Raw genomic sequence first — 72,089 nt, 5'->3', positions numbered from 1 at the left:
CTTGACACGCAAAGAATTTAAAACTCTCTTGTATGACAGCTGACCTCAGGAATCGCCCCTCCAGCACACCTGAACAAGCCAGCTAGCTGAGTCTTGGTGTCTGAAAAGTGCCCTCACGATGTGGAGCTCCGCAAGACCCATGGTGTACAAAAGCAACCCCAAACGTGGGGAGTCGCGGAAAACCTCGGGGGATGTGTATAGTGTACGACGGCACTCGCAATTATGGGAATCACGCGAGTCTGTAGGTGTAAAAAAGGTTATTAAGAAGCACACAATTTAGGGTGGATCAAGTGATTCCCTGAGAGTTCTAAGCGGTACTAAATAATGCCTGAATTTACGGGTGTCACATGAGTACCTGGGTGTAACAAAAGGCGTCAAAAAGCACCCTATTCAGGAGGTATTCGTTGACTCCCTGAGAGCTGAAAGTGGTTTCAAATAATTCATCTAATTAGGGGTGTAACATAAGTACCTGAATGTAACAGAGGGCGCCAAACAGCACCCGAAGTAAGGGGTGTCGGTTGAGGCCCGTGGACTTTGAGGGGGGTGCTAAGCGATCCCGTGTATCTGGGAAGTACTTAAAATGCACAACTTGAGAGGATACCACAAACACCCCAGGGGAGTCACTTATGGGACACGGTCTAACTCCCCTAAGGGGAGTACCCGTATACACCCTTTTTTCTTAGAGTGTACGCCAATTATTCCAGAAGACCACGCATGTACATAAAGCTCCGCGTGGCGAGCCGTAGTCAGTTTCGCCCCAGCGTTCGACTGTGCTGCTACGCCGACTTCGACGCCCGCGACGCTCTGTTATTTTCTTTGTACCCTTTTAGTTTTGGCAGAAGTTCGCCACATTAAACGTTTATTTCTTTCTGTTTAGTTATTGTACTTTTGGTCACCACCCGTGACATTTTGGGGGAGGTGCGGGGTACCGCATGCCCGTGCAGCGTTCCCCTCCCAGGGTCCGCAGTGCAAGCCCGATTCCAAGCCCGGTGAGAAGACCACTCAACGCGGAACCTGAAACTCGGACCAGTCGCCGTACCCAAGGTCTACACCCGGAATACGGACTTCTGCCACCCCGGACCAGGCAGCCAACGAGGCCGGCGATGGACAACCAGTCGTCGCAGAACCCGTCCACCGCCGCCGTCGTATACCTTCCCGTCGCAACCCGGACTCCGACGCCATTCCACGGGGAGGTCCACGAGGACGTCGAAGATTGGCTGCAACATTAGGAACGAGTTTCTCGCCATAACACATGGACTCCGGAGCAGTGCCTTCAGAACGTCTACTTCGCTCTGGAAGGCACGGCACGCACCTGGTTCGAGAACCACGAAGCGTCGATTTCGTCGTGGGAAGAATTCCAGGCCGAGCTGCGACGCACCTTTGCCAACCAGCACCGACGACAGCGTGCCGAAGAACTCCTGCGAGCGAGAACCCAAGGGCCGACCGAAAGCGTCACGAGCTTCGTCGAAGACGTTCTCCACATAATGAATCGGGCCGACCCAAACGCTCCCGAAGAGAAAAAGCTCCGGGTCTTGATGTGCGGCGTCAAGGAAAACATTTTCGGAGGCCTTGTTCGGAGCCCGCCTACCACCGTCGAAGGTTTCATCACAGAAGCCACCAACATCGAACGTGCCCTTCAAGCACGCGCCGCCCACTATCACCGAGTCCCCGGCGTCGCTGATTTTTCATCTTACGGCTACAACCCCACGGACATCCGCGAGATAATCCGGGACGTCGTGCGGGAGGAAATCAGGAAGCTGCTACCTGCTGCCACAAGCCCGGCTACGCCCTCAGTCGCTGAAATTGTCCGGGGAGAACTTCAGCAGGCGCTGCAGCCAGAAGTTCTCGCCAGCGCCGCTCCTGAACCACCGAAGCTGAGCTACGCCGCAGCTACCCGACGACCGCCGCCCCCTGCTCATCCGTATACGGCGTCACCTCGACGTGAACCTGTAGCGCCGCAGTATTCACGACGCCATGAAGATCGGGCGTACATCCGCCCAGAACAAGCTGCTCCACGAAAGACCGACGTGTGGAGAACGGCCGATCGACGCCCGTTGTGTTACCACTGCGGTGAAGCGGGCCACATTTACCGTCGATGCCCCTACCGACAACTGGGGCTCCGCGGGTTCCACCCGAACGACCCGCGCCCAAGGTACGACGAACGCCCTCGTGACATCGAGGAGTACCTCCGACGTTCGCCATCTTCAACGCCGCTCCGCCGTGAGTCCCGCTCACCGTCGCCCAGACGTTCAGCGTCTCCAGCGCCACGACCCCGCCGAGAGAGCCTGTCGCCCTTGCGTCGCCGGGAAAACTAAGTGCGACAACGCCTGGAGGTGGCGTTGCCGAAGACGACCGAAGTAAAGAGCCTCCAAGAACGCCGGAGCGCTCCCACTCTCTCGACGCTACGCATCACAACGATGTCCCTGCATCGGTGTCCAACAACCTAAACATCATTATCGACGGCCACGACGCATCGCCACTCGTGGACACCGGAGCAGACTACTCAGTATTGAGTGGGAGGCTCTCTCGCCGCTTGCGAAAAGTGACAACACCGTGGGAAGGCCCTCAAATACGAACCGCAGGTGGCACCTCATCACACCAGTCGGGCGATGCACTGCTCGCGTCGAGATGCACGGTGAGACGTGCCCTGTGAAGTTCGTCGTTCTGCAGGACTGTTCGACGGACGTTATCCTCGGAATGGACTTCCTCGGCGAGTATGGCGCCGTCATCGACCTCAGAGCAAACCGGCTAACTCTGCGAAAACCTGTTTCACCACCGAAGGAACCGAAAGGGACGTCATCCGCGGTCGGAGTCCTCGCAAGTCACGTAAACTTACCGCCGCGGTCGAGTGTTTTCGTACCTGTCGGGATCACCGAAGCTTTCTGCGGCGAAGTTCTGCTCGAGGAGAGCCTCCAGATGCTTCTAGGAAGAGGAATAGGCGTCGCAAGAGGGGCAGCTGAACTTCAGGATGGCCGCACTGTGATCCTCATGACAAACTTCCGAAACGAAGCGCAACACCTCAAGAAAGGGGCAGCCGTTGGCCACGTCGAGGAACTCCGAAACTCCGCGGAAATCGCCGCCATTGCTGACGAATCCTCGCCACCGCAGCAAGACAGTACGTCGCCAGCGCAGCTCGACATTGACCCTAAACTTCCGGACCCGAAACGACGTCAGCTGTTTAACCTTCTCGCCGAATACCGCGACTGCTTTGCGACGTCGTCGAAGGTGCGCCAAACCGCCGTTGCGAAGCACCGCATCGTTACCGAGGACGACGCGCGCCCTGTGCACCGATCTCCATACACAGTCTCCGTCGAAGGAAGGCAGGTGATCCAGGAGCAAGTTCAAGAGATGCTGAACGACGACATAATTCAACCCTCAAGCAGTCCTTGGGCCTCCCCAGTCGTACTGGTTAAGAAGAAAGACGGGACGCTTAGGTTCTGCGTGGACTACCGGCAGCTGAACGCAGTGACCAAGAAAGACGTCTATCCACTCCCCCGCATCGACGACACGTTAGACCGGCTGCGCCATTCTCGATACTTTTCATCGATGGACCTGAAGAGCGGCTACTGGCAGATCGAAGTCGACGAACGGGACCGAGAGAAGACAGCCTTCGTCACACCGGATTGGCTGTACGAGTTTAAGGTGATGCCCTTGGGACTATGCACGGCGCTAGCAACTTTCCAGCCTGTCATGGACACCGTACTGGCAGGACTGAAGTGGCAGAGCTGTCTCGTCAACCTCGACGACGTCGTAGTGTTTTCCGGCGACTTCGACGAGCACTTGCGACGACTCCGAGCTGTTCTCCAAGCCATACGGACCGTCGGACTCACCCTCAAGCCGTCAAAGCGTTGGTTCGCCTATGACGAACTGAAGTTCCTAGGTCACGTGGTTAGTAACGAAGGCATTCGTCCAGACCCAGAGAAGACTCGCGCCGTCGCAGCATTTCCAGTGCCAAGAGACAAGAAGGCCGTGCGAAGGTTCCTTGGGCTATGTGCCTACTATCGGCGCTTCGTTCGAGATTTCGCAAGGATGTCCGCACCGCTCACAAGCCTCACGAAGGACGCCGAGAAGTTCGAATGGGCCGAGGAGCAGCAGCAGGCATTCGACGAGCTGAAGCGACGACTGCAGGCGCCTCCTGTTCTTGGACATTTCGACCAGGATGCGGAAACCGAGATTCACACGGACGCAAGTAACGCAGGACTTGGCGCGGTACTGGTTCAAGTACAAGAAGGCACGGAGCGAGTCATCGCCTACGCAAGTCGGACATTGTCCAAGGCGGAGCGAAATTACTCCACGACTGAAAAAGAATGCCTTGCGGTCGCCTGGGCGATCACGAAATTTCGTCCGTACTTATACGGAAGCCCGTTCCGCGTAGTCACGGACCACCATTCGCTCTGCTGGCTTGCGAACATCAAGGACCCGTCAGGACGCCTTGCGCGATGGAGTCTCCGACTACAAGAGTTCAACATGACCGTAGCCTACAAGTCAGGCCGCAAGCACAGCGACGCCGACTGCCTGTCCAGAGCTCCCGTCGAAACACCTTCCGACAGCAGTGACGACGATGACGACGAGTGTTTTCTAGGCGCAGTGAACAGCGACGACATGGCCCGACGACAACGAGACGATCCTGAGCTGCGCGCACTAGTAGAGCACCTAGAAGGGCGTGGGAGTGCCATACCAGGTGTTTTCTCACGAGCCCTGCCGACCTTCGCCATTAGACAAAGAGCTCTCTACAAAGAGAACTTCGGCAACAACAACTCGACGTGGCTGCTGGTAATCCCGACCGACCTTCGAGAGGAGATCTTGCAAGCCTGCCACGACGACCCCACGTCCGGACACCTTGGTTACAGCCGGACACTGGCCCGTATCCGTGAAAAGTATTACTGGCCCAAGCTCCCCAAGACCGTCCACTTATACACACGATCATGCCATGAATGCCAGCGACGAAAGAAACCTCCAACGAAGCCGGCCGGGCTCTTGCAGTCAATTCCTCCGCCAACGGCACCCTTCAAGCAGATCGGAATGGATCTACTTGGCCCTTTTCCGCCGTCGACGTCGGGAAATCGCTGGATCATCGTCGCCACAGATTATCTCACGCGGTACGCCGAAACGAAAGCCCTTCCTTCCGGAACTGCTGTGGAAGTTGCCAAGTTTTTTATTGAATCCATCGTCCTCCGGCACGGCGCCCCCGAAGTCCTGATCTCAGATCGTGAATCCTCGATCATGGCCCAGCTGACAAAAGAAGTCCTTCGTCTCAGCCACACCAGCCATCGTCGCACCACGGCGTACCACCCTCAGACCAACGGGCTGACGGAAAGACTCAACGAGACCATCGCCGACATGATTTCCATGTACGTCGACGTGGAGCACAAGACATGGGACGAGGTGTTGCCGTATGCCACCTTTGCCTACAATACGGCCGTGCAAGAAACCACCGGGGTTACACCCTTTCAACTGGTTCATGGTCGCAAAGTGACGACAATGCTGGACGCAATGTTACCCCACGAACCGGCTGTCGACGGAAGCGACGACGCCCAGGTGGTTGCCCAACGGGCAGAAGAAGTCCGTCAGCTCGCCAGACTCCGGATTCAAGCCCAACAACGTATCGACACTGACCGCTACAACCTTCGTCGCCGGGACGTCCACTTCCAGCCTGGAGACAGGGAGTGGGTGTGGACACCGATCCGCCGCCGTGGTCTCAGCGAGAAACTCCTGAAGCGCTACTTTGGACCCAACATAGTGCTTCGTCGACTCGGTGATCTGAACTACGAGGTGATGCCCGATGGAACACGAACTTCATCACGCCGCCCTCCACGACCAGAAGTCGTCCACGTCGTGCGCATGAAGCCGTACTACGCTCGATAGGACAGTGGACCTTACGTATTCCAAATGACTCTTTAGTTTACCGTTCTTTTTGTTTGCTTTGTTTTGTTTTGTGCTGCATCGGGGCGATGCACTTTTTAAAGGGGGGAGTAATGCCTTGCGCGCTGGCCAAGTAGGCAGCGCGCGCGTGGCCTAATGTTTATCGCGCCTGCCTCCCACGCGAAAAGCTAGGGTTTGAATCCTGGGAGCGACGTGTCTTTTGTTTATTCCTGTAACTTAGTGTTCTGGAGAATTCGAGAATCATGTTGCTTTTTCCAGGCCCAAATGTTCTACGCCGATTATTCCAGAAGACCATGCATGTACATTAGAAGCTCCGCGTGCCGAGCCGCAGTCAGTTTTGCCGCATCGTTCGACTGTGCTGCTACGCCGACTTCGACGCCCGCGACGCTCTGTTATTCTCTTTGTACCCTTTTAGTTTTGGCACAAGTTCGCCACATTAAACGTTTATTTCTTTCTGTTTAGTTATTGTTCTTTTGGTCACCACCCGTGACAGTATAGGCACCAAACCGTAACGATCAGTCGGATAATTAAATACAATTTGTTAATTAAGTTTTTAGTTACTAAAAACGAACAGATGGTTTGAATTACAAACTTGCCGAGAGTCATCGAAAACCACTAAATCATCTCCTTTTAGAAGGATATAACTCAGGGGTAGAATTTTATGCGTTCTGTAAAAACGCTTTATTTGGATCCGTTTCTTAGTTTCGGTTTCTTATCGGAGCGCATCTCTGCGGCCACGGTCCTGTTCCCCAGGAGTTTAGTTGTGCAACACACGTGCGCCTTGCTTCTCTGCATCCTACGAGGGAGACGAGGGGGTGGCTTTGCACTGCGGCCACCGGGCAGAAGGATCGCAGGTGCAAAGATGCGCTCTGTCAAGAAATCGAAGTCTGGAAACGCGTCCAAATTGACTATTCCTTTTTTTTAGAACGCCGCAAAATGCTGCTCTTGTCTTATATCTTCACAAATAAAGTTGATTTTGTGTGTTTTGATGCTACTTAGCAAGATTCTAATTGAAACCATGGATCTATGTTCACAAATAAAAATTTTAAGAAACATATTATACTAAAGGGAAGGTGAAACGGTTTTTAATTTGAGAAAACACATTTAAATATTCCTTTCGACCTCAAGGATATCAAATATCAAAATTATTTCTTAATTTAGTTAATCGAGGCTGCATAGAATCATTTTTAATGTACTGCTGGAGGTACTTCCTTGGAGAGCCACGTCACAAAAGCAGCTTTCAAAATCTTTGCTCACGCATCTTCAGCGCCTATCAAAGCTATGTACGCACATGCTATTTTTTAAAAAGGCAGAAAAATATGTCACGACTGGTGCCAGTGCGGAAGAATACAGTCTAAGCTCGTTATAACAGACTTTGATTTTGACAAAGATTTCAGTTTGTTGTAAAAGGAGTATTTGGCATGTAGATATGAAGTTGAGTCAAGGGTATCTAGAGGAAAACCAAACAAATTTCACAAATCGGTACGTTATATGCAAATGTCTGTTGTAGCCAGGTCTGTTGTAATGAGCTTAGACTGTATACCTAGAAAACTTGCGAGTGGACGCGCGGCCCTTAAGCGACACACGCTTGGCGGCCGAAAGGTCTTCTGACGGTGTCATTATTGGTAGGATGTTTTTATGTGCTTTCTCACGATTAGTTATATCTTCGTGGAAAACGAACGGGATATTCAGATTCGCGGGTAAAACTACGCTAGAAGAAACCTCCATCTAGTTTTCGGAAAGAAGTTTGGCACTTCTCTGTAATGAATCGAGTGATCATTACGAATTAGCCTTTTACACTATGCTGCCCTGGCCATATAACCCACGTGCACAGACCGCGGAAATGTAGCTTTTATGGCTTTTTTAAAACAAAATTTGTAACACATACAAACAAACACCCTGTAGAATGTCCCCCAATACGATACGATTGTATGGTTCCTTCCCCGCTTGTATCGTTTAAGAAGGACTTGCAGACATCCAGCCTTTCATTGGAATGCTGGATGTCAGCGAGTCTCTACACCAGTGAGTGGTTTCAAACAAGCATGTTTGCACACCACTAAGCTTTTATCCGAGGCCCTCCAGGAGCACTAAAAGCAGAGGCGAAATGTAGTGACCTGGTAAATTTGGTTGCAGGTATTTATTTTTAGAAGAATCGCATGCAGCAAAGTTTAAGTTTCCTCACAAGAAGCTAATTATAAATTCAATACTGAACAATGGTGTCCCGTGAGCTGTCAGACCGAACTCCCACTCTAGCGAATCAGGAGTTCCTAACTTGTGCATAGAGGGTCAGCGCAACCCAGATTTGTGCTGCGAGCGCACTTGCAATATAAAAGTTCAATAAACATAAGATGAAAAATGAGACGTTTACAATTCTCTCTAATGTGAAATTAGAGCACAGATCTTGAAAAGGAGGATGGGAGCGTATGCCCCTCCTCGTCCTCTCCTCTTCCTCTTCTGCTCCCTCCCATTTAGTGGGAAAATTTCCCCACTAATTATAGCGGGTTAACTTTCCCACTAAAATTAACGCGGAAATTGATGTCACGTGACCTCAACACCAATGCAGTTTTCCCGCTAATAGTAGCGGGGAAAATGACGTCCCATGATTGTGTCACGTCATCCATTAAAAAAATTAGGATTCTCAGCTAGACTTAGCGGAAATATTAACGTCAGATGACCTCGACATTAATTCAATTTCCTGCCAAGTTTAGTTGGGCGGTTACGCCGACAGCGACGCCGCGAAATGCGGAAACAGGTGCCTAAGAGCTGCGCTCAAAAAACTAAATGCCTCAGGCGAAATAATGCAAAAATCAGAGACAAGACAAAGAAAAGAGCATCTAAGATGCCGTTCTCTGATCCTTCATTTTGTCCGTTCACAAATATTTTGATTTCAAGAAATGTTTATCTCTTTATTCATACCCAGAGAACCCCTCCCAGTTTCAGCATAAATGCAATAATACAATGCAGACTAGACCTTGTGAACTATAATTCACATGAAAATGAATGTTCGCGACATAGTCATGCAGAAGTCGGTGGCTCAAAACTCGAAATACATTTGTAGTGAGGAACATTCTTGAACAAAACTTCTAGCCTTCGAATTCAACAGTTTGAACTTTCATAAGCAACACTGTTAGACAGATTTTTTTTTGGTGACACATCAAAAACGGTACAGCATTCTCATCCTTGCATACCTAACAAGACTTAGCTTTTTTTTTAAGCAATGCATGTGCTATTCAAATACCCATACAGCCCCCTTTAAAAAAATTCCTTTGTAAAACGTTTTATTTTGTTCTTAACTGGCACAACAGATTCGGTACCTTGAATTCTCACTCGGCATCAACAGTATTATATGTTGATATAGTAGCGAAGGACAAGATGTATGAGCTTGAGTACGGCTGAACAAGCACAGATGTTTGAAAAAAAAGTACAGTCGAAAACTCTAATGTCAAAATAAAAATTAGGTAGAATGTGGATACAATTATGGATATGGTCATGAATACAGTTAGCAGATTCAATATGAAGAATATGTGTTAGACGCACGCTCCAAAAAACCTGTTGCATCTATATTCATTCATATTACTTCGCAGAACCCAGCGCTGCAGTCTCAGGTGGGAGTTCGCTGAATGAGTCTACCGAAAATGAGTGTAGACGGAAAGAGCAGTTTGATCTCCGACAATGAGCATTACATAAGTGACATGTCATTATTACTGTTACAGTGCCGAATGTTTCAAACTGTCAGTCGCATCATTCTGTGAGTTCCCTCTGTATATTACAGGGTTGGCCCTCTCGAATGCTTTGCGAGAAAAATTATGAACTGGAAATATCTAGAGTAGTTTGTAGAAAAACTATTTCCGGAATCTTATCTCAGCATCGCAAAGAATATAAAAAGTTTCTAAAGACAAGGTTAGTGCAGGAGTTGAATAAACTAAATACTTCGTTTTGCGAAACCATATTGCCGTAGTAAACGTATAAAATTCCCCTAGGTAGAGCTAGTCATTACGGATGATTGTGCACATTGCGTACCATAAAAATTTAATTTGCGACCTACAATATTTACAGACTCAACCAACTCTGAATAAGTGGACCACTTGGCATTAAAGATTGGCCTCACCATGACTGTCTGCCAACATCTACATAATAATTTCCACGTACCTATTTATTTGAAGAATATATTTGGTGCAAGCTGCTTAAAACACAATAGCATTTTTTAACAAGTGCTGTTGTTGGGCAAGTTGGTATGGTACGTTAGAAAACATGATTGCGCTTTTTAGTCGGATAGATACAAAGGACAGACAGAACAGAGTGCTAACTTTCAACTGATTTAATTCAAGTACCTCAGCGTAGAAACACACTGCGCCACAGCACCACATCTCAACCAACCCGTGGCCTTGCCACGAACCGCAAGTACACCAACTCCTTATCCGCCAAGTCAATTGACGCCACACTGACACAACACGTGCCGGAACTATTTATAGCGTGAGCCTCCATAATCTCTCTAACAGTCCTATCTTTTTGCCTAGCAAGAACAGTAGACGAAGCAAATAATGGTTTGCACCCTCAATCATGATCTGTCGTGTCACTATCATGACTGCGGGAGCAAACCATTATTTGCTTCGTCTACTGTTCGCCCCAACCTGAGAGATTTCTGTCAAATATTCACATTCAACTGTAAAGACTATAAATAAAACTACTACTGCAATGCAGAGCCGTATAGTTGGAGAGTTTAGCCAGTAGGTGTGGCGACGAACGCGCCGGAGAGAAGGAAAGGGAGGAGAACGCCGAAAGAGGGAGAGAGAAGGCAGCAAAGAGGCAAAGAGGAGACGACTGTCATTTTGACGCAAAGCTGTTGGCACGGAGCACTCTTGAGGCTAGGCGTCGCCTGCTACGGGCTTATTTCTTTTTTTTTTTTTTGCCTGAATACAAGTTTGCGTTCAAACATGGAGGAACTTGTTTGTTTAGGTTTTTAAGCCAGCGAGGAATAACACTATATCATTCTATTGCCAGAGCCTGCCAAATAAAAGGAAAGAACCGACATTTGGATATCGATCCCATGCCGGGCGAATGAATGAAAATGGCGGCCCTCCCCGCTCAGCTGGGAGCAGCCTAGAGTTCACGCGCACGCGCTCACGCCTCTCGCTCTGTGCCGCCGGCTGATTAGCTCACTCGGAAGGGAGACGTTACGGCAGCGAAATCATAGATATCCAGACTCTCCCCATATATGGCTCTTCTGCAATGGAAAGATTTTTCTAACCTCGTACTCAGCGAGTGTCGACTGGGGATGCAACTCCAGTTCATACACTTGTCGAATATGAGGGTAGAGTGCACCAGCAGATGGCAGGTGTCCGGATAGAAATAGTTTAGTTGGCGCACCAAGAGGCTAACAAATAAAAATGGGCACTACTCTGAGCAAAATGCCAAAAAAGCGTGGATCTCTGCTTGACACTAACAGCGGCACACAGTATCTATTTTACTGACAAAGGTCTACTAGATCATTATTTTCAACTACGTAGTCAAACTAACTATTCTTCCCGGCTTGCTTTTTGGGAAAACCTCTAAATTTACAAGAATTACTAAGACAACGGCTAAAAAAAACGATGGAAAAACCAACAATCTGCAGAATAAGCAAGCAGTTTAAAAAACAGAGTATGTCCTATGTATAATTTTTTTTCACGCTGCAAAGCAAGCGCTGGAAGGAGGTTTCACGATGTTAACGAACTTTCTTGCAACCAGTTGAGAACAAGTTAGAGCAGTGAACTTGTCCTTGCCCCTGGCATAACGTTTTAGTGAAAAAATTGTAAGGGTGCAGGCGAGCTGGTGGAAGTTAACCATAGTTTTGTTTAACCCGAGACTGGGGTATTTCGGAAAAGGGACGAGAAGAAAAGAGGCCACAAGGAGGCGACGTCTGAAACACAGCTAAGGAATTTATTCCATCGTATGCACTTTTATACACACAACGTCCACACACCACCAACCAAGTCGACCAATGACAACATAACACCCGGAATACACTAAGCCAAACATAGGCCCAAAATATTACAAAAGAAAAATCTTTCAGCCAGACAAAAGGACAAGATAAGCCTCCGACTACACAAAGTCAACAAAGAACCGTTAAAAGGTTTTTTTCAAACCCGCAAACACACGGAACCAAAGGGAAAGAGGGCATACAAGACCTAATTACACAAAGCCAAGCAACAAACCATTAAACTAGCCGGTACTTACTCACCGTAAAGCAAAAAAAAAAAACAAAAAAAACGGCAACCGGTCATTTTAACCCGCACTACCAAAATACACAAAGGGGAGAATGCAAAAGTTCCAACCTCAAATACACACTTGAAAGAAGTAACAAGGAATACCAGACATATTGTTCGTTCTGGTATTCCTTGTTACTTCTGGGTTAGAATGACCGGTTGCCGTTTTTTTTTGTTTTTTTTTTGCTTTACGGTGATTAAGTACCGGCTAGTTTAATAATTTGTTCCTTGGCTTTGTGTAATTAGGTCTTGTATGCCCTCTTTCCCTTTGGTTCCGTGTGTTTGCGGGTTTGAAAAACCTTTTAACGGTTCTTTGTTGACTTTGTGTAGTCGGAGGCTTATCTTGTCCTTTTGTCTGGCTGAAAGATTTTTCTTTTGTAATATTTTGGGCCTATATTTGGCTTAGTGTATTCCGGGTGTTATGTTGTCATTGGTCGACTTGGTTGGTGGTGTGTGGACGTGGTGTGTATAAAAGTGCATACGATGGAATAAAATCCTTAGCTGTGTTTGAGACGTCGCCTCCTTGTGGTCTCTTTTCTTCTCGTCCCTTTTCCGAAATACCCCAGTCTCGGGTTAAACAAAACTATGGTTAACGTTTTAGTGTTGCCTATGGAAACTCACATAAATTTGTAAATAAGGACAAAAAAGAGTAACCTTCATAAAAACAAAATCTGTTACTTTGGCAAAGAAAAGTTACGTTTAACAAAATATGTGCGATACAGTTGTACAGCGTCCATTTGTGTGTTTAACCAATTTTGAGCCAAATCGGCGATAATGAAAAGAAGACGTTTCAGTACACTTAAGGGAAAGACAATGCATACCTACAACAAAAAAATTTTAGAACGACCACGGGCAGGAAACTCTGGTGAGGCTCTCGGAGCGACTCCCTGCAATGGGCCTGCGCAGACCACAGAACAAGATCGGTCAGAGCTTGCAGGCATAAGGTGCTTCATACCATGAGGTTACAGAAGCGGGTGCAATTGGAAGCAAAGTGCATTTCATTTCTCTGCAGAACGAAGAGTTTATTAGCTAGTATGCATCCCTAAGGTGATACAGTAATGAATGCACAGACTTTTCAATGCAGCACTATATCACCAACTTGTTAACCATGCCGGGCAACACTAAAAGCCGAGAGCATTATTCTAAACTATATCAGCTTAAAGTTAACCGCGACGGAAGCTTCAAGCCGTCCTTGCAAATTCAGTGCACAAAGCAAGTCATGTGACCTTCTAGTTGGACGCCATGGAACGTCGAGCTTATAATCACGTGTCATGCTGTTTTTGCTGCAAGGGCTTGTAGTGTCAAAAGTAGTCCAGCTTAAACAGACGTAAAGTATAGACGTTTGTGAATGGGGCCCTCACATAGTCTGCAGCTACATTGCGAAATAGGACGTTCCAACCGGGATGTTTGCTGCCTGTAACCACACGACCAGCTTGTGCCGAGCGATTGTTCGAGCTGAGTACATGTCCTCGACAGTGCCATTATTTGACAGGCATTTTTATGAATGTTAAACATGACTGACTTACAAAGAGACTCCACCTCAATGACTAATGACTTGGGATACCTAACTGAATACTGATATATCAACTAAATGCAAAACAATTACTTGGCAGGCATTAAATTATCAAGAGGCTGGGTCGACTCCGCATTAAGTTGAAGGAGTCGATCCGTAATAGGACAGTACAAAAAAATGCCTTAGAATTCCTTTTGCACCCCCAAAGTGATGTGTTTCTGAAGGTAAGGTACACAATGTTCTTGATTCAGAAAGTACCTCAGCTGTACAAATGCATATGCAATAAGGGCACTTGCCAAGGCTATTCTACTCAGCTCTGTGCAGGTTAAGCTAAGTTAGAGTATAGAAGTACACGCTCGCTGACACCATGAGAAAGGCAGGAAGAAGTCTCCGTTGTTCGACCTCTAGCCCGTCTGTTACCTTCGATGACGTTTCAGCGCCTGATGAGCCTGGAGTGAGCACATCTGTCCAAAGCGGGGTGAAAAGCACAAGCACGTGCTGGAGGACGCCCAGCCATTCTCCTTTTGTCATCGGCTATACTATATATTTTTAGTAAGACATATTTTTAAGTGAGAAAAAGTATTGCAAATATGCAGTCCACCTTAAAGATAACAACAGTCGCCATTCACCATTTTCCAAATAAGTGCTCCCACCTATCGGAACACCTACACATGTAGTGCGTGAGTGGGTTCAGGACTGAGATGCTAGAAAACGAATCGCTCACAAGGCTTGTCTGACCCTACTGTCCATGCGGGTATTTTCGTCGCAAATCCCCGATTTCTAGACAAAATGATTTAGAATGTGCAAATCTTGTCTACGCCCGAGGTAGAACATTGAATTGTGATTCCCCCATATTGTACGAACCATCCTTCAAACTGCGGTACCACCTGCAAATAAACTATGTTGCGCTGCGGCACGCGTCGATGCTGCCTGCTTCAGAGGAAATCCACTCAAACTGTTGAAGACGAAATCCCACAATGTACAGGCAACTATATTTAACAAAATAAAATAAAGTTGATAACATCAATAGATACAGATAGGCTCACAAAGTGTCGACGCCATGATTGTTGTTGTTGGTTTTACTCTTGCATACAAACAAAAGTGACTTCCTCTTTCCTCCGATGTACAGTAAACTCCCTTATCTTTGTGACCCCTATTTCTTCTCAAATCGGTCACAGAGGACATAATCGCAGCCACTGAATTCCGCAAAATTAAAGGCTGCGAAAATTAAAGGTTCTCCAACATAAAGAGGTTTACAGTTCTTCCGTGTGTCACGTGATGTTAACATTTCAAGGAGGCTGAAGATATTGGTTTAAGAAAAAATTGACCTATGAAAAACAATGGCCTTCTCCAGGTTAGGCACGCGAGGTTCTTTTGCGCCACCTATGAGGTGGCAAGTTTGTTTCGACAGAGATTTTGGTAAAACGGAGTCACAAAATTAGCTATACTTGGCGTCAACTATTTTGTGCTGCATTATAAAGCTAGAGTAGATTCCACAGTGCTTAAGCACAGCACTGTTTCTTGCGAGAGGATATGTGGTTTAGTGTTGCATCCCATTAGCATGATCTAGAGAAACTAGCGCTGACAGAGTTGGAGCAATCCAAATAATAACAGCCGACTGTAGAAGCATTGTGCATTTCTTAAAAGTGGATTTGAGCAAAGGTAAAAAAAAGATATGTATACTTACGACGGCCATACTTGCCTTTCCAAGCACGACCACTTTTCCCTCGGTAGCACCATCCAGTAAGAAGCATATGATGAACCAGCAGCCCGAAATCAAAATTAGTTACGCCCAACGTAACCCAAAATAAAAGAACTAATAGGTCGAACCCTATTTGTTGGACCCACCGAAAATAAAAGAAAAAATAATTCAAATATAGATCGACAATTTTATTTTTAAAAACAGGGAAACTTTTGTGCAAAAGAAGCAAACCTTTATTTACATCACTCTCAGGTAAATCACGGGGCGATGCCAAAACTTAATCACCGTCAGAACTTCTGGACATGTCATCGTCGTCCGAAGCTTCGTCAGCTTGGTGGACATTCTCGCAAATGCACAACAATACTTCACTGACACCGTTGTAAAATGACAAGGAGAAACGAAAGAAGGTGCGAAGCGACGAAAGACAAACTACAAAGACGCAAGCAAAGCCGCCGTGCCGCCATGAGCAACACGCGAGCCGAGCGTTGGCCGAGCCGCCTCAAAAAACAAAAACAAGTAAAATGCTTTTTTTTTTGTGCGCGTTTGCGATGATGGAGGACAAAGTGCATGGCGCATCGCGTTCCTCTCCGTTCCCGTTGCCCAGCAAGGGGAAGGCTACTGGCTAGAGGCGCGATGGCGAAACCAGACGCCCGAGATATGCCCGCGATAGTGGCATCGGCCACCGCGGGTGGCTCATTTCGGTTGTCTTCGTGCACCAAACCTTTTTGGAACAAGAAGCGGAGCGGCTCTACGGCAACGCCGGCTCGGTGACTCGATAGCTCCATGCCTCCGGTAGGGTCGCAAAATTTGGTCACGAATGTAGGTCGAAATTTTTTGGTCACGATTTCCGAAAAAAACAGGTTGACTTATATTCGAATAAACACGGTAGTCAGCCGAGCGACGAGACACACATTATGAAAACGATTTGTGCGAGCGACCAAGGCGATGAGCGACGTTTTCTAGAAGCCCAAGAACCGAGCCGCGCAAGCAGCGAGAGTGAGAAATCTTCGTCGCTCGGCGCCGGCACTCGTAGCTTCACGCCGTTGCTCGTCTCGTTGATTGCTATATTGCTTACATGCCGTTCAGAAAGCCGCTGTAAGTGCTTACCATTGCATTGGGACCAGCCTCGCATTCAACCGTAACCAGTATTGACTTTTTTTAAAGCCGCCCAGGTAGAAGTTAACATCGTACATACATCGTTTTCAAGGATGGCTCCTCGTTCATTGCTCGATTTACATTTTCGGTAAATGACAAACCGCAATGAAGCACAATTATTCTAATTGAAAATTGTTACGAACACTTGGCACGCATGCTTACACTGTAGCACACCTAATGTAATTTAAAAGTAGAACGAAAACGGGACGAGATTCGTTAACCGCTTCACGGAGACAGACGCCTTCGGATCCTAGGCCTAGCGGCCGAACTTGGACGTCGCCTGCGGTCCGGCGATCGTACGAGTCGAGCCGGCCTGGCCCAGGCTGACCACGCCTGGTTGAACTATGAGAGCTGCTCTCGAGTTGAGAGCCAGAGACGCAGTAGAAACGGACCGTAAAGCATCTGTCCCGGAAAACGCAGAACGAGCCAGCGACGCCAAAACCGCCAAAACCGCTACGTTGCCATCTCCGCGACGACCGGAAGCGTGGAAACCGGGAAGTTAGAAGAGGCGCGACAGCGGAAGCCACTGGGCGGAAGCTTTACGTTTCGGTTTCGCTTTTCTCCGGCGCCGGCTACGTCTGCGGGCTGGTGGGTTCGCTGCTGGTTGCGACGACGCGAGGGGCCACGAAAAGACGCCGAGTTGGCCGAGTACGAGTCACGGCCCACGATACGAGGAACGGGCCGTTTGCCGCTGTCGACCAACGATGCGGTATCCGCGGCTTGGTGTCACGATCGGTTTGTTGCAGTGCACGTTGACTCAAAGCTCGAAGTTATGCAGTTCCTTTCCGGCACCAGCCGCACCACGTTTTCCGGTTCTTCGCACGTGGAGGCCTTTCGACGCATTCAGTGACCGTAAAGATCGTGCCCGCTGTCTTCGGTGCGGTAGAAGAAGTTGCGAGACGGAAGAAGCGTCAAGACCAAGGCGTTTAGGACTGCAGGCCGGGCCGCCGGTTCAATCTGAACGAGAGGCGACGTGTGTGCGCACGCTTTTGGGAAGCCTCCGCGTTTCGCGGCGCCGGAACTCGCCGATCGCGACCGGACCCCGAGTCGGAGAGACTCTTGCGCAGCCAGGAACAACACCGAGGTAGGAGGTGCTCGTTCTGCGCTACCATGCGGTGCTCTACAGTGCTCGGGGCTCTCGGTGTCGTTCGTGCTTGTACCGAAGTCTTTGTGACACCTTCGGACGCGCAAGTCGTACTTCGCAAAGGTTTGGACGGGGCCGCCCACACCGACCATCTCCGCTATATTCCTCTTGCAATAAAAGCTTGCGTTTGTTCTCGGGAAAAAAATTGCGGGACCGCTCTCCGCGCCGCCGACGAGGTTGGCCGCCGCCATGTTCTCAGCTGTTCACTTGCTCCCGCAGCGAGCGCCTTCCCCGTTACAAAATGCGATGCGATCTCCGTTTACATGGGCTGAATGAATGCGCACTCGCCATCTCGATCCACCTTCGTCTAGCGACGTTAATGCGATGCGCTTTGCGCATTATGCCGTTTACATGACCTCATATTGAATGCGGCAACGGGATTCAATGCGACTAAGGACCGGTTGCACCAACGCCGCTTACCTTAGCCCAAAGCGGCACTTTCCCAAGCCGCTTAGCGCCCTAAACCGAGCTCAGGTAAGCACGGGTTTAAATTCCGGTTGCACCAACGTGAAGCCGGCTTTACAGACGCGCCACTAGCTAAAAACTGGATTTGCGTAGGGAATCTAGGGACAAACAGAGCGAACTAGGGAACGCTCAGAGGGACGAATACGATTGGCGGAGAGGAATCACGTGATGTAAACAAAAATATTAAAAATAACAAAAAAAACTGCCGTAGTAGTCGTAGTCGGCGTCTGCTTTTCGCTGCATTTCTTCGGTGAGTAACAAATTAAAGGTCTCCAAATTCAATCATTTTTCCGTTTATTTTTCAATAACAGAAGTCAAAGCTTCAAATAAAAAGTGAAAGCCGCTTACAACTCCCTGTAACGCCGAATTAGAGCGCAGCTCTTGAGGAGGAGGAGGGAAGGGCGCTGGGGGGTTAGACTAACCAGGGGGGGGGTCACGTGACCTTGGGGGGCCACGTGACCTTGGGGGTCACGTGACCCCCAATGCCGATGATGTCATCACTGACGTCACTGATAATGTCATCAGTGACGATGACGATGCGGGTACCGATGACGTCATTAGTGACGTCACTGATGACTTCACCAGTGATGATGACGATGACGATGCGAATGTCGGTGTCGTCATCAGTGACGTCGCTGACGACGTCATCAGTGATGATGACGATGACGATGCGGATGCCGGTGACGACATAAGTGAAGTCACTGATGACGTCATCAATAATGATGACGTCACCGGCATCCACATCGTCATCGTCATCATCACTGGTGATGTCACCGGCATCCGCATCGTCATCGTCATCATCACTGATGACGTCATCATCACTGATGACGTCACCGGCATCCACATCGTCATCGTCACTGATGACGTCATCATCATTGATGACGTCATCATCACTGATGACGTCACCGGCATCCACATCGTCATCATCACTGATGACGTCACCGGCATCCACATCGTCATCGTCATCATCACTGATGACATCACCGGCATCAACATCGTCATCGTCATCATCACTGATGACGTCATCATCGGTGATGATGACGATGACGATGTTGATGCCGGTGATGTCATCAGTGATGATGACGATGACGATGTGGATGCCGGTGACGTCATCAGTGATGATGACGATGTGGATGCCGGTGACGTCATCAGTGTCGATAACGTCATCGGGGGTCACGCAACATCGGCGGGGGTCACGTGACCTCGAGGAGGGGGTCACGTGACCTCAGGGGAGTCACGTGACCTCGAGGAGGGGGTCACGTGACTTCAGGGGAGTCACGTGACTTCGGGGGGTCACGTGACCTCGGGGGGTCACGTGACCTCGGGGGGGGGGGGTCGCGTACCCCCCCCCACGGTCACGTGACCCCGGTGGGGGGCTCGCGCGGTGCATTATGGGACATTTCCCATGATGCACCGCGCGGTTACGCCGACGCCGACGGCGACGCCGACGGCGACGCCGACGCCGTTCAAGCCGGAAACGGGACCCTAAGAGCTGAGCTCTAACAGGAATGCTCTTTACATCTGTGATTGTGTGTTTAATATCAGTTGATAACAGGATATTTTGACAGCGGTAGTAGTTCTCGTGCTCACATTTTGAGGTGAAGGAGCCATCGGGGACTCTACGCGCTACATCGCTGAAGACAAAACATCATCGATATAAGTAGGCAGGTAAGATTACTACTAAAATCAAGTCAAGCCTCAGACCGTTGAAGTTCAAAACAGTGACGAACTGGCCACGGCAGCTGGGAAAATCCCAATAAATCGTCGAATAGAAGTCGTCGAAAGGTCAGGTCCCGAGACCTTGCATCGACGGTACTCGTTGCTATCCGCAAGGTGACAGTACTGCACTGTACCGTCGTTGAACATCCGCTGCAGCCTCAAACAGACTTCAGTTTCACACTGTCGAGTTCAGAAAAAAAAAACTCCCACTAGTACATCACATCGTGCCGATACGAACAGTCGTCTCTTCGCATCGCCTGCCTCAGCCTGCCGCGATACAGCAATGAACGAATCTAGCATAGTAGTCGTTACGATTTGTCGTCGCCACGAATGAAAGATATAAAGCAAAATATTCCTAAAACATCGCGATCACCAAAAAAGTTACGGTTATGGAACGATACAGTTTTCTGAAGCCAAGATTCTACTCGCGAGATAAGGAAAATTCACTGAAGATTGTCTCAAAACTCAGAAAACGAAAGAAATTAAATTTTCGTTGTTTTATTACTTAAAAGCGCCGCAATCTAATGCGAGCGGCAGAGGTGTCGACAATCAGCTGACCGCCGAGATCATGTACTGCCACTATTCAACGCGCTGATCGAATTGAAGGGTACACGCTCCAAGTGTAAATAAACATGGTGGTAAATAACAATACGTTACGGTTATGCGAAAATTAGTAAGTACATACGAATAAGCTCGTTGACAGAAGAACCAACAGGAAGACAGACGTGAGCCCCGTGAGCCCCACAGACCCACAGCTTTGTACGTATCTCGGTTAGGGCTTACGCACCGTGAGAGTGGAGAGCCAACTTGAAAACAGGGGTCGATAAACACTTCACGCGACAATATTTTGCATCCTTGTCACAATCGAAGGTCATTTTGTTGAGACTTTCACGCTGATGTAGCCTAAAACACTTTGCACAACCAACTTCGTCCACCGCGTCGACCGCGACAAACTAGCCGCCATGTTTTTAATCCAGGATTAAGAAACAACCAAAAGCAAAGCGCCCAATGTTGAGCGCTCAAGTTAAACGTAGTTGAGTGCTAGGTTTAGCGATAAGCGAGTTTGGTGCAAGCGAACGAAACCGAAACTAAGCTTAGGTTCCCGGCTAAGCTCCGCTTTGCGCTAAGCGGCGTTGGTGCAACCGGCCCTAAATCGCATTCATGTAAACGCGGCTTATGTTCTTTCTCGACATGTATGGTGTATGTAACGATACCGGTGGTAAACAACGGACGTTTTTGTTGGAAGATGGCGGTCGTACTTCTGCATGTATGATTTGGTTATACCGGTGGTCCTGTGGTATAAGCGTTTTTGTTGGAAAAATGTCGGTCGCCTACGGACATCGGACGCAAAATCATACCAGCCACACAGAATCATATCGGCAAGCAAACTGGCTGCCAGTATAGACAGACCTGGTGCCATAGCGGTGCCGGTATCTTCAGTTATGCAGAACGCCAAACTAGCTGCATCCATAATAACAAGAAATTAACGTGGTGTCATACCAGAACTGTACAAGCAGCAGGTTTGTTTCTTGTACGTTTTTCCAATAGAGAATCAACGATCTCAAGTCCGCATACCTCCAGCCTGCCATTAACATATCGATGCTACAAACTCTGCATGTTCTGCCACAACGGGCACCCCACAGGGTCATGACTCGTTCCGCACCGTTCGTTTTTGTCTCCCGGAGAGACGAGTAACAAAAGCGCGCCAAGCATATTGGAAAAACGCACGAGGAACATACCTGCTGCTCGTACAGTTCTGGTATGACACCAACTTAATTTCTTGTTATTGTGAATGCAGCTAGTTTGGTTTGGCGTTCAGCATAACTGGAGATACCGGCACCGCTATGGCTCCGCCTATGTCTATTCTGGCAGCCTGTTTGCTTGCCGATGTAAATGGGTGTGGCTAGTGTGAATTTGCATCCGATGACGAATGCGAGCGACATCTATTCAACAAAAACGCTTATACCACAGGAACACCGGTACACCAAATCATACATGCAGAAAGGCGACCGACATCTTACAACAAAACGTCCATTATTCACCACCGATATCGCTGCATACACCATAAATGCCGAAATAAAATATAGACTGACGTTGAATTGAGCCCCACATAAATTCCTCGGTCAGCTCTTCACAGCCACATTTTAGGGTGGCTGTCTCAAATGATGCGGACCATAAGTATTCGACAACCGCACCAGCCGTACCGCTTAGCAAAGCCAACGTGCATGGCAACATACCGATCGTGACACCAAGCCGAGGATACCGCGCATCACCGATCGACAGCGGCAAACGGCCCGTTGTACCGTGGGCCGTCACTCGTACTCGGCTAACTCGGCGTCTTCTCGTGGCTCCACTCGTTGTCGAAACAGTTGCAACCAGCCGCTAACCCACCAGCCCGCAACCCGTAGCCGGCGTCGGCGAAAAGCGAAACCGAAACGCAAAGCTTCCGCCCAGTCGCTGCCGCGTCTCCTCGGCTCCACTAGCTTCCCGGCTTTGTCTTCCCCGCTTCCTGTCGTCGCGGGCGGACAAGGTATATGGTGCGGAGACGTAGCGGCTGTGGGATCGTCGGCTCGAGTCGTTCTACGGTTTTACGGACACATGTTTTGCGGTCCGGTTCTTTCTGCGATTCTGGCTCTCAACTCGTCGGCGCCTCTCAAAGTTCAACCAGGTGTGGTCAGCCTGGGTCACCGCAGCGAGGCCGGCTCACCTCGTCCGATCGCCGGGCCGCCGACGGCTTTGAAGTAGGCCTAGGATCCGAAGGCGTCTGCCTTCCCGTGAAGCGGTAAGCGAATCTCGTCCCCTTTTCGTTCTAATTTTAAATTACGTTAGGTGCGCTTCAATGTAAAGTTGTGTGCCAAGTATTCGTGACAATTTTGAGCTAGAATAATTGTACTTAATCACGGTTTTTCATTTCCCGAAATGTAAATCGTGCCGATGAACGAGGTGCCATGCTTGAAAACGATGTACGATGTTAATTTCTACCTGGGCGACTTAAAAACAAAATCTTTTGTTATGGTTGAATGCGAGACTAGTCGCAATGCAGTGGTAAGCACTTAGAGCGCCTTTCTGAACTGTATGTAAGCAATTTAGCGTGCAATGAGACGAGCGACGGCGACAGGCCAGGAGTACCGACGACGAGCGACGGAGATTTCTCACTCTCGCTGGTTGGGCCGCTGCGTTTTTGGATTTCTAGAAAATGTCGCTCCTCACCTTGGTCGCTTGCTCCCTTCGCTTTCATAACGCGTGTCTCGTGGCGCGGCTGACTGAGCGACAGCAGGTCCTCGTCGCTTGTCTCGTCGCTCGCCAAATTGCTTACATGAAGTACACCGCCCTACACGTTTCTGCACCTGTGCATGAGGTCCATCTATATCGAACAAAGCTTTTATTCACCGCGAGCGTTCTGTTAACCAACTCATACTAGCGATTGTTTTCACCCTGTCGAGAACATTTATGCAAAACGGGGGCTGCTGGTTCATCATATAAAACAACAATTTCTGTGTTCAATTAAACGCAGTGTCTAGCGTTACGTCCGATGGAACCCGAAATAAAAATTAAAGTTACGTCCGACGTAACTTTACCCCAAGGTTTTGAGTGTCGTCCGACGTAACCCAATATGAAAATTGAAGTTACGTCCGACTTAACCCAATATTAACATTAAAGTTACGTCCAACGTAACCCAATGTGAGTATGAAAGTTACGTTTGACGGAACTCGAAGTAAAAATTAAAGTTACGTCCGACCGAACTCCAAATAAAGAGTAAGGTTACGCCCGACGGAACCCGGAATAAGAGTTATAGTTACATCCTCTGTAACTTACGCAACCTACGCAACCTACGCATATGTTTCGCTTTACGGCCGACATATGGGGTGAATAAAAAAAATATTGTGAATTATTACTGCGTTACGTCCGATGCTGCATTCGCGAATCGGTTACAATTTCAACTCTATCCGCACCTTCAGCTTTGTTGCGAGTGCTGGAGTGTATTCCTCGCACATCGGAGGCTTTAAAACAATGTATTGATTTTTTGCTTGTTTTTGTTTTTGTTGTTCAATATGAAAATATCCTTTGCGATCCTTGCCGCGTTATTTACACCTGCTTGTAACCCTTGCTGTCTCGGGCTGAGAGCAAAGTTTATATGGCTAAAGGCCGAGGTTCTAATTTCATTCGCACATCCGGGCGACCCCCTCGAAAGAGATTGATTGATTGGGGTTTAATAGCGCAGCAGCGATCAAGGCTATAATGAGCCAACTAGGACTATTGCTAAAATCAAGTTTAAAGAGAAGAAAGATCTATAGTAGCTTGTAATTTAATAAAACAATGATCATGAAAGTACAAGCGCATAAGATGTGGCAATGAATAAGACGACCTATTAAAATTATAGCTTCTCCAGGAGTCTTACATCCTTAAGAAAGTTGAAAACACACTTGTGTGGAATCAACGGCTCATCGCTGAGTAAAAGGGCGAAATGTAATGGTGTTTGCTCTTGGTAAACCTTAGCGAAGTGTCTGTGGCTTTCTTGGTCATACAAAGGGCATACAAGTAAATTGTGCAGAATGCTTAATTGTATGTGACAGTGTTGACACTCTGGAGCATTCTCCCCTCGGAAAAGATGCCCATGGGTAAGACATGCATGACCGATTCGGAGCCGACATAATACCACCTCATAAAATCGCTCACGATGACGTGCACTCTCCCATTCTTGAGTTAAAGGTTTTACGGCATGCAAATTATTGTTCATTTCTTGGTTCCACTCCTCCTGCCACTCGCACTTTGTAGATTTTTTCAGGGAATGTCTATAATCTCTGTAGGGTATCTTGTGCAGATCCACTTGTCGATCCTTAGCAGTGCTCGCTGCACGGTCAGCATCCTCATTCCCAGGAATTCCTACATGGGAAGGTACCCAGCATAATGTTATTTCTTTCTTCCTTTTTGATGCTGAAAGTAACCGGTTCCTTGTTTCTAAAACAAGTGGATTTTGAACATCCCCCATTATGTCCAGAGCTCATGAAGCACTAAGTGAGACAGTGTAAACAATTGACTTACAGATATTCATTTTAAGAATGTGGTTTATGGCAAGGAGTAAGCCGTAAAGCTCTGCGGAAAGAATACAGGCATTATTTTTAATTCTCTGGACACACTTCACGGAAGGCCCTACCAGTGAGCAGCCTACATAGGAATCAGTTTTGCACCCGTCAGAGTAGAAACTTGTGAAGTGTCGGTACTGGTCCTGAAGTTCGAAACATTCTTGTCTCAGAACTTCATTAGCGGTCTCTTTCTTGTTGTATTTTGCTAGTTTGAACTCACAGTGGATGGACATGAGGTCCCAAGGAGAAATTGGGTTCAAGCGTTGCACAACTGAGGGTAGCACATCCAGCCCTACGGACTCAGCAGAAGAACAAATTCTCATGGCGAGAGGTGGAACAAATGAAGGCTTGTTTATGAAAGTCCGCTCATAGTGTGCTTGTTCTATGTAGTCCAGGATCGGGTGACCAGGAACAGACCTAATTCGCAGAGTACATGAAGCCTAATTCAAACCTTCTTTTCTCTAGTGAGGCCTCATTTGCCTCTACATATAGGCTGAGCAGTGGAGATGTGCGAAAAGCACCAGTGGAAAGTCGGAGCCCCTGATAATGAATGGGGTTCAGCATCTTGAGAACCGATGGCCGTGCGGAGCCGTACACAATACAGCCATATTCAAGTCGGGACGGTACAACTGAGCGGTAGATGCGCAATAAAGAACACCGATCAGCCCCCAGGATACGTGCGGCAAGACCTTTAGTATATTAAGTGATTTTACACATTTCATTTTAAGGCTCTTAACATGTGGAATGAATGTCATTTTTGAGTCAAATATATGACCTAAAAACTTGTGTTCGTTCTTTACTGCAATAGGGACTTCATACATAGTTAAGGAAGCCCTGTTGGAAAATCTCGATGATGGAAAGATGATGGAAAAGGCTCATACAAGCGTAACCGTAATATGGGACAGCCTATACAAGCGAAAAGGCGGCTCCAGTATAGTGGATTAAGTCGGAACGATACGGGTTTGCGGAACCATACAAGCTTGTCGTATTATGGGACATCCTATACCAGCGTAGTGGATTATGTGGGAACCATGCTGGCGGACGAAACCATGCATTCGTAACGTAATATTGCCGCGTCCAGGGCTGAGAAAGCAACGCTCGGTCACGGACCTCCAGAAAGTTCTCGTTTATTCATGTACCACATGTAACTTCTATTATTTATTCCTGCTTTCGTTTTCTAGAAAGTGCGTGTTCATTCTCGCCCGATCACGCGACGCTCGAGCCGCTTTCGCCGAATCTTCGAGATAGCGACGCACTCTAGATAAGAGGCCGCCCGCGACCTTGTCGAGGCAGTCTCGCCCCAGCGCTCGATTCTGCTGACACGCCGACTTCGACGCCCGCGACACTCTGCTTTCTTCTGTTTCCTTCTTTATTTTTGGCACAAGTTCGCCACATTAAACGTTTATTTATTTCTGTTTATTTCTTGTTTATTGGTCACGACTCACCACCCGTGACATTCTGGTGGAGGTGCGGGGTACCGCATGTCCGTGCAGCGCAGCCCTCCGAGTTCCCGCAGTACAAGTCCAAACCCCAGCTCCGGAGGACCCGACGAAGAGCAGATCGAGACCCGGTCAAGTCGCCGCATCCGAGGTCTACCCCCGGAACACGGACTTCTGCCACCCACGACCAAGCTGAAGACGACGATGGCCAACGAGGCGCAGACCCCGGCCGCTTCTGCCGTTGTGTACCTGCCGATCGCACCCAGGACTCCAACGCCTTTCCACGGAGACGTCCACGAGGACGTTGAAGACTGGCTGCAACACTACGAACGTGTAGCCCGCCACAACGGATGGACGACTGAACAATACCTCCACAATCTCTACTTCGCGCTTGAAGGAACTGCGAGGCATTGGTTTGAAAACCACGAAGCGTCCTTCACTACGTGGGAGTCCTGCGCCGCGGAGTTGAAGCGAACGTTCCTCAACCACCACCGTCGGCAGCGAGCGGAGGACCTTCTCCAAACAAGGGTGCAGGGCCCCAACGAAAGCGTGACCAGCTTTGTAGAGGATGTCATGCGCCTATTCAACCGGAGGCTCCTGCCTGCGTAGCACCACCCGAAGAGCCCGCCCTGACCTACGCCGCAGTGGCCCGACGGCCACCGCCTCCTCGCCGCACCTATGTCACGCCGCCCCGACGTCAGTCTCCTGCGCCGCAGCACGACCGACGCCACGACGACCAGGTCCAGTACGCCTGCCCGGAGCCTCGCGCACCCCGCAAGACCGACCTGTGGCGAACGCCCGACCGACGCCCTCTGTGCTTCCATTGCGGGGAAGCGGACCACACCTACCGCCGATGCCCATACCGACGACTCGGGCTACGCGGGTTCCACCCGAACGACCCGCGCCCCCGTCATGGTGAACGCCCTATCGAGATCGACGAGTACCTGCGACGACCTCAGTCCCCCGAGCCTGCGTCCCGCCGAGAGTTCCGGTCGCCGTCACCGCGACGTCCAGCTTCGCCGATGCACCGACCGCGACGTGAAAGCCTGTCCCCCCTCGCTCCTCGCCGGGGAAACTAGGCGCGGCAACCCCTGGAGGTGGAGTTGCCGAAGACGACCGACGCCAAGATCCTCCACGAACGTCGGGGGGCCCCCACTCGAACGCCACCAAAGACCAAAACGACGCCGCTGCAGTGGTGTCCAATACCCTAAACGTCGTCATCGACGGCCACGACGCATCCGCACTCGTGGACACCGGAGCAGACTACTCAGTCTTGAGTGGGAGGCTCTCCCGCCGCCTTCGAAAGTCATGACGACGTGGGATGGACCACAAATAAGAACCGCCGGAGGACACCTCATTACACCAGTCGGGAGATGCACCGCTCGCGTCGAGATTCACGGCGAAACATGCCCTGTGAAGTTCGTCGTTCTGCAAGACTGTTCGAGGGACGTCATTCTCGGAATGGACTTCCTGTGTGAATACGGCGCCATCATCGACCTTGCGGAGAACAAGCTGACGCTTCGGAAGCCTGCCCCATCAGTGGAAAATACCAAACCGACGTTAGCTGCAGTGCGAGTCCTCGCCAGCCACGTAAACCTGCCGCCGCTGTCGAGTGTCTTTGTGCCCGTCGGGACCGAAGGAGCCACCTGGGGTGTAGCACTGCTGGAAGGAAGCGTCCAACTTCTCCTCGGACGAGGGATTGGCATTGCAAGAGCCGTAACCGAGCTCCAGGACGGGCGTACAGTAGCCCTTGTCACCAATTTCCGGCACGAGTCGCAGCACCTTACAAAGGGTACAACTGTGGGCTATGTCGAGGAAATCGAAGACTCAGTCGCGATCGCCGTGATCTCAGAAGACGCCTCTCCGACGCAGAACAAGACAATCACGTCCTCAGAGCTCGGCATCGACCCATCCCTCCCAGCCCCACAACGACGACAACTTCGTGACCTTCTCGCCGAGTTCAGTGAGTGCTTCTCCACGTCGTCGAAAGTGCGCCAAACGACGGTTGCGAAACATCGGATAATTACTGATGACGACGCACTCCCTGTGCATTGGCCGCCGTACAGGGTCTCCGTGAAAGAAAGGGAAGCCATCCAGCAGCAGGTACAAGAAATGCTTGACGACGACATTATCCAGCCCTCAAGCAGTCCGTGGGCTTCACCGGTAGTCCTGGTGAAAAAGAAAGACGGGACTCTTCGGTTCTGCGTGGACTATCGCCGACTGAACGCCGTAACAAAAAAGGACGTCTACCCACTGCCACGCATCGACGACACCCTGGACCGACTACGCCACGCCCGATACTTTTCGTCGATGGACTTGAAGAGCGGGTACTGGCAGATCGAGGTCGACGAACGAGATCGTGAGAAGACGGCCTTCGTCACGCCGGACGGACTGTATGAGTTTAAAGTAATGCCATTCGGGCTGTGCACAGCGCCGGCAACCTTCCAGCGCGTTATGGACACCGTCCTTGCCGGCTTGAAATGGCAATGCTGTCTCGTCTACCTCGACGATGTTGTGGTCTTCGCAAGCGAATTCGACGAGCACCTGAGACGACTGCGAGCCGTTCTACAGGCCTTCAAAGCTGCTGGGCTGACCCTCAAGCCTTCCAAGTGTCGGTTCGCCTATGGTGAGCTCAAATTCTTGGGCCACGTCGTGAGTGCTCAGGGTGTAAGCCCTGATCCCGCCAAGACGTCCGCTGTCGCCGAGTTCCCGAAGCCATCGGACAAGAAGACCGTTCGAAGATTCCTTGGGCTGTGCGCCTATTACAGACGTTTCGTTCGTGATTTTGCGCAAATTTCTGCACCGCTGACGCATCTGACGAAAGACGACGTGCAGTTCCAGTGGGGAGAGGAGCAAGAGCAAGCGTTCGACGAACTCAAGCGAAGGCTCCAGTCGCCCCCTATCCTCGGACATTTTGACCAGTCGGCGGAGACTGAAATCCACACGGACGCCAGCAATACCGGTCTCGGTGCGGTACTCGTTCAGCGACAAGAAGGGGCAGAGAGAGTAATCGCTTACGCAAGCCGGGCGCTGTCTAAGGCAGAACAAAATTATTCAACGACCGACAAAGAATGTCTTGCTGTCGTCTGGGCGATAACCAAGTTCCGCCCGTACTTGTACGGGATCCCGTTTCGCGTGGTCACAGACCACCACGCCCTCTGCTGGCTCGCAAACCTCAAGGATCCGTCCGGACGCCTCGCCCGCTGGAGCCTTCGACTGCAGGAATTCGACGTAACCATTGTGCATAAGTCCGGCCGCAAGCATAATGACGCTGACTGTTTGTCTAGGGCTCCAGTCGAACCTCCAATCTCCGGCGCGGACGACGATGACGACGCCCGTTTTCTAGGCGCAGTTGACGCTACCGACATGAGGGCACTGCAACGCGACGACGCGGAACTTAGCTCCGTGATCGACAGCCTCGAAGGTCGAGGAGGCTCTGTCCCACGGGTCTTTTCTCGGGACCTACCGAGCTTTGTCCTGCGGCGAGGCGTGCTCTTCAGAAAGAATTTCGGAACCAGCGAAACCCCCTGGCTTTTGTGTTTCCCGGCCAGCCTCCGAGAAGAAATTTTTCAAGCGTGCCACGACGACCCAACGGCCGGACATCTCGGCTACAGCAGGACCCTTGCCCGGATTCGTGACAAGTACTACTGGCCAAAGCTTCCGAAGACCGTCCATCTCTACACACGATCGTGCCATGAGTGCCAGCGACGCAAGAAACCACCGTCAAAGCCAGCAGGTCTCCTTCAGCCGATTACCCCGCCAACCAAGCCCTTCCAGCAAATTGGAATGGATTTGCTGGGTCCTTTTCCACCGTCGACGATGGGGAACCGCTGGATAATCGTCGCCACCGATTATCTTACTCGTTACGCCGAGACGAAAGCCCTTCCTTCGGGGACTGCTGTCGAAGTCGCCAAGTTCTTCATCGAGTCCATCGTCCTCCGCCATGGCGCCCCCGAAGTACTGATCACAGACCGAGGGTCATCGTTTATGGCACAGTTGACCCAAGAGATCCTGCGTCTAAGCCACACGGAACACCGTCGAACAACGGCATACCATCCGCAGACCAACGGGTTGACGGAGCGGCTCAACAAAACAATCGCCGACATGGTCTCTATGTACGTCGACGTGGAGCACAAGACCTGGGACGAAGTGCTGCCCTACGTCACGTTCGCCTACAACACAGCAGTGCAAGAGACCACAGGAGTGACGCCCTTCCAGCTGGTGCATGGCCGGGTGGTGACGACTATGCTAGACTCTATGTTGCCGCACGAGTCAGTCAACGACGGGAGCGATGACGCCCAGGTGGTTGCTCAACGGGCAGAAGAGGTCCGCCAGCTAGTCAGACTACGAATTCAAGACCAGCAACATGTCGACGCTCGCCGGTATAATCTTCGTCGCCGCGACGTCCACTTCCAGCCCGGAGACAGAGTTTGGGTGTGGACGCCGATTCGTCGTCGCGGTCTCAGCGAAAAACTCCTGAAGCGCTACTTTGGGCCCTACAAGATCATCCGACGCCTCGGCGATCTGAACTACGAAGTTCTACCCGACGGAACGCGCCCATCTGCAAGACGTCAGCAGCGACCCGAGGTGGTGCATGTCGTCCGGCTGAAGCCGTATTACGAACGATAGGACTCTCCACTCTCGTCGACGAGTGAACTGTGGACTGTGAACTCCGGCTAGCAATTCTGCTGTCCTTTTGTTTTTTGTTTTCCGTTTTTGTGCTGCATCGGGACGATGCACTTTTAAAGGGGGGGATAATGCCGCGCCCAGGGCTGAGAAAGCAACGCTCGGTCACGGACATCCAGAAAGTTCTCGTTTATTCATGTACCACATGTAACTTCTATTATTTATTCCTGCTTTCGTTTTCTAGAAAGAGCGTGTTCATTCTCGCCCGATCACGCGACGCTCGAGCCGCTTTCGCCGAATCTTCGAGATAGCGACGCACTCTAGATAAGAGGCCGCCCGCGACCTTGTCGAGGCAGTCTCGCCCCAGCGCTCGATTCTGCTGACACGCCGACTTCGACGCCCGCGACGCTCTGCTTTCTTCTGTTTCCTTCTTTATTTTTGGCACAAGTTCGCCACATTAAACGTTTATTTATTTCTGTTTATTTCTTTTTTATTGGTCACGACTCACCACCCGTGACAATATGGAACATCCTATACCAGCGAAAAGGTGATGCCAGCATGGTGAGCCATATGTCTCTACCATGCTGGTATCGTCTTTTCACTGTTGTACAGTGCGATTTAGTTTTAAGCTTTACACATCCCTATTGAAAAAGAGATTTTTCAGCCCTGATGTGTTATGGGACCCTACTAGAAATTCAAGACTTCAGAACCTCAAGACTTCAGAACTTCAGACTTCAAAACTTCAGACTTCAAAACTTCAGGTTTCAAAACTTCAGGTTTCAAAACTTCAGACTTCAAAACTTCACTTCAGAACTTCTGACTTCACACCTTCAGCCTACTAACCGCATAGCCCACATACCTTTCAAGCCAGAAATGCAGTTTTCCGGAAAGTCACGACAGACAAAAATGTTTAAGCCATTGGCCAAAACAAGATTCAAGTGTACGAGTAAAAACAACTTTATTTAGGACTGTATGACCGAAGTATTGCACTCATTGGCAGAGCTAAAAATAAACACACCCTGAGCAGTTTTATGCAATTAAATTACAACTGCTTTGGGCCCGATCCCAAACACGCACCAGCAGGAGGGGCCTGTCGCCTCTCGCCCTGGTAAACTGGCTCGTCTGCAGGGGCACTAACAGCCACTAAGCGAGTGGCCTGGTGCTGCAGGCAGCAGCTATAGGAGGTACAAGAATAACATGTCACGTACGCTTCACACCAGATTAACCAATAATCATTAGTACTGTTCACAAGCATTTCACACTTGATATTAAGTCTACATTAAAACTAACGCTGTTCTGCAGTCAGTTACACACTTCATTTCAGTGCCATTAACACTAATTATATCCGGAGATTGTCAGTCTCAGCTCAGCGGCATTCAAAAAAGTGTATTTTAGGGGTGCATCCTTTAACTAACTAAACATACGATGCATTTAGAAGGTGTCATTGAGGGAAGATGACGTTAGAACTATACGGAACAGCCTCCGATTGTGAAGCAGCTGTTTAAGGAACTGGAATACTATCAACGGTCTTGTTCAATATAAAACAGTGGATAATATTAGACTATTTAAAATGACTAAATGCTTGTAGAATAATTATTGAATGTGCATACTTTGAGAAAAAAATGACTCAGCCAAAACCACTGAAAACTTGTACCGTCCACCACTTCCTGTAGATACCAACACACAGATAGTGCCTATGAAACTTCCTTCCACGAGGCAACCAGGCAGCTAGGGCACAATAAATTATGCAAACATTTTACTGAAAGTACTTGTAACCATACTGTTTCCAAGCTTCCAAAAGAGATAGTACAGGGTTCGATCAAGAAAAATAAACCTGACTTTTTTGACTGCATAAAAAAAAAACTATGCATCACAGAACACTAAAACTCCGCCAAAATGCGACCCTAGAGGTCCAAGCAAGATGCCAAAGTTTCAGAATGTAGAGTCACCAAACACGAAAGTCAGAACTATTCCAGCTTATAACTATTTATAAGCGTCTCCTATTCATCTCCATTTGTTTGCGAGCTCTGTCTGTCGCCGTTTTGACGCTAACAATATTTTATAATTACTCATAACATTTTTAATTAGATGACGCTACGTTGTGACCTTGCTCGGATTGCTAGAGTTACATTCTGGCGGACTTTCAGAGTTCTGTGGTGCATAGTTTGTTTCTGCGGGACGTAAAATGAGGTGTACCTTTCTCGATTGGACCCTGCAATAGCATGGCTGATCTTTCCCACAAATGTTTTCACACATTAAAAAAAGAAAAAAAAAAAGAAAAGAAGAGTCCACATGCAGGCCCATCCTACTTGTGGCGAGGCTTAATGAGTCTCCTCATCGGGTCGTTCACGACGGCCTTCCTGCCTGAAAGTATACACAAAAAATTAAAGTTATGACATTCTTTGAAGACTAAAGGAAATTTCGGACATGCTGCAGTTGATGTTTTTCTTAACTGCAAAAGTTAAAGGTCCATACGCACATGTGCGTTTGAGCGCGGTGCGTTCCGTAGCGGCAAGCGGACGAGTTGCGTTGCGAAGAGCGCTTGTGCCAAGCCTGTACACACAGTTGCGCTAACACGCAGTCAACCGCAGTCAAGAGCCAATAAGAAGGTGCTATCGTAGCTAGCGGCTCACCAATAGTAAGCGAAATCCACGGCAACATGGCGACGCCCAGGGACAGCGCCAAAGTGTTCGATCTCGGGACAATCCCGCTGGCTTCCCCGACACTTTGTCGAACTTCAACATCGCAGTCTTGGAAAAACCAGTCGACACCGCTCCCCAAACCGAAAAAGCAAGCACTGCGACCGGCGAACCGGATACGTTTCGCCGAGTCGGCCGGGTGGGCGAGCGGACACGTCACCCCCTCTCTTCTTTCGGCTTCTGATTGGTCTAACGCACCCAAACGCTTCGGAAAGTTGAGCGAGTCTCTACTCGCTTGCGTCGCGCTAACGAGCGTTGCGGGAAGGCGCGCGTCGCACCGCGAGCGACCGCGCCTGGCCGCAAGGACTCGGAACGCACTCAAACGCGTTCAAACGCGAATGTGCGTATGGACCTTAAGTGGCTAGGGAACTGCATTCCTGCCAACTCTTAACTATTATATTTACTCAACTCTAGTGCGACAGGCAACGGTTCACATTGGCCAATAGAAAAAAAATAAAACCTCTAATGTAATGCAGGGCTAATGGAGGAGTACATTAGTATAATATTTTTCAAACTAAAAATCTTTCAGCCTTTCTACTCTGGTGAAGAAGGAAGGCCAGCGAAGCTGTCCTATGGTGGGAATGAAGTAGTGGCCGGCCGCAAGTCGACAAGACAGAGTGGAAAGGCTGGAAATGTTGAGCTGTCTGTGAGCAACCGCGACAACCAGTAAACCGGCTGTCTGCTTGCCGCCGGCGCTCATAGATGGAGGCAGCTGTCCAGAGTGTTGTGTCAACATTTATTTGCTGGCGGACACGATCCATGGGGGAAATAGGCCTTAAAGCTCCGCTGTAACATGTTTAAACATTGATATTTTACACTATGTGGGCTATGTACCCGTGCGAACCACCCAAAGATTTGTGTTTATAAATCGTTCATTATCATGAGAGTGGTGCAGTCCGATTGCTGATAAAACCACAATCGTATAAAATTTTTTATACGATTGTGGTTTTAAATCTTAGAAGACCATATTCACATTTTTTTTTCACAGATTTTACAGTAGAAACGTTCATAGCCTCCTCAAAGCCTGGAACACTATCTGTGCCAAATATTGTTAATTATAGCATAGAGCAGCTGGTGAAATAAATCTTTGGAGCATTCCTAGGACCTGTATGCAACATTACTCACTGCGTAGCACCTGCACCTTTTCTGGCGTCAGGGGAGGGAAGGCCTCTGTTTTTCAAAGACTCCTTGCTTTGTTTGACAAGGTTCCGGTGGGGCTCCTCCGTTTCAGCACATCTGTGCCCCAAATTGAGGTGGCAGCCTCCTTTGTGAAAACGCTATCTACTGTGTTTTTGGACAAATCGCTCCACTTCTTGTGAGCAAGCATCACATTGTGTCCAATGTTGACCTAAAGAAATAGGTGTGATGCTTTTATGACAAACAGCCTGGCACAGTTGATGAGAACACGCAACATGCGGCTTAGTTGAGGGAGAATTGCTCTTGAGCTTTCTTGCAATTACCCCAGTGATTTAACCATTTTTTGAGCAAGTATTGTGAAACGTGAGAAAACATGAAAAACAGTCTCTGCATGTGACATTATTACAGAGCCTTTGGCTGTAGAACGCCAGGAAGGTGGGGCTTCTGCACTATTTTGAAATCAGTTTTATGGCTCTCCGGCGCGTTGAACCGGAGTATAATTGTGGTATTTGTTATTCTAAAAGCCAAATCAATGAAATTGGTGTTTTTTTCACATACACAGAGCCACGCCACATTCCCTTTAGCTCTGTACTCTTATAATTGCAAGAGTGCAGTTTTAAAAGTACAGATTTGCGAAGCAGATAGCTGAAGCTGCCAACATTACCTCCATATTTTTAGCGATAGCTGATCTGTAGAGAACTAATATGTTTCACAGATTATGAAAGTTGAGGGTCCACTGTGACCCGTGATTTAAAGTAAGAAGATTGTTTCATGGCACATTTGAGTGCATTTCATCTTGTGTCCAAATTTTTATTGGGGTAATAAAACACTGCGAATAATGAGAGTTTATGGTGCATCATATTCCCTCATCACTCTATGCTGCAACATAATTACGAAGAGGGAAACAGCGCCAAAAGTATGGAGGACAAAGAACGAGGAACACACAGGCCGAGCACTGACTGAAAACTGGTTTATTTCTGGAAACCACCTATCGGCATAAAAACACAGACAAACATACATTGGACCATCACGTAGGGGCACATGTCACAGCTCTCCAAGAACATGATTTCCTTATCGAAGAGGGCAATCGAGGGAGCACTGACGCACTCATCCTTATACTTCGAAATGTAATATGCCTCGAATATTTCACGAGTAACCCGCTGACTGTGCGGAGCAACAATCTTCGTCTTTTCCAAAAGAGGGGAGCACCCACATCTATCACAATGAATGGCCAAATTACCCGAAGGTGAAGATCACAGAAAGGGCGTGTTCTCTGCGCCTATTATTGATGCACCTCTCTGATTGGCCAAAGTACAATCTTCCCCAGGACAACTCACTTTTGTGCACCACCCTGACCGCACACGGCACTAACTCCTTCTTGTGCTTCTTACCAAAGCAGAGTTTTTCCCGACGACCCCTCTCAAACTTAGCGCATAGACACCTTCAAAACCGGGGCGTCTATGTGCTAAGGTTGAGAGGGTTCGACCGGAAAAACTCGGCTGTGGTAAGAAGCACTAGAAGGAGTATGTGCCGTGCGCGGTAGGCGTGGTGTACAAAATTGAGTTGTTCTGTGGGAGACTACTTTGGCCAATCAGGGAGGTGCATCAATAATAGGCGCAGAGAACACGCCCTTTCGGTGAGATCTTCACCCTCGGGTAATTTGGCCATTCATTGTGATAGGTGTGGGTGCTCTACTCCTTTGGAAAAGACGAAGATTGTTCCTCGGCACAGTCAGCAGGTGACTCATGAAATATTCGAGGCCTATTACATTTTGAAGTATAAGAATGAGTGCGTCAGTGCTCCCTCGATTGCGCTCTTCGATAAAAAAATCATGTTCTTGGAGAGCTGTGACATGTGCCCTTAGGCGATGGTCCGATGTCAATTTGTTTGTGTTTTTATGCCGGTAGGTGTTTTCCAGAAATAAACCTGTTGTCATTCATCACTCGGTCTGTCTGTTCTTCGTTCTTTGCCCTCCCTGCTTTTGGCACTGTTTCCTTCTTTGTAACTAAGTATAACCAACTTGCCCAATTTTCAACGGTGCAACATAATATTTACTAAAAAGGTAGCCTGCTTCTTACCATCGGCAAGTCACACACAGCCTGCTGTTGTTTCTCTTGCTGAGCTGCTTGGTGTGCGCCAGCCTTCACAGCTGGTGTCACCGTGCCTGGTGCTGAGGTGGCAAGTGACTTTCCAGCAGTTGCCGACGCCCCCTCCGTGTCTGGTGCCGTGGTAGGGAAGACACCCCAGCAGCTGGCAATGTTTGCTCCAGTGACTTGGAACACATTTCCTCGAGAGATGACCATCCAGGATGCCGTTCCACGTCGTCGACATAAGACTCGTTACAGTCTAAATAATAAACGGGTTGAGTGTCCCCCGCCGCAGCATTCTGGCACTGGTGACACTCTAAAGGGAGGACACATTAAAATTATAGCAGAGATACAGAATGGAATCAGAAGTGAAACAAATTAAATGAAATTGTTCATAGCCTGTGCTCAGAGCTACGGATAGTTGAAAATGGCTCCATCCGCCCCGTCCGCACATACAACTTGCGGGCCAGATGACAAGCAGGCAAAGCCCGAGGTGAGACGATTAAAGAGGGGCTTCACCTCGAACCGCTGAACTTTACACAAACTTCACCCCTTTTCATTGCCTAATCATTAAGTGGCAGTGGCGAGCCTGTACCCTGTAAGCAATACAAAACACAAAAGAATACTTGCCTGCCTCGGTGATCTTTAGGCAGAGAGCCTCTTGCAGCTCCACATTCAGTTTTTGGCACCTCTCAAGTGCTTTGGTTTTCTCTTTCAGTTTACGGAGAACTGCCGTGTGCTGCTCTAGTGGTACGGAGTGCTCGTGATCGATCTTGTTGAGCAGTTCTACATCTCTTTGACGCTTTGATGCCTTCTTTAGCAGTTTTTCCTTTTGCTGTTCAACAAAAGAGTTGTTTAGTTAATAGGAAATAAAAACAGAAGTATGACAAAAATACCTTATTTGGAGGGCAAGTAAATTCGGTCGCTGCTGCCGTGGGCAGTGGCTTTATCCTTCTCCTTCTCGAGACTTGCAAGTCGTCTTCACATTCTGTAATTTGTGGATTTGGTTGTTTCTTTTAGAAACGAGAACGGACAAAAATCCTCAGGATGCGCGAGCGGTGACTGATTCGCACAGTTGTGCCCTCTTCCGGTGGCTCACCTGGTTGCAAGACCACAGAAGAGCGCACACGCATTCTACTGTCCTTGGAGGCATGTGTTCTGCAGCCCTTCTGCGACATGGTGCTTATCTCAGAACCTGACGTCAATTGCCGCTTCGTCGGATGCCATAATGAACGTCAGCTAGGGCAGAGTGGAGATAGCGGTTGCGACTTTGCGGCGTATAGCATAGAGACGGCGCATCCGGTTTTAGAACGAAATGAGCTGTTAGCTCATTCAATGCCATATCAGAATGCACACCCTAATAATTGCGATAGGAAGAGCGTGGAATCTTCGTATTCGGAAAACAGACTCGCAAGCGCTACATGCTGTTGTGGCAACTGTAGCAGACGTTCATCACGGCAACCGCCGAAGCAGCACCTTGTGCAGCATTCTGGGGTAAGGACCGTGTTGCAGAGGGGTGGACGAAAACCTATGCCTGCAAGCACAGTATGATGCGCATAAGCTTTTCCGTGGTCTCAAAACCAGGCAAGCCACCGGTAGGTGGCGCAACAATTTGTTTTGTTGATTGCTCATGCATCCTAGGGATTTTTGTCCGTGATAGTACATGCAATGATTGAGGAGCCTACGTTTCCATGTAAGTTTTGTGGGGAAAGCTTTACGGGGGACCGGCACTCGGAGGGGAACCCGATGCCCGTCCCACTGCGCAACTGACGGAACGACGGATACCAGCGAAGGCGGTCACGGCGCCGGGTTCACCAACGCCATGCCAACAGTGATGATCCCGGTATCCAACCGCATTTATTGCGAACCAGGGGCCCCCAACCACACTGTGGTCAAGCGAGCCGTGGACACAGAGTGCCTGCAGCAGCTGCCAACCTAAGAGCCAAAGGGGTATTGCGAGCAGGAGCGGATCTAAGGGGGAGGAAGCCACGGGGGCGGCCGCCCCCCTAAAACAAAGTCGCCCCCCCCCCCTTCTCGGAGGGCAATTTGACGTTGGTGGACTACCGGAGCACAAGAAAGAATGGGAGAATGGTATCCTTGCAAATATTTTGCCCCCCCCCCCCCCCCCCCCCCCCCCCCCCCCCAGAACGGAGTTCTGGATCCGCCTCTGATTGCGAGCTGAGTAATCGCCAGTGGGCCAAGCTCACTCTGCTACTGTCGTCGGGGTGGTTCGGGGCCAGGGCTCTTGGCAGATGGACGTCCACTAGGAGGAGGGGACGCCGGTCGGACGAGTTCGTATGCCGCGACTTGACTCGTCACCGGGAGTTCAATCCAGGACTCCTTGACTCGGAGTCGGGCCTGCTCCCCTCCGTCTACTCGGAGGGGAGCAGGCCCGACTCCGAGTGGACGGCCGTCTGGTTGAGGTGTCCTGAATTGGACTACGGGCGACAAGTTGAGTCGCGGCGTACAAGACCGTCTGACCAGCGATCACTCCAAGCTAGCGTTTACCCTGGGTCTGACAGTGGGCGTCCCTTTTTTCTAGTTGACGTCCGTCTGCCGAGAGCCCTCGCCCGAACACCTGCGACGACGGGTAGCGGCGTGAGCTCGGCCCACCGATGATGACTCCGCTCGCAATACCCCTTTGGTTCTCAGGTCAGCGGCCGCTGCGGGCACTCTCTCGCTTTACCACAGTGTCTCGTTGGGAACCCCTGGTTCTCAATAAACACTGCTGGATACCAGGATCATCGTTGTTGGCATGGTGTTGGCGAAGCCTGCACGGCGACTGCCCTTGCTGGTAGGCGTCAGCCACGCAGTGGAACGGGCATCGGGTTCCCCTTTGATCGCCGGTCCCTCGACAAAAAATTATGTAGCCCTTTTCTCCATCTTGCAGAACTGCAATTCATGGATTATTCTGACAGCGCCAAACATTAGTTCTAAACGTTCCTTTTGAGATGCAAGAAAAATATTGATAACCACTAAACACTGTATTTCTTTCGCCCGCACATGAACCCTTGATAGCTACGCATTAAAACACGATCAAACCAGGCCTTCTACTGTTGTTTAGTGGTTCAAGTTGCCTCGCTATAGAAACCAATGAAAGAAGCTTGTCAGTACAAGAAAACAATGCTGATCAAAGCACGGCTGGAGGATACGAGATGAAGACATTGAGGACGGAGCTAAGGGCACGCGGGGAAAACGATGCAAACTAGGTAGAGAAAGAGAAAGAGAAACAGAAATTTTATTTTCAATGAAGCTTACTTTGCGAAGGTTAATGATAGTGAACAGAGCCTGGAAAGAGGAGTCGTTTACGCCCGGTTGCAAAATGCAAAGTTTATAGCGTCCTGCAGTAACGATCGCCTAGGCGAGGCGTTCAAGTGGTTTCGCGCACACCACGACCAACTGCTAACTTGCACAGAACGGAACGTAAGAAAATGTTACGATACCTGCCATGTCTATTATCTGCGCCTCATAGTAGCCGCCTCTGGTATTCTGATCTCCGCTCCAGAACACCTCATACAGCACGTCGGGATTGAAATCCTCGATGGTGATCGGGCAGAAGTTTCTGATTTTTGTGCTTGAGACAACCGCAGTTGTATGGTCAACTTTGTACCGTACTAATACCAATATCTCGTTCTCGCACATGACCGATTTCAGTCTCGATGCGTGCAGATACAGACGAAGAAAGAAAGCACTAAGAAAGGCAAGCACACGGGCCGCACAGATGCACAAACATATTGGGATTGAATCCAGAGGGCGCAAGTTGTCGGTAAATACTTAAATATATTTAAATGTAAAGTGTGCAAAAAATATTTAGAACATACATTTTTACTTTCACAAATATTTGATTGTCATATGAGAAACCAGGGTGCAGTAAAAACCAAACGAGGACCATCATTCACCTTGAAGTCGAGACCAGTTTCCGCTTCCGCTCTGCTGCTGTCGGTCTCGAGTAGACGCTGGCCAGCACATGTAAAAGTTTCCGACCACTGTGTTTCCGACCACCCGTCGCAGTTGTGAGCCCGCGCTCGCTGGACTGCTGTCGAGTACGAGTGGAGTGTGACTTTTGTAAACATTGGAATTGTCTAATTTTTCCGCCATTTTGGCTTCTTTTTATTTTAATGTCTGGGAAACGCCATACCTTAATCGTGTGCACTGTCTCAGGTTTCGCGCGTGAGCTTGACACTCCGATGTTTCAAAGCTTCTTCACGCTCGGATCTACGTGGTGTTACCTTACGTACGAGCGAAGCCGAAGGTACAAGCGCGAGCATGCGGCCTGAAACGGCGCCCGCACTGCCCGACCTCGCGTAAGGAACTCACGGAGGATGGGGCTCATGCTGTAGCGTCCCTCGCATCTAAAGTAAAACGCGCGGACATCGACTATCTGGGCACCGTGAATCATCCTTCCCTGTCGTCCGCCTGGCGTCCAGTTTAGCTGATAAGCAGGTTTTGTTTTTTTTTGTTTTGTGCAACCAGTGCCATCAATCATAATGTCACCTACCTCCGTTTACTTCCAAGAGAAGGAGGAAGCAGCACTTGGAGCCAGGTGTAGCGTATGCGGTCCCGAAACAAAGAATGTCGAACAGAGTGACTAAGATTAACAGATCCGCGGGAACCAGCTTGTCGCAGCCACGACCGGGTAGAAGCAAGAGTGCTCATCCGAATCGAAGCGGGCAGGGGTGGAAATAGGAACCCTTGGGTTCCGCAACGCAAGCTTTCGCTTCAAAGGCTCCAATCTATGGCACATTAGTATAACCACAAATACACAAGTCCTGTTTTTCCCTTGCTCCCTAGCTAAAATAACCATAATAAAATTTTAACCCCCAGCTATGGCTCTTATAGGCTTCGTTGCAATTCTATGGAAGAGAATTACTGCATCCATACTGCATCACTGTGGAACCAGATTTTTTCAGATTAATGCCTGGTTGTAATAGGCTGCGGCGCTTCATCATTTAACATTTGCTTGGGTCTTTTGAATATAGGTACCCTGAGATTTCCCTACAGTAGCATTAAAACCGAAAGGACACACGAGGGTGTACTGCAGGACGTGAGGGCAGCTACGACGTTTGGAACCCCAACATATGGCATGTATGGACCCAGCCCAATGGCCATTCTGCAGGGACTCTACCAAGTCTACCAGATTATATGCAGTGTGTGCTCGAAGGTGTGACAAAGCAGCTTATGAAGGCTTGGCTTTCGCGCACAGGCGCTGCTTTTTATATCGGGAACCGAACTGATACACTAGACACGGGGCTTGCAAGGATGCGCCCTCCACACGTTTTCTCACGCTCGACACAATTTCTTACGGAGAGTGCATTGTGGAAAGCCAAAGAATGGAAATACTAGCTGATTTACTATGCCACACCGCGTCTTCACAGGATACTTCCAGGGCAGCACTTTGTGCACTTCACACTCTTGTGCGAGGCCATATTTCTTCTGCAGAAAACTGTCCACAGGAACGACATCAAAGCTGCCGAAGCGCTTTTAACACGCTTTCTTCGACAACTGTCTGCCCTGGATGGCGAAGCAGCAGAGACATCCAACATGCATCTGCTTATGCATTTGCCGAAAAGTGCCATGCAGCTCGGCCCTTTGTGGGCTTCATAAGTGTTTCTGTTTAAAAGTGCAAATGGTACACTTTTGCACCTCATCACTGCCGCAAAAGGGGTTCCCCTGCAGGTTGCTGAGAGGTGGGTCATGACGCAGACACTGATGCGATTCAGTGAAGTCACCCACCTCCCAACTAGCTTTGGCCTGCTGTTGCATTCATACTTGAAGCTTCCCGACATTCCTAAGAGTGACACTTTGGGCATTCCGCAGCCAGTCACTTTAACCGCTGCCGTGCAAGATGTGCTGGATCACGCTTTGGTCGGGTGCTTGCTCTTGAGAGGTGCCCGAGGGCAAAGGTGCAGGGGTATGTAGTCAACAGCCGAGACTATGCGCTCGCTAAGAAGACTTGTACGGGGTTTTGAAAATGCAGGATGGAACCTATTGCGAGATTCACAGTATTTACAAGTGGAAACATTTTGTTTGTTTGTAAGAGTCTTATTCTTGAAGATTTCGGGATGGGAAGTGCCCGATACATCCACAAATGCGTTGTATCCCCCATGAAGAGAATATGACAGTGTTTTCATCAACTGAGCCGGAAGGCCTCTGTGTCTTCATAGAGCATGAACATGGGCCAGATTTATGTGACATGCCAAATTTCTATGAGAAAGAATAACACGTGAAAGAAAACAGCTTGCCCATGTGATGGGTACACAGAGAGGGACAACAGACTGTCTCAAACGCAGCTGCAAGTTTGTTTTTATAAGTCTTTTTTTATACAATGGAAACCCCTTTAATGTTGCCGGCAATCACAACAGTCAACACCCCAGCGACGTTGGGCGGCCAGTGTTGTAGGAAAGAGACCAGGGGTGTGCGAATAGTGATTTTTTTTAAACCGAATGCAATAATAGCGGCACCAAATGGAGTAATTTTTTAATAGTTTTCGAATAGTTGGTAGACAGTTTATGGAGCAGTGTACACCGTCCAACAGTCCAACAGAATAGAACTTACTACAGTTGCTTAGAAATCATAATAACTAAGGCAGGTGACGAGGACTATCCACCGTTTCACCTTCGGTCCGAGCGCAGCAGACGCAACGAGCCATCACAGCGACTCCAGCCCTGTGAAAGTGTCACGTGACGTTGAGGTCGTATTTCTACTATTAAAAAAATAGTAGAAACTTTAAAAAACCAATATTCAATTTGGGTAATGAATAGAATAGGGCAAGATTTGATTCGTTGTTGGAAACTTTCAAATATTTGCACACCTCTAGACAGACTATTGGGGAAATAAACTTGCAGGTGCGCTAGAGACGGCATGCTGTTGTCCCTGTATATGTGGCCCTCATCTACTGTTCTTTTTTTTTTTAGTGTGATCCCTACTTTGCCTGCACTGTCTGGTATTTTATGATGAACCGAGATGAAGCGGGAGGGTGCTGGTCTAACACTTTGCGAGGTTTAGAACACAAATAGGTGTACTTGCACAGGCTGAAAAAGATTGCTTTGTCAACGAGCATTTCTACTACACAAATTCAAGCTGACCTTGTAGAAGTCTGTTTCGGTGTGCCAATTTGTTCACACAGTTAAAGGGATACTTCAACGAAATTTGAAATATACCCGTCGTGTTCAAAAATAGGTTGAATCTGATCCACAATATCCGTAAACGACAATCGCACGTTTGTATTTGAGCCTGGTGGCTGTATTTTTCGTTATAAACGGCCCACTCTGGCAAGCGATCGGAGAAGGCCCAGCGGAGACCACGCGACATCCAACGCAATCGTGACACAGGTCGTCTCGGGACGAGCAACGCTACGGCGAGGCTGACGTCGAGAGGATGGCCTAGTCGTTCCAGCCACCGAAGCGACTGCTTTTGTACGAATTTTGAGTGACGGGTTAATCTTCTCTAATCTTGTAGGAGGAAAATAGCGACTTCTGCGACACACAAAATGCATTCTCGGAAAGAGAGGAGTTTCTACTGCCCCTCCTCTCTCGTCGTGGCCGGAGGCGAGACAACCTCCGTCACTAACTGTCAAGGTCCCTAGACGGGCATTACAAGCGAAGCGTTAGCGACATCCACCAGGTGCTCTTTTCTAATCGTTTAATTCGTTTTAAAATTCCTTTTCGTGACTTTTTTAACAAGATATTGGTATGTTCGATGTGATTCTGCTCCTTTGAACACATATAGACAAAAAAATGAGCGCCAAAATTTCGTTGTAGTATCCCTTTAGAGTCTCCCAGCTGAAAATGTCATTCTGAGGTTGCTGCCTGTGCACATCTGATGAAAATGAGTATTAATTCTCTTATGCTCACGTCCTGCCAATGTCTTAGCTGCAAGGTGCCAACTGTTCTTTGTGTCTAATTGTAAACTTCAATTGTTTCATATTATTTTGCTTACACTTTGCCAATAAAACTGAGTGATGTACACTTATATTGAACTTTAATTTTTAGTTTCTTTTTCAAATGGTCTGGGTAACTATCTAATGCTGTGTACGACAGCTATAGTATTGGACTCATATCATTGGACCAGATTATATCATCGGTGGGTCCACCTCAAAGCAGCGAATTCTGAAAAGGCCGAACATCGGAGCACCGGAAAATCAGGATGATAAAATGTCAAAATGCCAAAACCTCACAAGGGCGAAAAGCGAAACGACAAAAAATGGGAATGTCTCATTGGCGAAATTTGGTACATTATCTCGGAGATGACAGCTGCACTAGTGTGAAGATATGCGGTATCAGCTTAGTGGCATATTTTTGTTTTGCCCAATTAACTATATAGTCTTGGAAATGACTCGACCACCACTTTCATGACAGTGGCACGCTTTGCCATGGAAACCTCGTCATACATTTTCCATGCACAACTCATTCCAGTGCTAGGGGGCGTTTAATTCATTGAGCAAAGCAATGCAGACTAAACTGATGTAAAATTTTATATTGATTATATTTATTTTCTTTTATTACAAAATAAACAACTATCTCTTAGTGCCATGAGCTCTAAACACACACCCCCACACTGCAATCAGTGGAACAAAGCAGCTCTGATTGCTGGGAAAAGAAATGCAACTCTGCAGTGCGCAACACACAAATGTAGCAGCAGTGCATGACGAGAGTCCTTGCATGGTTTATGAATAAAATAGACAAGGACGCAGTTGTTATATATTCCCAGAAGGGAAATGCAAAACTGGTTATAGCCGCGTCCCACTAGGGCAACAAACGGCAACAAATGACAGCGACACACGACAACGAGCGACAAACGACACCGACAGACAGCCTGTTTGTCGCAGTCCGCCGTCCCACCTAGTGGACACGACGCAGAACACTAGGACAAGAAAACTTGTTTCCTAATGGGACTGGAATTGTCAACAAAGCACATCAAAATACACAAACAAACAGTCTGGCGACGCGGTTTTCGTGTTTCGCTCTTTAAGTGGAAAACCCGCCGACAAACACGGTGAGAGAGGAGATGATTACTTTATTTCTTGATTAAAGCTTTTGCTAGTCTTCATTTGCCGTTGGCGACTTTCCGCAGACAGTTGTGACAATCGAAATCAAACTTTTTCCGAACCAGAATTCCCAAATATTTTCTTTTTCGGGTCGTTCGAGGCATCCTAGGTGAGCGCCATGAAATTTTATGCCGATTTTGAGAATGTTTGTAACTTAATGTCGAAGCGATCAAGGGCAGGTTATTTTTGGGGGATAATACGGCATCCCGATTATCACAGAACGTGATGACAAGTTTCTCGTCTGCCGAAACGTCGAGTCGTACTTCGTGGCGAGCGATCTTACTTTGGTAAGTCCTTTAACATCGGTGTATCCATCCTGATGCAGGGGGTAGACCTAAGCGTCTTGAAGCACCACCTCGCACACCAGGTTTTCGCAAGCAGAATCAGTCACAGCAAATTCCCTTTTGCAACATGACCGCCAGCAAGCAAGCCGCGACCACTACAAGCAATCGAGGGACGGGAACTGCGGGAATGATCAGTGGCTGCCAAGGCCTTCTCTGAAAGTTGAGCGGCGGAGCGAGCCACAGGAGAAAAGGTAGGAGGGTTAGGAGGGTGGGAAGAGAGGCAATGGAGGCTACAAGTGGGCGAGGAGGATAAGTTTGTCTTCGAGAGATGTTCCTTGGTGGGACTGCCTGTGGCGCTTCAAGTTCAAGGACATACAAGACCCTGTCCGTCGTCGACCGTTTGTAGGCGTTTGTCGTGGGCATGATGGAAGAAACACATTTAGGTGATGACTCTGGGCGCTTTTCCCACGGAGAGCGAGTGACCAAATCGTGTTCAGAGCTAGGCCCGGACCAGGAGTAGTTAGTTCTGCACCACCGCGGAGGGTGCTGAGGTATGAGGTCCCTCCTCGACGGCCACGGTGTCCGGCGGCGTAGCTTGCTTGCCTTTTTCGCGGTGTGGTGGTGGTGTGTGGCCAGTGGCTGGCCTCGTGTTTTGCTTTGGTGCTGTGTCGATCACAGGTGCCACCCTCGTGCACGAAGGTGAGCCTTAACCCGAAGAAGAAGGAAGAGAACACGGATTTACGAACTCTGGCGACTTGGCGGCGGCGTGGCGGCGGTGAGGTACAACAAGAAGCGGTGAGCGAGGTAATGTGGGAGGGACCACCGCTGGGAGAAACAACCGGAGCGGTGGGCTTGGGAGGGATCCCATACTTGGGGGCCCTCTATCCCCATGTGAGTGAAGCGCTCGGTGCAGCGTACACAATGTGGTCGCCGCGTCGGACAGAGTCATCACCTAAATGTTTCTTCCACCGTGGTCGTGGGTGTTGGTTGTTACAGTGGGACAGCATCAGCAACACGTAACTTTGTGGTGTCACCGGACAAAATCTGTGTTTGTCGCTCTAGTGGGACGAAGCTATTACATATACACTTGATAAAAACACATTTAACAATACTGGTATTTTGAACATAGTTCGCTTACACTATTCACAAAATTGTCTCGATACAATGGTCCACAGACCGGCACATAGCCAGGATCAGGTTTGGTGCGGGCCCACCTATGACAAAAATACCATAGATAAGGGGGGGGGGGAGAGTCAGTCTCAGAAAAATTGAAGATTTCGGGGGGTGGCGGCGGCCACCCTGGTTACGCACCTGCCCACAGAATTCACGCTGCAGTTGTCTGTAGGGTTATGGTTCGTTATGTGCGAGAGCGGATTAAGGCAGTTGTGGCACACTCGGATGAGGCGGCCCTGTGAAGATTGTACAGGAAGTCACGGCTGTCGCAGCAGCAGCACAGCAGCACTGCACATGTAAAGATGAAGCGGTGTCCTACTGTTTTACTGACGAAAGTCTGAGGTGACTGAACGGTTGGTAGATGGAGCATATAAGATGGTGTGGCCGCTCTTTGAACACTTGTATACTATTCATGGCTTTATGGACATAGTCTCATGCCTCCTTTTGTCTACTGCAACATGACAAAACAAAATGAAGTAGCATACAAGGCACTCTTTGAAGAGATGCTTCATTCTACTGCATATCTTGAAGTCACACTAAATTCGCAAAGTGTTCGTGAGCACAAACTTTGAATTGGCAGCAATCACCACAGTTTGGCTGTGTTCCTGGAGGTAACCTCACTGGGGTGATCATCCGAAGTCTGCCGTTATTCCCTCCGTTCCTATGGAATATCTTGATGCGAGCTGGGAACGGGCAGAGCCGTATATGTTGATAGTTTGGCCATTCGTTGGGAAGTATAGGCGACAAATGAGGAGGTGCCATTGGGCGAAAGCGGGCTGGGCGTGTTCCAGGGCATCTTCACAAATGCGAATGTGACCAACCAGAAGCCGGAAAGAATACCCTGATGGTGGTCGCGAGAAACATACCTGATAACTGCATAGGAGTAATTCTCGGTGTCTGAAAATATTGTACATGTGATGTTTCAATCACGCTCATCGAAAATAATGGTGGAAGAGTGGGACTAGCGGAACGATCGACATAATCCTTACGCCAAGCTCCGAGGGCCGGGAATGTGGCGTCCGAGTGGTCACACTCTGTCCGAGCAAAACACAGTTGAGCGGGGCATTCGTTTCTTACATCTTTCTGCATGATCATGATCAAAACATCACGAGCATCCTATTTTCAACCACAAAGAGTTACTACAATTCACTCTTACGCGCTTATTAAAACCATATACAAACGTATACCTTTGATCAAAACCTTTTCTCGCTATCGCCGCTAGGGGATTCTTTTCGTCTTCTGGTTGGTCAAGAGAGCACGCCAAGCCCTATTTCCGAGTCTGGTGCACGCCCCGCCTCTGACCGCGCCTCCCATTGACCAAACTCTCTACATATAAGGCTCTGGGAACGGGTACCCACAAGGCAATAAACAGCTTTAGTATATTGTTTTGAAGATGATACCCTAGCTATAAACAGTCTGCACCTTTGCACCTACACTGTATCTTCGTCAGATATCATTACTGGACCGCAAAAACAATCTACTAAATTTCTTTAATAACTCTGTTAATTGCCTATGGAAGACGTTGCTAGACGTGCTCCACATAAGTGCTTTCAGGCGAATCACGAACATAGAGACATAGCAATCTGCAATGAGCAACATCTATGTCCTGGGGTTTCTTGGAGGATTTGTGCAAAATTAATGAAAAATATCAATGTGAATGCAATAAACAAGAAATAGCCCTTTATTTGGCAAAACACCTGGTTTTTAAACTTGAACCACGAAAAGGGAAGTTTGTGACAAGTGGGCAGTTTGACGCAATATTAGAACTGGAAGACACTTTCAGTGTTGTATGTTTCGGCCAATTGAGTTTTCTGCATGGTGATCTTTCGGCATCTGAGCCTTAGTCATTTTGATTTTTGGCGTTCCGATTATTCGGCACTTTCAGTTTCAGTGTCTTCAATGCCCCCAATCCTTGATCCATACACAGTCGAGAGAGACAAGAATTTAAGGCAGCTGCAGAGACTCACACCTGTGAAAGTCTGCTAATGTTTTACTGTGGTGAGGCTCAAATGCAGACAGCACTGCAATGTCATGAACTCGCGTGATTTCTCTTCCAAAATACACGAATAATTTCTACCATCGAGGGCGAGCCGAGAAAAGAACCAGTGACCGGTGCCTAATCGGTACTTTTCTTCGCGGTGACACGAACATACGCACGTTGGGCCGCAAATATGCAAACATCAGAATTTTTAGCGATGGCTACAAGTGGGAGCTAGCACTACTTGCTTTGAAACGCGGCCCTCCAGCGTGATCAATCATTCTGCGGAGGCACGTTTGGAAGCTACGATCTTGTGTCTGAACGTCTCAACAAATGACATTTTCGGCACTCCGTTTCCGGAGCCACGATCACGCGCGGCTGGACCTTGGATTTGTAAATATCGGAACGCTGTATACACGCAAACGGTGCTAGCAAAAATAAGTCGAAGCACGCAATACGTATGACCCCACATAGGCCGCACTAGTCGGCTGTCCGTCGTATATATTGCCGCGCGCAGGGGTCACGGACTTGTAGAAAGTTCTCGTTCACTCTTGCTGCGGACATAACTATCGTTCATCCCTGTTTTTGTTGTTCTAGAAAGTGCGTGTTCATTCTCGCCCCGAGCGCGCTACGCTCGAACCTTCTCCGCCGAATCTTCGAGATACCGACTCACTCTAGATAAGAGGCCGCCCGCGACCTTGTCGAGTCAGTCTCTCCCCAGCGCTCGATTCTGCTGACACGCCGACTTCGACGCCCGCGACGCTCTGCTTTCTTCTGTTTCCTTCTTTATTTTTGGCACAAGTTCGCCGCATTAAACGTTTATTTATTTCTGTTTATTTCTTGTTTATTGGTCACGACTCACCACCCGTGACATTCTGGTGGAGGTGCGGGGTACCGCATGCCCGTGCAGCGTTCCCCTCCCAGGACCCGCAGTGCAAGCCCGACTCCAAGCTCGCTGAGAAGACCACTCAGCGCGGAACCTGAAACTCGGACCAGCCGCCGCACCAAGAAGAGGATCCGGAGTACGGTTTGCTCCTGGATAAACCCAAGCCGAAGAAGACGACGATGGACAACCAGTCGCAGGCCCCCGCCGCTCCTGCCGTCGTCTACCTACCCGTCGCTCCTCGGACACCGGCTCCGTTCCACGGCGAACTCCACGAAGACGTTGAAGATTGGATCGACCAATTCGAACGCGTCGCCCGCCACAATAGCTGGACCAACGAGCAACGGCTGGAAAACGTGTATTTCTCGCTCGAGGGGACTGCCAGAAGCTGGTACGAAAATCACGAGTCTCCATTGACATCCTGGGACATTTTCAAGAGCCAGCTGAAGGCGACATTTGTCAACCAGCACCGCCGAGAGAGAGCCGAAGACTTACTGCGTACCAGGACTCGAGGCCCCAACGAGAGCATCACCGGCTTCGTGGAGGATGTTCTCCGCCTAAGCGCCCTCGCCGATCCTCAGGCTACCGAGGAGAATAAGCTGCACCACCTGATGAGGGGTGTGAAAAGCGAGATTTTCGGCGGTCTCATCCGGAATCCCCCAACAACAGTCGACGAGTTTATCACGGAGGCGACAAATATGGAACGGGCCTTGCTAGCCCGCGCAAGACACTACCAACGACACCCTGGCGTAACTACTCTAGCGACATCTGGATCCGACCTGGGCACCACCCTCCCCGACATCCGTGACCTTATCCGTGAAGCCGTCCGGGAGGAGTTGAAGAAGTTGCTACCTGCTGCCACAAGCCTGGATACGCCCTCAGTGGCCGAGATTGTCCGGGAAGAACTTCAGCAGGCGCTGCAGCCAGAAGTTCTCGCCAGCGCCGCTCCTGAACCACCGAAGCTGAGCTACGCCGCAGCTACCCGACGACCACCGCCCCCTGCTCACCCGTATACGGCGCCACCTCGACGTGAACCTCTAGCGCCGCAGTATTCCCGACGCCATGAAGATCGGGCGTACGTCCGCCCAGAACAAGCTGCTCCACGAAAGACCGACGTGTGGAGGATGGCCGATCGACGCCCGTTGTGCTACCACTGCGGGGAGGCCGACCATATCTACCGTCGTTGTCCCTACCGGCAAATGGGCCTGCGGGGGTTCCACCCGAACGACGCACGCCCGAGGTACGGCGAACGCCCTCACGACATCGAGGAGTACCTCCGACGTTCCCCCTCTCCAGTGTCGTCTCTCCGCCGTGAAGCCCGCTCCCCATCGCCACGACGTTCAGCCTCCCCAGCGCCACGATCCCGCCGAGAGAGCCTGTCTCCCCTGCGTCGTCGGGAAAACTGAGTGCTGCAACGCCTGGAGGTGACGTTGCCGAAAACGACGGAAGCAAACAGCCTCCAAGAACGCCGGAGCGCTCCCACTCTCTCGACGCCCCGCATTGCACCGACGCGCCTGCAACGGTGTCCAACAACCTAAACGTTGTTATCGATGGCCAAAACGCATCGGCACTCGTTGACACCGGGGCAGACTACTCACTATTGAGTGGGAGGCTCTCTCGCCACCTTCGAAAAGTCACGACGCCGTGGGATGGACCGCAGATACGAACCGCCGGAGGACACCTCATCACGCCTGTCGGAAGGTGCACCGCTCGCGTCGAAATTCACGGCGAGACGTGTCCCGTGAAATTCGTCATTCTACAAGACTGTTCCAGAGACGTCATTCTCGGCATGGACTTTTTGTGTGAATACGGCGCCGTCATCGACCTTGGAGAAAACAGATTGACGCTGGCGACACCTGTTCCGCCTTCAGAGAAACTCCAAACTGCGTCAGCCGCCGTCCGAGTCGCTGCCGACCACGTGAATCTGCCGCCGCGATCAAGTGTTGTCGTACCTGTCGTGACCGATGCAGCTACCCGTAGCGAAGTTCTTCTGGAAGGTAACCTCCAGTTGCTCCTGGGAAGAGGAATAGGCGTCGCACGAGGAGTAGCTGAACTTCAGGATGGCCCCACTGTGGTCCTCGTGACGAACTTCCGGAATGAAACGCAACACCTCACGAAAGGTGCAGCCGTTGGCCACGTCGAGGATCTCCGAAACTCCGCCGAAATCGCCGCCATTACTGATGAATCCTCGCCACCTCAGCAAGACGGTACGTCACCAGCGCAACTCGACATTGACCCTAAGCTTCCGGACCCAAAACGACGGCAGCTGATTAACCTCCTCGCCGAATACCATGACTGCTTTGCGACGTCGTCGAAGGTACGCCAAACAGCCGTTGCGAAGTACCGCATCATTACCGAGGACGACGCGCGCCCTGTGCATCGATCACCGTACAGAGTCTCCGTTAAAGAAAGGGAGGTGATCTAGGAGCAAGTTCAAGAGATGCTGAACGACGACATAATCCAGCCATCAAGCAGTCCGTGGGCCTCTCCAGTCGTACTGGCTAAGAAGAAGGACGGAACGCTTCGGTTCTGTGTGGACTACCGGCAGCTGAACGCGGTGACGAAGAAAGACGTCTACCCACTCCCCCGAATCGACGACACGTTAGACCGGCTGCGCCACTCTCGATACTTCTCATCGATTGACCTGAAGAGCGGCTACTGGCAAATCGAAGTCGACGAACGGGACCGAGAGAAGACAGCTTTCGTCACGCCGGATGGGCTGTACGAGTTCAAGGTAATGCCCTTCGGACTATGTACGGCGCCAGCAACTTTCCAGCGTGTTATGGACACCGTACTGGCAGGACTGAAGTGGCAGAGCTGTCTGGTCTACCTCGATTACGTCGTGGTGTTTTCCAGCGACTTCGACGAGCACTTGCGACGACTCCGAGCTGTTCTTCAAGCCATACGGACCGCTGGACTCACCCTCAAGCCGTCAAAGTGTCGGTTCGCCTATGACGAACTGAAGCTTCTAGGTCACGTGGTTAGCAACGAAGGCGTGCGCCCAGACCCTGAGAAGACTCGCGCCGTCGCGTCATTTCCAGTGCCGACAGACGAAAAGGCCGTCCGAAGATTCCTTGGACTTTGCGCCTACTATCGTCACTTCGTTCGGGATTTCGCTCGGATTTCCGCACCGCTCACAAACCTCACGAAGGACGCCGAGAGGTTCGAATGGGCCGAGGAACAGCAGCAGGCATTCGACGAGCTGAAGCGACGACTCCAGACGCCTCCGGTTCTTGGACATTTCGATCAGGATGCGGACACCGAGATTCACACTGGCGCAAGTAACGCAGGACTTGGCGCGGTACTAGTTCAAGTACAAGAAGGCACCGAACGAGTCATCGCCTACGCAAGTCGGACACTGTCCAAGGCAGAGAGAAATTACTCCACGACTGAGAAAGAATGCCTTGCGGTCGTCTGGGCAATCACGAAGTTTCGTCCATACTTGTACGGAAGCCCGTTCCGCGTAGTCACGGACCACCACTCGCTCTGCTGGCTTGCGAACCTCAAGGACCCGTCAGGACGCCTCGCTCGATGGAGCCTCCGGCTACAAGAGTTCAACATGACTGTGGTTTACAAGTCAGGACACAAGCACAGCGACGCTGACTGCCTGTCCAGGGCCCCTGTCGAAACACCTTCCGGCAGCAGCGACGACGATGATGACGAGTGCTTTCTAGGGGCAGTGAACACCGATGACATGGCACGACGTCAACGAGACGATCCGGAGCTGCGAGCCTTAATCGAGCACCTGGAAGGGCGCGGCGGTACCGTACCCCGTGTTTTCTCACGAGCCGTGCCGACCTTCACCATTCGACAAGGTGTACTCTACAAAGAGAACTTTGGGAACAACAACTCGCCGTGGCTGCTGGTAATACCAACCGACCTTCGAGGGGAGATCTTTCAAGCATGTCACGACGACCCGACGTCCGGACACCTTGGATACAGCCGGGCACTGGCCCGTATTCGTGAAAAGTATTACTGGCCCAAGCTCCCCAAGACCGTCCACCTGTACACACGATCATGCCACGAGTGCCAGCGACGCAAGAAACCTCCGACGAGGCCGGACGGACTCCTGCAGCCTATTTCTCCTTCAACTGCACCCTTCCAGCAGATCGGAATGGATCTACTTGGTCCTTTTCCGCCTTCGACGTCGGGGAACCGCTGGATCATCGTCGCCACAGATTATCTCACGCGGTACGCCGAAACGAAAGCTCTTCCTTTGGGGACTGCTGTGGAAGTTGCCAATTTTTTCATTAAGTCCATCGTCCTCCGGCACGGCGCTCCAGAGGTTCTGATTACCGATCGCGGATCATCGTTCATGGCACAACTGACCCAAGAAATCTTCCGACTCAGTCACACCAGCCATCGTCGTACAACTGCGTACCACCCGCAGACCAACGGGCTGACGGAGCGACTCAACAAGACAATCGCCGATATGATCTCTATGTATGTCGACGTAGAGCACAAGACGTGGGACGAGGTGCTGCCCTACGTCACGTTCGCCTACACTACGGCGGTTCAAGAGACCACTGGATTCACCCCTTTCCAGCTGGTACATGGTCGGAAGGTAACGACCATGCTGGACGCCATGCTGCCCCATGAGCCATCTCACAACGAGAGCGACGACGCCCAGGCGGTTGCTCAACGCGCCGAAGAAGTTTGCCAGCTCGCCCGACTCCTGATTCAAGACCAGCAACCCTTCGACGCCGGCCGCTACAACCTTCGTCGCAGGGACGTCCACTTCCAGCCCGGAGATAGGGTGTGGGTATGGACGCCCATCCGTCGCCGCGGCCTCAGTGAGAAATTGCTGAAACGATACTTTGGACCCTACAAAGTGCTTCGTCGCCTCGGTGATCTTATCTACGAAGTCCTCCCCGACGGAACGCGCCCATCTGCAAGACGTCAGCCGCGACCCGAGGTGGTGCACGTCGTCCGGCTGAAGCCGTATTACGAACGATAGAACTTTCCACTCTCGTCGACGGGTGAACTGTGAACTGCGGCTCGCGATTCTGCTGCCTTTTTGTTTTGGATTTGTTTTTGTTTGTTGTTTTTTGTTTTGTGCTGCATCGGGACGATGCACCTTTTAAAGGGGGGGATAATGCCGCGCGCAGGGGTCACGGACCTGTAGAAAGTTCTCGTTCACTCTTGCTGCGGACATAACTATCGTTCATCCCTGTTTTTGTTGTTCTAGAAAGTGCTTGTTCATTCTCGCCCCGAGCGCGCTACGCTCGAACCTTCTCCGCCGAATCTTCGAGATACTGACTCACTCTAGATAAGAGGCCGAACGCGACCTTGTCGAGTCAGTCTCGCCACAGCGCTCGATTCTGCTGACACGCCGACTTCGACGCCCGCGACGCTCTGCTTTCTTCTGTTTCCTTCTTTATTTTTGGCACAAGTTCGCCACATTAGACGTTTATTTATTTCTGTTTATTTCTTGTTTATTGGTCACGACTCACCACCTGTGACAATATCGCATAAACTTGGGCGCAACGGCAGCTCGCAAAATCATGACCTAGCCGACCTAGCCGTTCTGGGCGCGCGGGTGGGCGCTGGGTGGCCAACCCACGCCGCCGAGTCCGCGAGATCGTCCGATAATTAGCTCGATCGAGTTATATCCGTCTCCGAATCGGACGACAATATCTGGCGGCATCATTTTCACTCAATCAAAGCAATATTCGCTTTCAATTGCCTCTACACAATGAACCAATATATAGCGCGACACGGTTTACCCAATCGCGTCACCGACGCGGGCTGCCGATGAAACATCACGTTTACGCAGTCGCGTTACCGATGCGGGCCGCCCTTGCCGATGAACGCACCACGTTTACGCACTACTGTCTTCGGATGAATTGTGCGGAGTCCTCCCAATAATGGCTGGTGGGTTTCTCAGACCCTTAGAACTGCCCTGAAAGGCCTCACAGACCTTTACATTGTCCCTGAAAGGCCACACAGACCTCTTAGAACGACTCTGAAGGAACGCACGCTTCTCAGAAAACTATCTTGATGGGCCCCACAGACCTTCTAGAGGAGCCTGGTGAGCCCATTAGACGTTTCAGGATATCCTAAAAGGCCTCTCAGGCCCTCTCAGGAAATCATGGTGGGCCTCACAGACATATTTTCAATAGGGATATGTTTAGAAAGGTTGTGAAAGTTAAATTAATGCGAATTATGCAGGCGAGTTGTACGGCCAGGGGTACGTAGTATAGGGACCTAACCGTAACGATCAGTCGGATAATTAAACCCAATTTGTTAATTATCTTTTTAATTACTAAAAACGAACAGATGGTTTCAATTAGACACTTGCTGAGAGTCATCGAAAACCACTAAATCAACTCTTTTTAGAAGGATACTACGCAGGTACCACCTGCAAATGAACTATGTTGTGCTGCGGCACGCGTCCATGCTGCCTGCTTCAGAGGAAAACCACTGCTCGTGTTGAAGACGCCATTTCGCAATGTACAGGCAACAATGTTTAACAAACTAAAATAAAATTGATATATCAATTTTATTTTAGTTTTTGTCTATTGGAAGTTATAACATTCAATAGACACAGATAGGCTCACAAAGTGTCGACACCATGATTGTTGTCGTTGATTTTACTCTTGCATACATAAAAAAAGTGACTTCCTCTTTGCTCCGATGTAAAGTAAAATCCCCTTATCTTCGTGCCCCCTACTTCTTCTCGAATCGGTCACGGAGGACATAATCGTAGCCACTGAATTCTGCAAAATTAAAGGCTGCGAAAATTAAAGGTTCGCCAACATTAAGGGGTTTACTGTTCTTCCGTGTGTCACATGCTGTTAACATTTCAAGGAGGCTGAAGCTATTGGTTTAAGAAAAAATTGACCTATGAAAAAAAATGCCCTTCTCCAGGTTACGCACGCGAGGTTCTTTTGAACTACCTATAAGGTGGCAAATTTGTTTCGGCAGAACCTTTGGTAAAACGGAATCACAAAAGTAGCTATAATTGGCGTCAACTATTTTGTACTGCATTTTAAAGCTAGAGTGGATTCCACAGTGCTTCAGCACAGCACTGTTTGTTGCGAGAGCATATGTGGTTTAGTGTTGCATCCCATTTGCATGATCCGGAGAAACTAGCGCTGACAGTGTTGGAGCACTCCAAATAATAACAGCCGACTGCGGAAGCATTGAGAGATGCACACATGCGAACTGTGCATTTCTTAAAAGTGGATTCGAGCAAAGGTAGAAACGATATGTATACTTACGACGGCCATATTTGCCTTTCCGAAGCATGACCACTTTTCCCTCGGTAGCACCATCCAGTAAGAAGCACCAGCAACACGCCCATGAGACGCCGCCGACTCCTGGATTGAATGACGACCCGCCTGAGGTCTTGGAAGGAGATCCGGAACACTGCTTTAGGCCAGGTGTTTTATCTGGTGGGGCAGGGACTAAATGTAAAAATTAACAAATTTATCTGAAGCGCTACGTTCCTATATGATAGCAGTATTTTATTTAGGCCAGTGATGCATTTTAATTAAACACAAATGGTTGGTTTATATGATGAACCAGCAGCTCCTATTTTGCTTAAGTGTAACGCAGTGTCTAACGTTACGTCCGACGGAACCCGAAATAAAAATTAGTGACGCCCAACGTAACTGTCAAGCATTCGAGTTACGTCCGACGTAACCCAAAATAAAAATTAAAGTTACCGTATTTACTCGAAAATAGGTCGAACCCTATTTGTTGGACCCGCCGAAAATTAAAAAAAGAATTCAAATATAGCTGGACCTTTTTTTTATTTTTAAGAACAGAGAACATTTTGGGCAAAAGAAACAAACCTTTAATTACATCACTCAGCTAAATCACGGGGCGATGCCAAAAACTTAATCACTGTCAGAACTTCTGGACATCTCATCGTCGTCCGAAGCTTCGTCAGCTTGGTAGACATCCTCGCAAATTCGCAACAATACTTCACTGACACCGTTGTAAAATGACTACAAGAAGAAACGAAACAAGGTGCGAAGCGACGAAAGACAAACTACGAAGACGCAAGCAAAGCCGCCGTGTCGCCATGAGCAACACGCGAGCCGAGCTTTGGCCGAGCCGCCTCAAGTAACAAACAAAAATAATTTTTATATTTTTTAATTTTTTTTTGTGTGCGTTTGAGAGGATGGAGTACAAAGTGCATGGCGCATCGCGTTCCTCTCAGTCCCCGTTGCCCAGCAAGGGGAACGCTACTGGCTAGAGACGCGATGGCGAAACCAGACGCCCGAGAGATGCCCGCGATAGCGGCACCGGCCACCGCGGGCGGCTCATTTCAATGGTCTTCGTGCACCAAAAGCTTTTTGAAACGGGAAGTGGCGCGGCTCTACGGTAACCCCGGCTCGGTGACTCGATAGCTTCATGCCTCCGGTAGGGTCGCAATATTTGGTCGCGAATGTAGGTCGAAATTCTTTGGTCACGATTTCTGAAAAAAAAAGGTGCACTTATATTCGAATAAACACGGTAGTCAGCCGCGCGACGAGACAGACATTATGAAAGCGATTGGTGCGAGCGACCAAGGCGATGAGCGACGTTTTCTAGAAGCCCAAGAACCGAGCGCCGCAAGCAGTGAGAGTGAGAAATCTTCGTCGCTCCTCGCCGGCACTCGTAGCTTCTCGACGTTGCTCGTCTCGTTGATCGCTGGATTGCTTCTTACCATTGCATTCGGATCTGCCTCGCATCCAACCGTAACCAGTCTTGACTTTTTTATAGCCGCCCAGGTAGAAGTTAACATCGAGTACATTCATCGTTTTCAAGCATGGCTCATCGTTCATTGCTCGATTTACATTTTCAGTAAAGGACAAACCGCAATGAAGCACAATTATTCTAGTTCAAAATTGTCACAAACACTTGGCACGCATGCTTACACTGTAGCGCACCTAACGTAATTTAAAAGTAGAACGAAAACGGGACGAGATTCGGTTACCGCTTCACGGAGACAGACAGACGCCTTCGGATCCTAGGCCTCACGGCCGAACTTGGAAGTCGCCTGCGTTCCCGCGATCGGGCGAGTCGAGCCGGCTTGACCCAGGCTGACCACGCCTGGTTGAACTGAGAGGCGCCGTCGAGTTGAGAGCCAGAGACGGAGTAGAAACGGACCGTAAAACATCTGTCCCGTAAAACGCAGAACGAGCCAGCGACGCCGAAACCGCAACGTCGCCATCTCGCCATCTCCGCGACGACCGGAAGCGTGGAAGCCGGGAGGTTAGAAAAGCGCGGCAGCGGAAGCCACTGGGCGTAAGCTTTACGTTTCGGTTTCTCTTTTCTCCGACGCCGGCTACGGCTGCGGGCTGCTGGGTTCGCTGCTGGTTGCGACGACGCGAGGGGCCACGAAAAGACGCCGAGTTGGCCGAGTACGAGTCACGGCCCACGATACGAGCAGCGGGCCGTTTGCCGCTGTCGACCGGCGATGCGGTATCGGCGGCTTGGTGAAACGATCGGTTTGTTGCCGTGCACGTTGACTGAAAGCTCGAAGTTATGCAGTTCCGTTCCGGCACCAGCCGCACCACGTTTTCCGGTGCATCGCACGTGGAGGCCTTTCGACCCATTCAGTGAACGTAAAGATCGTGCCCGCCGTCTTCGGTGCTGTAGAAGTTGCGAGACGGAAGAAGCGTCAAAACCAAGGCGTTTAGGACTCCAGGCCGGGCCGCCGGTTCACTCTGAACGAGAGGCGACGTGTGTGCGCACGCTTTGAGGAAGCCTCCTGGTTTCGCCGCGCCAGAACTCGCCAATCGCGACCGGACCAACCGGGCCCCGAGTCCGAGAGGCTCTTGCGCAGCCAGGAACGGCACCGAGGTAGGAGCTGCTCGTTCTGCGCTACCATGCAGTGCCCTACAGTGCTTGGAGCTCTCGGTGTCATTCGTGCTTACACTGAAGCCTTTGTGACCCCTTCAGACGCGCAAGTCGTACTTCGAAAAGGTTTGGATGGGGCCGCCCTCACCGAGCAGCTCCGCTTTATTCCGTTTACTTATAATCGCAATAAAAGCTTGCGTTTGTTCTCGGGAAAAAAAAATTGCGGGACCGCTCCCCGCGCCGCCAACGAGGTTGGCCGCCGCCATGTTCTCAGCTGTTCACTCGCTCCCGCAGCGAGCGCCTTGCGATTATCCTCCCCGTTCCAAAATGCGATGCGCTTTGCGCATTATGCCGTTTACATGACTGCATATTGAATGCGGCAACTGGATTCAATGCGACGAAGTCGCATTCATGTAAACGCGGCTTATGTTCGTTTTCCACATGTATGGTGCATGTAACGATACCGGTTGTGAACGGTGGACTTTTTCGTTGGAAGAAGGCGGCCGTCTTTCTGCATGTATGATTTGGCTATACCGGTGGTCCTGTGCTATAAGCGTTTTGTTGGAAAGATGGCGGTCTCGTACGTCATCGGACGCAAAATCACACCAGCCGCACCGAATCGTATCGGCAAGCGAGCTGGCTGCCAGTATAGGCAGACTCGGAGCCAAAGCGGTGCCGGTATCTCCAGTTATGCAGCACGGCAAACCAAACTAGCTGCATCCATAATAACAAGAAATTATGGTGATGTCATAGCAGAACTGTTCAAGCAGCAGGTTTGTTTCTTGTACGTTTTTCCCATAGGGAGGCTCAAGTAAAATTCCGTGGCGACGAGAGAAGCAGATACAAACCGTTTTCTCAGGAGGAAACCTACCCTGTTGGAAAATTTCGACGATGGAAAGATGTCGGAAAGGGCTCATACAAGCGTAACCGTAATATGGGACATCCTACGCAAGCGAAACGGCGGATCCAGTATAGTGGATTAAGACCGAACGATACACGTAGGCGGAACCTTACAAGCGAGTCGTATTTTGGGACATCCTATACCAGCGTAGTGGAATATTGGCGGAAAATGTGGAACCATACATACATAACATAATACGGGACAACCTATGGCAGCGAAAAGGCGATACCACCGTGGTGGAGCCAAATGGCTCCAACATGCTGGTTTCGCCTTTTCACTGTTGTACAGGGCGATTTAGTTTTAAGCTTTACATATATGTTTAGAAAGGTCGTAAAAGCTAAATTAATGCGGTTTGTGCAGGCGAGTTATACGGCCAGGCGTACGTAGTATAGGGGCCTAATCGTAACGATCTGTCAGATAATTAAATACAATTTGTTAATTAACTTTTTAATTAGTGAAAATGAAAATATGGTTTTAATTTGAACTTGCTGAGTCATTGAAAACCACAAAATCAACTCTTTTTTAGAAGGATATATTGGGGGGGGGTAGCCTTTTACGCGTTCTGTAAAAACTTTTCATTTAGACGAGTTTCTAGGTTTCAGTTTCTCATCAGAGCTCATCTATGCGCCCAAGGTCCTGTTCCCCCTTAGACACGCAATGCATGTGCGCCCTGCTTCCCTCCATCCTACGAGGGAGGCGAGGGGGCGGCTTCGCACTGCGGCCACCGGGCAGCAGGACCGCAGGTGCAAAGATGCGCTCTGGTAAGAAACCAAAGTCTGGAAACGCGTCCAAATTGACCATTTTTTTAGAACGCTATAAAATGCTGCTCTTGTTTTATATCTTCAAAAAGAAAGTTGATTTAGTGTGTTTTGATGATGCTTAACAAGTTTCTAATTGGAACCATGGGTCTATTTTCACTGACTAAAAATTTCAGGAACATACTATACTTAGAGAGAGGCTGAAGCGGTTTTGTACTTGAGAAAACACTTTTAAATCTTCTTCATATGACCTCCAGAATCTCAAATATCAAAATTATTTGGTAATTTTATAAATCGAGGCTGCATAGTCATTTTTCAAGCACTGTGAAAGCACTTCCCTGGAGAGCGACGTCACAAAAGCAGCTTTCGAAATCTTTGCTCACGCATCTTCAGCACCTATCAAAGCTATGCACGCACGTGCTATTTTTTAAAAGGGCAGAAGAATGTGTCACGACTGGTGCCAATGCGGGAGAATATGCCTAGAAAACTTGAAATTGGACGCGCGGCCCCTAAGCGACACGCTTGGCGGCCGAAAGGTCTACTTACGATGTCACTATTGGTAGGATTTTTTTTTTTGTGTTTTCTCACGTTTAGTTATATCTTTGTGGAAAACGAACGGGATATTCAGATTCGCGAGATAAAACTACACTAAAATGAACCTCCATCTCGTTTTCTGAAAGAAGACTGGCACATCTCTGTAATAAGTTGACTGATCATTACAAATTATCCTTTTATACTATGCCGCCCTGGCCATATAACTCACGTGCACAGACCGCGTAAATGTAGCTTTTACGGCTTTTTAAAAAAAAAATTTGTAACACATACAAAAAAACACTCTCTAGAATGTCCCCCAATAGGATACGATTTTATGGTTCCTTTCCCGCTTGCATTGTTCAAGAAAGACCTGTGGACATCCAGCGTTTCATTGGAATGCTGAATGTCAGCGAGTCTACATCAGTGAGTGGTTTCAAACAGGCATCATGTTTGCACACCATTAAGCTCTTATGCGAGGCTCACCAGGAGCACTAAGAGCAGAGGCAAAATGTTGTGACGTGGTAAATTTGGTTGCAGGTATTTATTTTTAGAAGAACTGCAAGCAGCAAAGCTTAACTTTGCTCAAAAGAAGATAATTAAAAATTCAGTACTGAACAATGGTGTCCCTTGAGCTGTCAGACCAAACTCCCACTCTTGCCACTCAGGAGTTCCTAACTTGTGCGTAGAGGATCAGCACAACCCAGATTTGTGCTGCTAGCGCACCTGCAATATAAAAGTTGAATAAACATGAGATGAAATATGAGACGTTCACAATTCTCTGTAATGTAAAATTAGAGCACAGATCTTGAAGAGGAGGATGGGAGGGTATGACCCCCACCCCCTAACCCTCCTCTTCTGCTACCTCCCATTTAGCGAAAAAGTTCCCTGAATTTAGCGGGAAAATTTGCCCATTAAATTTAGCGTTTAAGTTTTCCACAAAATTTAGCGCGGAAATTGATGTCACATGACCTCAACACAATTGCAGTTTTCCCGCTAAAAGTAGCGGGGCAAATGACGTTGCATGACCGTGTCATGTCATCCATAAAAAATTCAGTTTCTGAGCTAGACTTAGCGGAAATATTAACGTCACATGACCGCAACATTAATCCAATATCCTGCCAAGTTTAGTTGGGCGGTTACGCCGAGGGCGACGCCGCGAAAAGCGGAAACGGGTGCTAAGAGCTGCGCTAAAAAAACTAAATGCATCAGGTGAAATAAGGAGAAAATTAGAGATACGAAAAAGAGAAGAGAATCTAAGGTACCGTCCTCAGATCCTTCCTTTTGTCCGTTCTCAAATGTTTTGATTTCAAGGAATGTTTATATCTTTATTTATACCCAGAGAACCCCTCCTAGTTTCAGCATGAATGCAATAAATCAGTGCAGACTAGGCCTTGTAAACTATAATGCACATGAAAATGAATGTTTGCCACATAGTCATGTATGAGTCAGTGGCTCAGATCTCTAAATACGTTCGTATTGAGGAACATTCTTGAATAAAACTTCTGGGCTTTGAATTCGACAGTTTGTACCTCCATGAGGAACACTGTAAAGGCACCGATTTTTTTTGTGACGCATCAGAAACAGCAGTGTCATCCTTGCATACCTAACAAGAATTTGTATTTTTTTAGCATGGCATGTGCTATTTTAATGCTTATACAGCCTCCTTTAACAAAATTTCCTTTGTAAAGCTTTTGATTGGTTCTCATTTAACTCGCACGACAGATTCGGGACCTGGAATTCTCACTGGGCATCAACAGTTTTAGATATTAATATAATAGAATGTAATAGTGAAAGACAAGGTTAATGGGCTTGAGCACGGCTCAACAAGCACAGATGTTGAGAAAAGTACTGAAGAAAACTCAAATGTCAAAATAAAAATAAGCTGGAGTGCGGATACAATTAAGGACATGGTCATGAATACAGTTGCAGATTCAATATGAAGAATACGTGTTAGACGCACACTCAAAGAAACCTGTCGCATTTATATTCATGCAAATTACTTCGCAGAACCCAGCGCTCCAGTCTCGGGTGCGAGTTCGCTGAATGAGTCCACTGAAAATGAGTGCAGACGGAAAAAGCAGTTTGATCTGCGACAATGAGCATCACATAGGCAAGTGACATGTCATTGTTACTGTTATTGTGCCGAATGTTTCAAACTGCCAGTCGTATCATTCTGCGAGTTCCATTCGTATATTACAGGGTTTGGCTATTCGAATTCTTTGCGAGAAAAATTATGAACTGGAAATGTCTAGCGTAGTTCTAGAAAAACTACTTCCAGAATCCTAACTCAGCATCGTAAAGAATATAAAGAGTTTCTAGAGATAAGGTTAGTGCAGGAGTTGAATAAACTAGATATTGAGTTTTGTGAAACCATCTTGCCGTAGTAAACGAATAAAGTTCCCCTAGCAAGAGGTAGTCATTACGGATGATTGTGCCATTGCATACCATAAAAATTTAATTTGCGACCTACAATATTTACATTATCAGCCAACTCTGAATAAGTGGAACACTTGGCACTAAAGATTGGTCTCACCATGACTGTCTGCAAACATCCACATAATAATTTCCATAAACCTATGCATTTCAAGAAAATATTTGGAGCGAGCTGTTTAAACTGCCATAACACTTTTTAACACTAATAGAAAGCCTGTAGTGGGCCACAACTTAAACAGTTTTTACTTCATTATGAAGGGCAATAACAAATATGTGAAGCTTAAAACTAGGCCTGCACTGAATTGCTTTCTTAAGTTAAACGTGCTATGCTCGGTTCAATATATTATCTTTGCAGAGCTGACAATGTGCAAGTTCCCATTTTTTTATATTTCACATCTCCCGACTGCTGGTGGGGTAGGTACATAAGATTAATTACACCAACGTAACATAATGATTATTTTAAGAATTTGTTTGGGTATGGCACTAGCGAAGCCATTTGCGGGAAGTTATTTCTGTGACTCCGTCGAACCTACATCCGTGGGCTTTAAGTTCACATGTGAATCATGTCTGCAGACGCCTTTTTGTAATTGGAACTCCATCCAACTCGAGATTTGAATGTTTTTTGCATTTTAGGCTTAGTAGTGCTTTTGCTGTTTCACTTCAAGAATAGGTAAGAATGCTTATTTCGAGTAGCATACCTAACACTTGGTGGCATGAGGACTCCCTTGTCGTGATGCTAATCGAAAGTCACTGGCAGGGAGATACTGTGATGCTCCTGTCGCTGGGATTACCTCCCCCATGGTCCTGGCCGGACCACAGAAGAAGATTGAGTCCAAGCTTGTGGCCACTAGGATCTCCAGATCTTGAGGCAACCAAGTAGCTGGAAATAAAAACAAATCACAATCAAGTACTTGGCAGAGCTACATTAGAATGGCTAGCATATTCTTTCATGATCAGCACATAGATGCTTTTGTTTTTATACTTTGTACTTGTACCTATTACAAAAACTGCTCCTTCGCAGCCACAGTCATAGACACACCCCAGGACAAGGCCTTGAAATGATGGGTACCGAATTAAGGCAAATGATCAAATGCATTCATTTAACCCTCTTTCACCCCAACCTGGGAGATTTCTGTCAAATATTCACATTTAACTTTAAAGACTATAAAAAAACCTACCACTGCAATGCAGAGCAGAGTTTAGCCAGTGGGTGTGGTGAAAAAGGTGCCGGAGAGGAGGAAAGGGAGGAGAGCGCCGAAGGAAAGAGAGAGAAGGCAGCAAAAAGGAGACGACCGCTCTTTTGACGCAACGCTGTTGGCACTGAGCACTGCTGAGGCTATGTGTCGTCTGCTACTGGCTTAATTCATTTTTGCCTTTATAAAAGTTTGCGTTTAAACATGGAAAAACTTCTTTCTTTAGGTTTTTAAGCCACCGAGGAATAACACTATATTATTTTATTGCCAGAGCCTGCCAAATAAAAGCAAGGGCAGGTGTCTGGATAGAAAGAGTTTAGTTGGCGCACCAAGAGGCTAACCAATAAAAATGGGTACCACTCTGCGCAAAATTCCTAAAAAGCGTGCATCTCTACTTGACACTAACAGCGGCACACACTATCTATTTTACTTACTAAAGGGTACTAGATCAATATTTTCAGCTAACTAGTCAAAATAGATATTCTTGCCGACTTGCTTTTTAGGAAAATTTTTAAATTTACAAGAACTAATAAGGCAACGGCTAAAAAAAAAGCAATGGCAAAACCAACAATTGAATTCGCCTGCTCTCCAGTAGCACGACATCTATAGAAGGCAGACCTGCAGAATGAACAAGCAGTCTAAAGAAGAGTATGTCCCATGTATAATTTGTTTCCATGCTGAAAAGCAAGTGCTGGAAAGAGGTTTCGCGACATTAACAAAATTTCTTGCAATCAGTTGAGAACAAGTTAGAGCAGTGAACTTGTGCTTGCCCTTGGCATAACGTTTTAGTGTTGCCCATGGAAACTCAAATAAATTTGTGAATAAAAACAAAAAAGACTAACCTTCATAAAAAAAAATCTAACTTTCGCAAAAGAAAAGTTATCTTGTACAAAATATGCGGGATACAGTCGTACAGCATCCATTTTTGTGCTGAACCAATTTCGAGGCAAATCTGTACAATGAAAAGAAAACGCCTGAGTACATTAGGGAAAGACAGAAAGAATGCATACCTACAACAAAAAAATTTAGAACGACCACGGACAGGAACCTCTGCTGAGGCTCTCGGAGTGACTCCTTGCAATGGGACTGACAGACCAGAGAACAAGATCGGTCAGAGCTTGCAGCCATAAGGTGCTTCATACCATGAAGTTCCAGAAGTAGCTGCAATTGGAAGCAAAGTGCATTTCATTTCTCTGCAGAATGGAGAGATTAATAGCTAGTATGCATTCATAAATAGATACAGTCACGAATGCAGATTTTTCAATGCAGCACTATATCACCGAATTGTTAACCGTGCCGGGCAACACTAAAAACCGGGAGCATTATTCCAAACTATCTTAGTTTAAATTTAACCACGGCAGAAGCTGCAAGCCATGTGACCTTCTAGTTGGATGCCATGGTACGTCAAGCTTATAATCATGTCTCACACTGTTTTTGCTGCAATGGCTTGTAGTGTCAAATGTGGTCCAGCTTAAAGAGAAGCAAAGTAAAGACGTTTGTGAGTGGGGCCCTGACCTAGTCTTGAGCTACATTGCGAGGAAGGACGTTTCAACCGGGATGTTTGCTGCCTGTATCCGCACGACCAGCTTGTGCACAGCGATTGCTCGAGCCGAGTACATGTCCTCGACTGTGCTATTATTTGACAAGCAGTTTTATGAATGTTAAACATGACTGACTTGAAGAGAGACTACATCTCACCGACTAATGACTTGGGATACCTAACTGAATACTGATATATTAACTGAATGCAAAACAAATTATCTGGCAGGCATTAAATTTATCAACAGGGTGGGTCGACTCCGCATTAAGTTGGAGTCGATGCGTAAGGCACGTAGCCAGGATTTTGTTTCAGGGAGGGCCCCTTCATAACAAAATGCGGTATGAGGGGGAGGGGGGAGAGGAGGACCCATGCAAAATGGAAGATATCGGGGGGAGGGGGGGGGGCGGGCCTCATAAGCCTCCCCCTGGCTACTTGCCTGCGATGCGTAATAAAACAATACAAACAAAGATATGCCTTACAATTCCTTTTGCACCCCCAAAATGATGTGTTTTTGAAGGTAAGATACACAATGTTCTTGATTCAGAAAGTGCCTCAGCTGTACAAATGCATATGCAGTAAGGGCACTCGCCAAGCCTATTCTCATCAGCTCCGTGCAGGTTAAGCTAAGTTAGAGTATAGAAGTACACGCTCACCGACAGCATGAGAAAGGCAGGGAGAAGTCTCCGTTGTTTCACAACCAGCCGGTCTGCTACCTTCGATGACGTTTCAGCGCCTCATGAGCCTGGAGCAAGCACATCTGTCCAAAGTGGGGTGAAAAGCACAAGCACGTGCTGGAGGACGCCCAGCCATTCTCTTTTTGTCATCGGCTATTCTACATATTTTAGTATGACATATTTTTAAGTGAGAAAAAGTATTGCAAATATGCAGTCCAACTTTGACCATAATACAGAAGTCTGATAAAGATAACAGTTGCCATTCACCATTTTCCAAATAAGTGCTCCCATTTATCGGAACATCTACACATGTGGTGCGTGAGTGGGTTCAGGACTGAGACTCTAGAAAATAAAGCGCTCACAAGGCTTGTCTGGCCCTTCCATCCATGCGGGTACATTCATCGCAAATCCCAGATTTTTAGACAAAATGATTTAGAATAAGCAAATCTTCTCTACGCCCGAGGTAGAACATTGAATTGTGATTCCCCCATATTGTGCCAACCATACTTCAACCTGCGGTACCACCTGCAAATGAACTCTGTTGTGCTGCGGCACGCGTCCATGCTGCCTGCTTGAGAAGAAAACCACTGCTCGTGTTGAAGACGACATCGCACAATGTACAGGCAACAATGTTTAACGAACTAAAACAAAATTGATATCATTCAATAGACACAGATAGGCTTACAAAGTGTCGACACCATGATTGTTGTTGTTGGTTTTACTCCTCAAACATAAGTGACTTCCTCTTTCCTCCGATGTACAGTAAAACCCCCTTATCTTCGTGGCCCCTATTTCTTCTCGAATCGGTCACAGAGGGCATAATCGCAGCCACTGAATTCTGCAAAATTAAAGGCCGCGAAAATTAAAGGTTCGCCAACATTAAGGCGTTTACTGTTCTTCCGTGTGTCACATGATGTTAACATTTCAAGGAGGCTGAAGGTATTGGTTTATGAAAAAATTGACCTATGAAAAAAAATGCCTTTCTCCAGGTTAGGCACGCGAGGTTCTTTTGCACTACCTATAAGGCGGCAAGTTTGTTTCGGCAGAGCTCTTGGTTAAACGGAGTCACAAAAGTAGCTATAGTTGGAGTCAACTATTCTGTGCTGCATTATAAAGCTAGAGTTAATTCCACTGTGCTTCTGCACAGCACTGTTTGTTGCCATAGCATATGGGGTTTAGTGTTGCATCCCATTTGCATGATCTAGAGAAATTAGCACTGAGAGAGCTGGAGCACTCAAGAAAAAACAAAAAAAAAAGAACAGCCGACTGTGTAAACATTGAGAGATGCACACATGCGAACTGTGCATTTCTTAAAAGTGGATTCGAGCGAAGGTAAAGACAATATGTATACTTTCGGCGGCCATACTTGCCTTTCCCAAGCATGGCCACTTTCCCCTCGGTAGCACCATCCAGTAAGCACCAGCAACACCCCCATCAGACGCCGCCGACTCATGGATTGAATGACGACCCGCCTGAGGTCTTGGAAGGAGATCCGGAACACTGCTTTAGGCCAGATGTTGTATCTGGAGGGGGCAGGGACTAAAAGTAAAAATCAACAAATTTATCTGAAGCGCTACATTCCTATAGCATAAACTCTATGATAGCAGTCTTTTTTTTTAGGTCAGTGATGTATTTTAAGTAAACACAAATGGTTGGTTTATATGATGAACCAGCAGCCCCTATTTTCCTTAAGTGTAACGAAGTGTCTAACGTTACGTCCGGCGGAACCCGAAATAAAAATTAAAGCTACGCCCAACGTAACTGTCAAGCATTCGAGTTGCGTCCGACGTAACCCAAAATAAAAGTTAAAGTTACCGTATTTACTCGAAAATGGGTCGAACCGAATTTATTGGATCCACCAAGAACAAAAAAAAAAATTCAAATATAGGTTGACCTTTTTTTTTATTCTTAAGAACAGGGGAAATTTTGGGCAAAAGAAAGAAAAAAAACTCTATTTGCATCAATCTCAGCTAAATCACGGGGCGATGCCAAAAACTTCATCACCGTCAGAACTTCTGGACATGTTATTATCGTCCGAAGCTTCGTCAGCTGGGTAGACATCCTCGCAAATTCGCAGCAATACTTCACTGACACCGTTGTGAAATGACGACAAGAAACAAAAAAGGTGTGAAGCGACGGAAGACAAACTACAAAGCCGCAAGCAAAGCCGCCGTGTCGCCATGAGTAACACGCGCGCCGAGCCGCCTCAGGCAACTAACAAAAATAACATCTTTTTTTTTTTTTGTGCGCGTTTGCGAGGATGGAGGGTAAGGTGCATGGCGCATCGCGTTCCTCTCCTTACCCGTTGCCAGCAAAGGAACGCTAGAGGCGCGATGTCGAAATCCGACGCCCGAGGGGTGCGCGCGATAGCGGCACCGGCCACAGCGGGCGGCGAGCCATTTCGGCAAACAAAAGCTTTTTGAAACAAGAAGCGGCGTGGCTCTACGGCAACGCCGGCTTGGTGACTCGATAGCTTCATGCCTCCGGTAGGGTCGCAAAATGTGGTCGCGAATGTAGGTGTCGAAATTCTTTAGTCACAATTTCCCCCCCCCCCCCCCCCCCAAAAAAAAAAGGTCGACTTATATTCGAATAAACACGGCAGTCAGCCGCGCGACGAGACACGCATTATGAAAGCGATTGGTGCGAGCGACCAAGGCGATGAGCGACATTTTCTAGAAGCCCAAGAACCGAGCGGCGCAAACAGCGAGAGTGAGAAATCTTCGGCGCTCGGCGCCGGCTCTCGTAGCTTCTCGCGGTCGCTCGTCTCGTTGATCGCTATATTGCTAACATGCCGTTCAGAAAGGCGCTCTAAGTGCTTACCATTGCATTGGGACCAGCCTCGCATCCAACCGTAACCAGTCTTGACTTTTTTTTTTTAGCCGCTCAGGTAGAAGTTAACATCGTACAGGTCCCCTCAAAGTAAAACGGAGCGCCGGAGCAGCAACCGAACTGCATCGCCGCGCTATCTATCAGCGCCGGCTGGAACTGATAGGCTACATCTGCGCATGCGAACGCGCCTTCCGCTGGGGCCTTCGTTTTCTTCTTCCAACCGGCAAGATTTCGTTGGTTCGAGCGACACAACGATCTTCCTAAGATCGACGCCTAATAGCACAAGGGACGGCGCTCATCGACAACACTCGCCCTCTCCCACTTGCCCTCAACGTTATCTCTGCGTGTGAGCCGAACACCTAGCGGTATTTATCGGAACAGCATTTGGCAGCTCAAGACGCCGAGAATGCGAGGATCAATCAAGAAAGACGAAAACACCGCGAACGGCACGCGCGCATGCGCAGACGGCACCTATCAGTTGCAGCCGGCGCTGCTAGATAGCGTGACGATGTAGTTCGTTTGCTGCTCGGGCGCTCCGTTTTACTTTGAGGGGACCTGTACATACACCGTTTGCAAACATGGCTATTCGTTCATTGCTCGATTTACATTTTCGGCAATGACCGCAATGAAGCACAATTATTCTAGTTTAAAATTGTCACGAACACTTGGCACGCATGCTTATACTGTAGCGCACCTAACGTAAATTAAAAGTAGAACGAAAACGGGACGAGATTCGCTTACCGCTTCACGGATCCTAGGCCTTCGGATCCTAGGCCTGACGGCCGTACTTGGAAGTCGCCTGCGGTCCGGCGATCGGACGAGTCGAGCGGGCCTGACGCAGGCTGACCACGCCTGGTTGAACTATGAGAGGCGGCGTCCAGTTGAGAGCCAGAGACGCAGTAGAAACGAACCGCAAAACATCTGTCCCGTAACCGTAAACGAGCCAACGACCCCCCACACCGCTCTATCTTCGCCATATCCGCGACGACCGGAAGTGTAAGACGCGAAGTTAGAAAAGCCGCGGCAGCGGAAGCCACTGGGCGGAAGCTTTAAGTTTCGGTTTCGCGTTTCTCCAACGCAGGCTACGGTCGCTACGGTTTCGGGCTGGTGGGTTTGTCGGGTTTGTGGCTGGTTGCGACGACGCGTGGGGCCACGAACAGACGCCAAGTT

General features: G+C 48.8%; 1 protein-coding gene and 1 pseudogene across 1 annotated transcript; one reads left to right on the top strand and one right to left on the bottom strand.

Moving 5' to 3' along the window:
• Positions 1-36,966: 36,966 nt before the first annotated feature.
• On the bottom strand, positions 36,967-40,540 carry LOC120837034. The gene is made up of 4 exons (XM_040206191.1): positions 40,342-40,540; positions 37,795-37,886; positions 37,529-37,733; positions 36,967-37,214 (listed from the first exon to the last, which is right to left on the bottom strand). The coding sequence occupies exons 1-4, from the start codon at positions 40,538-40,540 to the stop codon at positions 36,967-36,969; spliced, it is 744 nt and encodes a 247-aa protein (XP_040062125.1).
• A 476-nt stretch (positions 40,541-41,016) lies between these two features.
• On the top strand, positions 41,017-43,118 carry LOC115325659 (annotated as a pseudogene).
• Positions 43,119-72,089: the final 28,971 nt, after the last annotated feature.

This window comes from Ixodes scapularis, unplaced genomic scaffold (assembly GCF_016920785.2).
Source record: "Ixodes scapularis isolate PalLabHiFi unplaced genomic scaffold, ASM1692078v2 PGA_scaffold12__126_contigs__length_90152505, whole genome shotgun sequence".
In the NCBI taxonomy this organism is placed as follows: Eukaryota; Metazoa; Arthropoda; class Arachnida; order Ixodida; family Ixodidae; genus Ixodes; species Ixodes scapularis.
This window is presented reverse-complemented; position numbering and strand designations above follow the sequence as displayed.

Bases quoted from the DNA above. Each gene is read 5' to 3' on its own strand.
- LOC120837034 (XM_040206191.1), bottom strand. From the start codon at position 40,540: ATGTGCGAGAACGAGATATTGGTATTAGTACGGTACAAAGTTGACCAT. The intron at 37,887-40,341 runs GTATCGTAACAT...CACAAATTACAG, and splicing joins GCAGATAATAGACATGGCAG to AATGTGAAGACGACTTGCAA. The intron at 37,215-37,528 runs GCAAGTATTCTT...TCCTCCCTTTAG, and splicing joins CCTAAAGATCACCGAGGCAG to AGTGTCACCAGTGCCAGAAT.